This window comes from Erpetoichthys calabaricus, chromosome 11, assembly GCF_900747795.2.
Source record: "Erpetoichthys calabaricus chromosome 11, fErpCal1.3, whole genome shotgun sequence".
Lineage (NCBI taxonomy): Eukaryota > Metazoa > Chordata > Cladistia > Polypteriformes > Polypteridae > Erpetoichthys > Erpetoichthys calabaricus.
This window is the reverse complement of record NC_041404.2, coordinates 65,930,167-66,002,255: the sequence shown is the minus strand read 5'-3', so window position 1 is coordinate 66,002,255 and position 72,089 is coordinate 65,930,167. Positions and strand designations below refer to the sequence as shown.

The window sequence follows — 72,089 nt, the reverse complement described above, 5'->3', positions numbered from 1 at the left end:
AGATGGTCCCTATTCTGGCAGCGTTGGACGTAAGGCAGGAACCAATCCTGGATGGGTTGATCATTGAGGTGGGAAAGAAAAAAAACGGGAAAGAAAAATTCACATTGGCACTGGAGAAGGGGCACAGTTATATGCGTTTGTAGTGTCCCCTCAGGACAAACATATTTAGTGATTATATGAACAAATACTGACTTTACGGCACAGAAAAACTGGTTACCACAGAAGTTAGCACCTTTATAATAAAATCATCGGGACAGTGGTGGGCTTATATTTTTGGGGGCTCCCTTTGCAACCAGCAACACAGTCTGGCTAACCACTGTTATATTCTTCAGTGTTGTGGTTCCACGACAGATCACCACAACATTTATTATTATTATTATTATTAATACATTTTTATTTTAAGTATTAGTTTGCATTGAATTACACTATATTGTTCTATTTATATATTTAATATTATATCATTAGTATTGGCGGCATGGTGGCGCAGTGGGTAGCGCTGCTGCCTCACAGTTAGGAGACCTGGGTTCGCTTCCTGCGTGGAGTTTGCATGTTCTCCCCGTGTCTGCGTGGGTTTCCTCCGAGTGCTCTGTTTCCTCCCACAGTCCAAAGACATGCAGGTTAGGTGCATTGGCGATTCTAAATTGTCCCGTGTGTGTGCTTGGTGTGCGCTGGGGTGGGTTGGCGCCCTGCCTGGGGTTTGTTTCCTGCCTTGCGCCCTGTGTTGGCTGGGATTGGCTCCAGCAGACCCCCGTGACCCTGTAGTTAGGATATAGTGGGTTGGATAATGGATGGATGGATTATTAGTATTATTATTTAAAAAAAATTTTAAATATTATTTTCTAAAACTGCTTCTCATGCAGTAGACACCCAAAATTGTTATGCAATGTGGACTAAAGTTGTTTCTTGGGCCCCTCTGGGATTAGGAGCCCTGAAACTTAAGCTTCATTAGTGGATTCTGCATCTGCTCCTTTTTGTTTAGTTTCCTAAAGACTGGAAGTGAGGCATATTGTAAATCAAATGAAGCTTAATATAATATAGGAAGCTTTTCAAAGCACAAAGAACCAACTTCATATACAAAGTACCTTTCCCAAAACGAAACGGTGCTTTGTCGAGCAATGGTTCAACAAGAAACCACATCCCATAAAGTGCCATTAAAGAACAGTTATTTTTAAGAGTGTAGATTGTCTTAGATTATTCTAAGCAAATCTTGCCAATATTAAGTCATTTGCAGACATCAGCAGTTTATTTATTCTCCACAATTTATCTGGGTTTAACTGCCCCCATTTTTTCCTATTCTGCCTTCACAAGTCTTTAGGCCTCAAAGAGTTGTGTTTTGCTCTCATCAGGTCATTAAGTGTTCTTCCATTTAATCTCAGAGATACGCAGATACCTTCAAGCTAACAGATGAGCAGATTTTTTGTTTTGTTACAGTGATGTTTGTTTTCTCACTGCCCCATGAGGCCAGCACTTTTTAAAAACTTGGGCAATTATGTACAGTAATTCCAGTAAAGTTCCCAAGTGCCTCTTAGTGGCATCTCTGAATAGTACATTTCTTGTTCAGATTCTCAGTTTTAGAGATCACAGATTGTTGTGCCATTCATCTGTATGTGTATACAAGCGTTTATCTTAACAGCAAAAAAAGGAGTTGAAGAAGAGCTGTGCCAATGAGTATTTGCAAAAAGAAAAGGAATACTGAGAGTTAATTCTGCATTCTCTCAGTTGTTACCAAACACATTTGTCCGTCCACCCATCCATTCTTAGTTTTTCTTAAACTGATTTTCTTTTAAAGTGTTGGTGGAATTTATGTAGTAGACATCTATTAGTTTTGGAGGGCTGAAGAAATTCCAGATAACCTATTTCTAAAAACGCTACTGAATCGAGTTAAGATTGTTAGAGAAATGTTATGTTATGTTTTGTTTATAACAATTACAGGAATTACTGCAGCTCATCATAAAGCCTGGCCGAAGAAGCACAGCAGTTCCAAGCATTTTGCAAACAACAAACAATAAAATATTAAATTAAATCCAGACTTTTGAAACTATAATACTTTGAAACTGACAACAAGAGATATCAGTTTCTAGATTAAAAACAGTTGCCTTTTGAAACATAAAGTGTTTATAAACTTTACAATGCCTACAGTATGTACAGCATATTCCAAAATAGTTAATATTAAATTAATTAATAGAGATAGATAGATAATATTCTCCAAACCTCCATTAAGTATGAGTGTCCTATCTGTTATCTAATTGTGATGTGGCTTGGTTTCATCAGTTGTTTTTAGGACTTTGTTTAGCTGGGTGTTTATGGTCTGATGACTGTTTTTGTCTTCATATTTGAATAGATTAATTATTTGAATGAGATTCATTAAATCAAATGACACATATAACTGATGTTATTATAGTAATAAAGTAAACTATAAATATAACTAGTCCTGCGGTGGGTTGGCACCCTGCCCAGGATTGGTTCCCTGCCTTGTGCCCTGTGTTGGCTGGGATTGGCTCCAGCAGACCCCCGTGACCCTGTGTTCGGATTCAGCGGGTTGGAAAATGGATGGATGGATGGATAAATATACAGTAAGCTTTCTCTTATAAATCTAACTTAACCTTTAAATGCCTTGGTTTATACGATATTAATTTATATTTGATTTTTATTTAATATACTTTATTAATCCCTAAGGGACAATTATCTTTTCGCCTGACTTTTTGGAGACCCGTATTTAACTCAATTTCTGAAGGACATCAAACGTGATGGTGCCACATCACCTGCATAATTAAAGATGCCACTGAAGGCCCCCTATATTCTCATTTCATTGCTTCATACAGAAAATAATGAAGGTTACAGGACACAGGCCTGGGGGCACCATCATCTAAAACAATTTCCTATGAAAGTTTGCTGTTAATAAAACAAAACTCTGAGCATGGTCTAGAAAATCCATACTTTAGAATATAAGGTATCTATTTGTATTCATTTTTAATTTCCTAATTAAAATAATGTGAATTTCTATTGTACTAAATACTAAACTACATTCAGTAAGTAAAATGGGCAAAGGAATTGAGCAGTCTTCAGATTATGGATAATAACCTTTTGTTTGTCTTTGCATCCAGTCGATTTCTAATGGATTCACATGTTCTGTTATGGTTGCCTCTCATACATTTACAAACTACACCATCCGTAAATTTACAAATGACAGAATTTAAGGAGATAGGCTGAATTCTTACTGATTACACTTCTGTCTTCTTTAGCACAAGTGTAACATATTTGAAACTGTAAGGAAAATTGGTAAAAATTATTCAATTTAGTTAAAACCATTGATCTGATTAGAACATATTTCCAGGCCTTAAAACGTCAGGATATTTTCATTCCCTAATAATGACATTTAAAGTAGTTTTCTCATCCCTAAAGAGATCAGAGGAAAAAAATCTGAGGGCATTCGACTAGCCTGGGTAAACTCGAAAAATGGCTGTAAAACTGAGGAAGATGAGTTTGGCAATCCCTTAGGCCTATGGGCTTCATATGATTGACTCAATGTGTCTCTGTTGGAAATGTAAGCATTCAAGGATTCCTTTGTAGACTTTTGTGTGTTTATGTTTGAAAGGATCAGTCAGCATCCTTCTTAGTGTACTGTAAACTACACCATTGCTTCACTGTTACTCTTCTATTGCTTTTTCCTCCCCATTACTCTGTTAAAGGCTCTCCTTTGTTCCCTTGGACTGTCTGTGTAAAAACTTTCTTTAGCATTATTTTTATAATGATCTGTAAATTTTCCATTTGGATTAACACTTTTGTTTCTTAACAAGAACTACGTTCGCCTTTCATATCATTTAAGCATCTTCAAGTTCAGTTTTTTACAAAGTAGCTAAGCTGTTTTTCTTAAATTACCACTTTCTTGCACAATTATATTTTCTCATAGTTAATGGAGATCACTGAAAAACAACAGTTTTATTTTCCTTCACGTTTTTAACAGATGTCTATATTTCAATGTCTTTTATGACATTCGGGTGGCTGCCTGTGCACCAGTTGTCTTACACATCATCACAAAATTTAAATCCACACTATATGGCCAAGCATTTGTGGATACCTGACCATCAGACTTATTTGAGCGTGTTGGACATCCCATTCGAAAATCATGAACATTAATAATTCATTTTCCTCCCTTTGCAGCTATAACAGCCTCCACTCTTGTGGGAAGGCTTTCCACAAGATTTTGGTGTGTCTGTGGAAATTCATGTCCATTTAACCAAAAGAGCATTTGTGAAGTTGGGTACTGATATTGAATGAGAAGATCTGGCTTGCAATCAGCTTTCCAATTCATCCCAAAGATGTGGCTCTGTGTAGGCCACTTGAGTTCCTCTACATTAGACTCATCAAACCATGTCTCTATGGATCTGGCTTTATGCACAGGGCACAGCCATGATGGAACTAAAAAGGGCCTTTCACAAACTGCTGCAACAAAGTTGGAAGTGCACAGTTGTCTGAAATGTCTTTGTATATTGTAGCATTACCAGTAACCTTCACTGAAACCAAAGGGCTTTGCCCAAACCCTGAAAAACAGCCCCAGATCATTACCCCTTCTACACCAAACTTTACAGTAGGCACTATGAAGTCTGGATGGTAACATTCTTCTTGCATCTGCCAAGCCCAGACTGCCAGGTAATGAAGCATGATTCATCACTCCAGAGAACACATCCCCATTGCTCCCAAATCTAACGGTGGCATGCTTTACACTACTCAAGCCAACACTTGGTATTGTGCAAAGTGATCTTAAGTTTGTGTGCATCTGCTCAGCTGTGAAAACCAATTAACATCACGTTGAAAACACTATCCTACGCCCACTTTGAATGGATATAGTATTAGCAGAGAGGAGAGGACATCAGATATTTATCAGCCTTCACAGAGTGTTTCGACCCTTAGCCACAGCACTCTCCAGTTGGCAGGTCTGGAGTGGTAGACATTCACTGCCTCTGTCTTCCGGGATTCCACCTAAAGCCCTCTCTTCTAAACCAGAGCCAACAAGAAGCTCTTTCTGAAGTTCCGCCAATCTCCAAGTTACTGTTTTCCTCTTGTGACCTCTCACTCCAGTTCTTCTCAACAGATTCCATGCTGGTTTTCCCCATGTTATCCATCCCTTATCCTGACAATCCTGGATTTCTCGGTACTTGCTCTTCTTTCTCTCTGCTGCGTCCTCCCGGCCAATCTCCCATGGTAATGTAAGTTCAACTAAGATGATCTTCTTTCTCTCTGTGGACAAAATTACAGTGTCTGCACTCAGTGTAGTAGACAGTACTGCTTCTGGTTTTCTTTCCAAGTTGATCTTCACCTCCCACCGCTAGGTCAGCTGCAGCAGGTCTGACTTAGCCAGGCTCAGGATAACTGGTCTCTGTCCATCTTTAACAAAGAATATAGTGTTATGCAGTATCTTTGCCTTAGCATGATGTTTCTTCACCTTTCCCACTCGAAGATATCCACTAGCATTGCAAGCACCCTGTCATGTTGCCACCTTTACTTTCTCTGTGATATGGCTATTTTATACCCTGAAAGTTTGCACAACGGATCCTGTCTCATACCTCACCTGTGCAAGGTGGCTAGAGTTTGAAGTGTCATAAATTGCTCTGAGCAAAAGGGAAATAGCCTCCAAAATTTGTACCAGGTAAGGTTCTTTTAAGGAGGTCCAACCTAGTCCGGGCACCTTTAGGCTCCAGCTGGATAGCTCTAGCCCTTCTCCCTTCCTCCTTCAGGTTTTGAAATTCATCCAGGATCATGGTTTTCTTCTCTCTACAACTCTCTTTTGCCCAAAGCTCAACATGTGCTGTTATAAGACTCTGCCTTCCATTACAAAGGTTACCAATGATGTCCCCAATTTTCAGAGAACACTCTGCCTGATTTATTGCAGTGCTAGCTGTAGATTTCAACCCAAATCTTGTCCTTATACCTGCTTCCCTGGAAAGGTGGTCTTGGGAGTCTGTGTAGGTCAAGGCAAGTCTGCACTTGGCAACTCCTCTACTATATATGACAAGGAAACCTGGGGCTGTTCAGATATTCTGTAGAGACCCATGGAGATACTTGTTCATTTTCTTTTAACAGCTGATGTTGGAACTTTATATACAATCAGAAGCCACATAAATGTCAGAAACAAGGCCATGTTGGTAAATCCATCCCATGAATTTTCCAGGCAGGGCCTGCCTACTAATGTGTTCAGCCATTCCTATACTTGCTTTCTGTATTGGAGATACTGTTTCTGTCTTTTTGAGTAACATTAATCCACTTCACAAGGCATTTTATTGGATTCCCTTATAATGATGTGATTGCAGGCAGTGGTGTAGTGGTTAAGGCTTTGGACTTCAAACCCTGACGTTGTGGGTTCAAATCCTGCTACTGACACTGTGTGACTATAAGCAAGTCACTTGACCTGCTGGTGCTCCAATTGCAAAAACCAAAAGAAATGTAATCAATTGTATCATAAATATTAAGGTGTCTGGCAAATATGCTAATGCAAGTTACTTCTTGTAGCAAATGAAGCTTGAAATTGTTTGCTGGTTTGCCCTTCTTAATCACCAAGCACCTGGATTTCTCAGATTTATTGGTCATTCTAGTACAAGTGGCCATGTAATCAAGTTCTGCTAGCACCCATCTTGTCTGCACATGGGTTGGTGCTATCATAGTAATATTGTCCATAAATCCCCTGATTGTCTACTGTTGACTCTCTGAGGCAGTTATTGGTCCTCTGGATATCTTTGTCACTGCTGTGATAATCAAGTTTAATTCCCTGAAGAACATCTGGTTTCATTTCCTTTTTCAATGATCTGCCATTCTGTTATAAAATTGGCTGACTGGTCTGGAATAATAACTTTATTTCTCCAAAATTCTTGGGTATGATAAAGAATGTGATCATTGTTCATTGCAATCTGAATCAAATTATGGGGAATGAACCATTTTATGAAGCTCCTGACTCACCTTTCCTGAGCTGATGCTGCTTCTAAAGGCAGTTTGGAACTCAAATGTGAATACTGTAATGCAACAGATGATAGGTGATGAGCTGAGCTATTGTTGCTCCTACACTGTAATTTTTTTTTTTACTGTAAACGTACAATAAATTAATGGTTACTAATTATGTACTTTCACTGTATCAGACTGTATAATAGTACTGTATATTACAACAAAAATACTATAAAGTGACTTCACAGTAAACTAGGCCACAAAGTTAATGAGATGTACCAGTATGCTTACATTAATTAGACTTTGCAATTTACAGTATTTCCTGAATTTTTACATGTTAATTATAATAGTACTGCAACTCAGTAGTCAGACATTTATTGTAAATTTACTAAAACAGTTTCACTTAAAGACATGGAAAAAAAAACTTGTCTGTAACTTAACCGTTAAATGACTATCCAGTCAGCTAGCGGTATTTTACCGTCTCACATGCACAAACCACCATTTTTATCCATTTTTACAGTTTCGATTATTAGTAGTATTATTTCATGTTGTCTAGTGGAAAAGGAAAGGTTGCTTTTGTGATGTAGGATGTGCTACATTTCCGCCAGTTTATCAAAAAAAATAATAATAATACCATACATCGGCTTCTATAACCACAAAAAAAAAACCTTCAGGAAACACAGAAAAAAGAGCTGGCCAGCCATCTTTAGGTTTCCATCAGTGTAGCCAGGGTCACCTTAACTGTCATCTTAAAACACACATCACTAACAATAGCAGTATTTTATTGTGAAAATTACAATTAACTCCTAAGAAATTCTGGCAATTTTTACAGTGTCCCGCTAAGGACGAACCTGCATAGTCTCTTAAAAATAAAGCTGCCAGAGTGGTCCTTCAGAGCGATGCCATAGGGGAACCATTGTTGGCTTCCAAAGACCCATCCACATAGAGGTTCCAGGAAGAGACTTTATTTATTTAGATCAACAACAGGCTCCATAGAGTAAATAACCATGAATAGATGGTAACAGAATTGTTAAATACCGGCGGCTCATGGTTTTAAAGAGATTCTTTCTGCGTACTTATGTAACACAGATTAAAGTTCAGGCATTCTAAATCTGTTAGTGTCCTGCTAGTTAGGCTACCATTTATTAAATACTTCAGTGTTTTTCTACATATTAGAAAGTTTTTCAAAGCACAAAGAACCAACTTCAAATAGAAATAATAATAATAGGATATTAGTAATAGGTTAATTAATTCATAATAGAAATAACCCTTCCCTGAATAAAATGGTGCTTGGTCAAGCAATAGATCTAAGAGGAAGCACACAATTCAGTAAAGAACCATAAAATGCCATTAAAGAACCATTCTTTTTAAAAAGAGTGTATGCAAGACATTTGGCAATGGATTTGGTTAATATACCCACACCAGGCCGAGCAAATCTCTGGGTAAATATGGAATGTGTTTAGAAATACACTACAAGGCCAAAAGTATGTGGACAAACCTCCAAAGTACTAAGTTCAAGTGTCAGTAAGTACATTAAATCCAGCACATAGCCATTCAATCTCCATTGGCACACAATGGCAGTAGGATGGGTCATTCTGAAGAGCTCAGTGACTTTAAATGTGGCCAAGTCAGTGGATGCCACCTTTGCTACAAGTCAGTATGTGAAATTTCTGCTCTGTTACATCTCTGTCAGCTTTAAGTGCTGTTATTGCGAAGTAGAAGTGTCTGCTCACTCACCTTTTGTTCTAGGGTGCCATAAACGCAAACTGGAACTTTCTCTGATATTTCCCTGTAAATAAATGTTTTTTAAGAACAGTTTGGATAATGTCAGTTTTCCTCGTAAATGTCACTAGGTTGAATGCATGTCTTATGTTCTCTTGTTGTGTACCTGACAAGTGTGTTGATGCTATGACACTAGCCACCAGGATTATGGGAGTGAGGGACTTGTTACTGATGTAAAGTTTTATTTGTGTTTCAGAAATAACATCCCTGAAGCAATCAATGACACACGAATGTTGAACGCCAGGCTCTCTTTACTTTGGTGTATTAGGTTACAGCAACATGCCAGTGTTGTCTGGGCAGTGCGACAGTTGCAGATCAATCCCGAATGGAGACAGAAGAGAGAAGCCATTGCTGCACAATCAATATCCCAACAAGCATGTACACAGTGGCCACATGTGGGCAGACTGTCAGCAGAAAGGGCTTGGAAAAACATACTGGCCCATTGTGGGGGCTGCTACAAGTAGATCCTTCACACAGCTCCCCTAATGGCCCAAACTGGGTTAATCGCTGGCAGGTGAAGTCCAGTAAACTCTTCTTTGGCCCAGTGATGGTGTGGTAATGTTGGGCAAATTTCAAAAGGACCCCTGTAGTTCCCTGCTTTTTAAAGTTGTCGTAGAGCAAGTAACGTTGCAGATTAGTATCATTGGTGAGTTTTAGATTTTGAATGTAGAAGTATAAATAAGCATTTGAATGACTTCCAAAATTATTGTTTTTATATTGGCTAACATTGCACTAATCATCCATCCATTATTTAACCCGCTATATCCTAACTACAGGGTCACGGGGGTCTGCTGGAGCCAATCCCAGCCAACACAGGGCGCAAGGCAGGAAACAAACACCAGGCAGGGCTCCAGCCCACTGCAGGCATGTAAAAATTAAAATTAAATTAAGAATAGCCATTTCATTTGGAATAAGAGCGTCAGTCAGTCAGTCAATCACACACACCAAGCACACACTAGGGACAATTTAGAATCACCAATGCACCTAACCTGCATGTCTTTGGGAGGAAACCGGAGCACACGGGGAGAACATGCGAACCCGGGTCTCCTAACTGCGAGGCAGCAGTGCTACCCACTGCGCCACCGTGCCGTCCAGATTGCACTATGTTTTATATAATATTGGAAATGTTTTCTTGTTCAGGAAAAAAAAAAGCTGGACTGGTACTAATAAATGGAAAGTCATTCTATAAGAAAAAATAGTTTAAATCCACATTAACATTGTGTTTTTAATTACTTCTCTAAATGAATTAATACATTATAAGTCTTAATAATTACACCTAGTGTAACACTAAAAAACAGTTTCAAGGAAGGAACTGGAAAGCAGGGTGCATGACACAGTGGAAGTGGAAGTGCTGCTGCCTTGTAACAGGGAGACCGGAGGTCCCATGTCCTTCCTTCAATGAGTTTACATGTTCTCCCCGTGCTTGTGTGGCTTTCCTTCCACAATCTTAAAACATACAGGTTAGGTGGACTGGTGACACCACAATTAGCTCCTGATGTGTGTGTGTGTTCACCCTGTGATTGGCTGGTGACCTGTCCAGGGGTTGTTCCTGCCTGTGCCCACTGCTTACTGGGATAGGCTCCAGCTGCCCCTCAACCTCACCCAGGATAAGTGTGGTTTCGAATACGGATGGATGCATCAATAAGGTTTGTTTGTTTTTTTCAGGTTCCTGACCAAGACTGGTTCCCTGACTGCTGGGCCAATGTTGCCTCAATGTGCAAATCCCATTTCGGCGATTATTGGCTGCCTGCATGCACTGGCCCAGTATCACTTGGCTGGGATAGTACTGTAAAGTTTCAAATGTTCTGTCTTTGTTACTGTATCGACTTTTATGATGAGACTTCTGAGACAAAAATAAGATCTTGTTCTGTGCAGTTAAGCAAAGAGGAGCAGTTCACACCAGTCGAGGTTCTGCCATATGTGTGATCCAAAAGAGGAACGGTTGGGTACGAACTCTAAAAATGTAGAATAACTTCAGTCCAGATGTTCCTGTTTCAAGAAAAAAAAAAGTGTGTGTGTTTATACGCCACTAGGACGTTTAAAATAAATATATATGCAATACTTCATACTTTCGCAACCAGCAAATCCATAAATTACAAAAATGGGTTTGCTAAAATGTTATTTGTAAGTAACAAACATTTATTCGTTTACATAAAGATAATTTAGTGTGTGTTTTTTTTAAGATTTTCGTTTTTATTTTTTTCATTCCACTTTCCATGCGTTCTTATTATTGAATCCGTTATTTACAAATAAGCACTCTAGTCGGTCTGACCTTGCAGTTCTACCATTTCGTTTGCCAGGGTGTGTCTACTCTGCTCGTCGTTTTATAACACAATTAATGAAACAATCTCCATTGAATAAAGGAAAAGTTAACATCAACACAAAAAAATAGTTAACTGCTTTGCAGTAAGGAGACTGTGGAAGATTGTGAGTTCGCTTCCCGGTTGATCCCTGTGTGGATAGCGCTTTGAGTACTGAGAAAAGCGCTATATAAATGTAATGAATTATTATTATTATTATTATTATGGGTAAATTACAAATACTTCTAAAATTATTTTAAGTCTGCGAGCATACTGCCATTTTCCAAACGGAAGGAAAAATACCAGCTAATTAATGATATCAATTACATATAAACTGGCTCACTGTTTGAAACAAACAAAAAAAATATTGCAGCCAAAGGTGTCCCGCTGGACTGGATTTGAGAGAGATGGGTCTGCAGCAATATCTACTTGGCAGTCTGCACCATCTATGACGTACGTCTGGTGATGCCCGCAACGTCAGCCGCGGCACGCCCTATGAGTCAGATAACCCTCACACAACCCTCATCTTAACCACAGGGTGACCAGGCGCGCAGTGAGCGTTTCGTGATGTTACCACTGACCTCGTAGGTACCGAAGGCTGCAACTCTGTTGGGATCGGATAACCACTGAAATGTAACACAACACAGGGCGGCACGGTGCTCCCTGCGATGGAGTTTACATAATCTCTCCAAGTTTGCATTGGTTTCCTCTCACAATCCGAAGAAATGCAGGCTGTTTGAATTGGCGTTGCTAAACTATCCCGAATGAGTGTTAGTGTGTGTTCGCCTTGCGATGGACTGGCGCCCTGTCCGGGGATTATTCCTGGCTTGTGCTTGATGTGTGCTGGGATTGGCTCCAGGTTTCCCGTTCCCCTTCCCTGGATAAGCGGGATATGGAGATGGATGAATTGATAGATAATATAAAACATACAAATATCATTACACAAACAGGATGTAAAAGAAAGTGTAGTTATGGTGTACATTGGCCAATTTGGCAGTTCTTATAGAGCTCCTCTAGTCCCGAAGCCAAAACTCAAAAATTACACTTAATTGCCTGACTCGTGTTCCGTTCCCATATGATGACATTGGCGTCTCCATAACAAAACTTGTTCAGTTTCCAGGCAGGCACGTCACTTTGTTTTCTCACACTTCTTTCTTTTCGGAGAGGATTGCTCACATCTAAATCACAAAATGCATAAGCCAGTATTTTTAACAAGAGAAAAAACTCTTAACGATCGAGTTAAAATTAAAGTGTTTTTGTTTAAACGAGTATGAATTGGCGGCGCTAGCTTTTCCATATCCATCCATCCATTTTCCAACCCGCTGAATCCGAACACAGGGTCACGGGGGTCTGCTGGAGCCAATCCCAGCCAACACAGGGCACAAGGCAGGAAACAATCCTGGGCAGGGTGCCAACACACCGCAGGACACACACAAACACACCCACACACCAGGGCCAATTTAGAATCGCCAATCCACCTAACCTGCATGTCTTTGGACTGTGGGCGGAAACCCACGCAGAAACGGGGAGAACATGCAAACTCCACGCAGGGAGGACCCGGGAAGCGAACCCAGGTCTCCTAACTACGAGGCAGCAGTGCTACCACTGTGCCGTGCCGCCGCTTTTCTATATCGGCAGAATATTTTTCAAGATAAAATAACAGGAGTCTGTATGTTTGCAGTTAATCGCATAGTAACAATTCTGAGTACTGTCACTAAATGACATAGCAGTTCTCAATTAAATATCACCAGATGAAGGTCTATACTGTGTTATTATTATTCTTATTTGGCTGACACCTTTATTATATTTGAGATACAATTGGAGCACAGACAGGCAAGTAACCTGCTTATGGTCACATTTGAAATCACAACCACCGAGCTTGAAGTCCATAGCCGTAACCACCACATCACACCGACTGCCTGTTATGTTATGTTATGTTATGTTATGTTATGTTATGTTATGTTATGTTATGTTATGCACTAGCCATGAATTACGAATCTTGTAAATGTGCTTTTTTGAATGCAACGTTTACGGGAAAGTTGCGCTAATTGCTACTCATTATCATTTTATGTTGAACAGTTTCAAGTTTATGTAAACATGAATTTTTGTAGTTCTTTAAAAATACATTATTATACATTGTGTTAAATAATGTAGCTTTTGGTAAGTTTAAGGCATTCAAAAAAGTGCATAATGTGTAGGCAAAACATAAATCTTTAATGTATTGCAGGCTATGCCAATATTGGGCACTGACAGAGAAAGAAACCTGCTCTGAGTCTGTTATTATATGCAGGTAGAGTCCTTTAAAACACAGGAACTCACTGACATTTTATAAATCTGCTGTTGTCTACACATGGTTATCGAAGGAGTTACTGATCTAAATAAACAAAGGATATTTCTGGAACCTTCATGTGGATAATTCTTTACAGAACCAAAATGAAAAACCACTGTGGCACCTTTATTTTTAAAGTCCTTTTATGTTATGCACAATGGGAGCCGTTCCTCTACTTTGTGTTTTACAAATAACTGCGTCTATAGCGAACACCCCGAGATATTTCATAATTACCAGCAGCCTTGCGGTTTACAATTAAGTTCCTCAGCAACTACGCCACAAGGAGAACTGAAGAGAAAGGGCTACCAGAAGTCACAGATGCAATGCGCATGTCGTCGGGCACATTTTACTTTAAAAGTCAGGATTTGATCGAGTGAACCACTGAGGTCGTTCTGTGAATTTAATGAGTTTCAGGAAATGATATGATGCTCTTGGATTACAATCTGATCTTTCAAATATGTTTGTTTGTGCTCTCAATTTGATAGCGATAGTTTATGAAAGACAACTTGAGTCATAAGCATTTTATGTGATGTAAAATGAAGTATTGAAAGGGTAGTGTCAATTAAGTGATCAATTAGGCTGGGACACGACGGCACGGGGAGATGGTGTTTTCAATACGAGACGGGCTTTGAACTCAGGGCCGTGCTGATCGGTGCAGTGCCGTCTCCTCGTTCTTTTAGAAACAACGTCGTGGATATTCAATAAACGATTGACTAATAATTAAAAATTGATTCACGATAATAATTTTTCTATTATGTAACAACTAGACAAAGAGCCCGTTTCGACAACGTAAGATGAAACGGGCACGAGTTTGTGTCAGCAGTGTATGAAGAACAAATGATAAGTGACGAAGAAGTTGTTTTGTAATGATTGTTGTCCGCTTTACTCATTACTGTACAGGCTTGTTCTGTTAGTTGATGAATTTTCCAGGTCTATAGTATAATATTTAATGATGAATGTTCCAGTACAATATGGAATAGTAATAAGTATAAGCATCACAAACCTGATATAGGTGTATTGAATGAATGCGTAATTGAATCAGAATGCATAATTAGGCCTCGAGCTGTAGTCAAAATCGCCTTTCAGGCCTCTAGAGCTTTAATCGAAGTCGCCTTTCTCTTTGAATTTTTGCGGCCGTAAATCCGCCGCCTGCCGAGATGTTGGGGTTGGATGTCGGTCTCGTAAGGTTCTTAGGGCAGCTGCGCAGAAGGCGACTGCCCATTCGGCTTCGGACGTGCGCAGAAGGCGACTGCGCATTCGGCTTCGGACGGACGTGAGTGAGTGAGGAGGCTAGCGAATTATGTATTAAGATTACCATGTTGATTCTGAAATACATTAGCTGACAAAAGCCGATGAGTATGAACAAAAGCGCCACTGTTTTCTAAATTATGGGGGCAGAGGAGGCCAGCGTTGCACGAACACGGGTTCAGATCTCGCTACTAGTTATTGTCAGTTTGTCTTTGTGGAGACTACACTTTCTCGTCATGTCAAGGTGAATGCTGTTTTCCTTCCACATCCACAAAGAAATACAGGCAAGATAAGCTTGCGACTCCAAACTAACCCAGTGTGGGGAGATGCGTGCATGGACTCTGCGATGAACCCAGGCTACGGTCGGTTCCTGTGTACACAATGCTGCATGAGCGCTGGGGATTTAATCTTTTCATCCATCAAATTGTTGACTCCGCACACTCCTTCAAAACGTTGCCAATAGAACCGGCCCTTGTCCCAGCAACATTTGACGCAAAGCTGGGACCAACCTTGAAGGGTCCATCTCAGATAAATGTGTGTAAACGTCCAGCAGAAAACTCCAAACCGCCTCCGGTTTTCTTCCTTCTCCGGGATGATACATTTTGGGTTAGTGTCCGTTGGGGTTATTTTTGTAAAAAAAAAAAAAAACAAACAAAAAAGCTCTGCTTCTATCGTGATCATGACATGTCACCGATTTTAAACGTCACTCATCTCTATCGGGGTAGGGGGTGAGGCAAATTGCATACAACACCTGCTTCATGAACACCTGTTACCGCTGAGAAGGATCTTATTTGCACTTGCGGGACTCTCAATGGCTTCTCGAAATTATGGCAATCGCTAAAGCGCGTGAGAATCCGCATGTTCAGTCACCGACTCAGGAGGTGGCGAGAACTTTTCGAATGGTTAAACATGTATGGTTCCATCGGCAGACAGAAAATTACAGTGTTCATACATGCCATCTTCTTAAAACACCAAAATATTCCCCAACAGGGTCAAAGACACACCGCAGAAATGATAGAAAGGCAAGGGAGTATTTAAAATACAATTACAACGTTAGACAGGAGATAATAGTAAGATGTTTAAAAAGCATTCTAGTCTTCTACAAAAAGGGCAAACAAGACTGTAATGCACCTTGGCTCATGCTTTTTACAATACTGTGGGAGACACATAAGGAGTCCTTCCTCAGTACGTAGCTCAGTTACCAGTGTAGGGTCAATGAGACGACTCTGTTATGTCCAGCCCTGGGTCGATTCTTGCCCCTATAGCCCATGTGATCCTATACAAAATGATCTAGAAAATAAATGGGTAATTAAAACGTGTTTAAGAAAAAGTAGATTTTTTCATAAAGTAATACCATGACATGGACACGGAGTAAGTGTCAAATAATGTAGATGTTTTTCTAACATATTACTGGCACATTATTATTTCTTATTGATTTTATATGAAGAAAACAATATTCCATTCAATCAAGTCAAATATAACAAGCCATAATTCAACCCCCACCAGTGAGAAAGAGAGGTGAGCCTACAACAAGAGCAATTCTGTAAAATCAACAGAGAAAGAAGAATGTCCTTTTCCCCAATATAAATGCTTTATTCTAAGATTCTATTAATTAGATCTTGCCATATTTTGAAAAAGTTTTAAACAGATCTTCTAAGCCAGAATTTAATTTTTTTTTCAATTTCAAATAGTATAGAACATCAGTTACCCACTGACTTATGACAAGGGGTTGCAATTCTTCCAGTTGAGCGAGATCAGTCTATGTGCTTATAGTGTGGTGAAGATAATTACAATCGCTTTAAGCCTATCCGAGATGACACCAAACACAGCTATTAATGGGTTAGGAGTGATTGAGACACCAAGGCTGTCTGATAGGCATTTAAAGATTTTTGCCCAGAATGATGTTCATTTGGTGCACGCCCAGAACATGTGGTCCAGTGAGACTGGAGCTTGATTGCAATTTTAACGTGTTGAATCTTGCCCCAGATGTATTATGGACAATTTTAAACGGGTTAAAGGTACTTGAGAAAAGATTTTAAGTTGGATTATTGAATGCTTTGTGGATATGGAGCTGAAGTGTATTCTATGCATGGTTCCCTCCCACTCCTTTTTAGAGATTTTTATTATGCAAAGGATTTCTCCCCCAACAATAAAAGCATTGATAGACCCTAAATTAATTTCTGTACAATCATTATCAATACAGAATATTATATTAACTATAAGCACAAAACCGTTCAGGTTTAGCTACACTATTTATGGTATACTGAATTTTGAAATTGTGTTCTGCTCTCTGAATTTGTTTTTAACTCTTCAAATATTTGGGAAATTAGTACAGTCAGTTCTAAATCAGTGTGCAGGTTTTGACTTTGAGTGATATTTTGCTTTAGGAACGAGAAGAATATGGACTAGTTTCTTACAGAGGCGTAGCTAGGGTTTTCAGTGCCCGGGGACAACTGAAGATTTCGCGCCCCCTCTTGTTTGCCAAAATGCAATGTGGAACATTAATTCGGCACCCCCTGAATGCTGCGCCCTGGGACAGATGTCCCCCCTTGCCCCCCCCCAGCTACGCCACTGGTTTCTTAATAACGAAAACTGAGAATTTCTCTCCTTCTGTTACTAGACTCTCACCAAATTCTTCTGTCTGTTTCCCAAAGGCTTGCTAGAAGAACCTCTCACAAACGAAACAAAACCACGTCTCCCTTCAAAGAGATGTGGTTGTCTAAAATTTGATAAAAGGAGCACTTTAAAATAGGAATCTGAAGAAAAATAAATGAAAATGTAATTATAAAATAACATAACATTCAAAATATGAATGAAGTACACATGACATGCACGAAAAACTTATCTTAACCACAGACACACAGACACACACATATACTAATGGATCGACTATAGCAGTGCTGTCGCATATTTTCAGCGAATACTTTAGTACTAGGGTGTTGTACCGTGTTAGCCATTATAAATGTAGAGACAAGCCAAACAAAATGACACCTTTTATTGGCTAACTAAAAAGATTACAATATGCAAGCTTTCGAGGCAACTCAGGCCCCTTCTTCAGGCAAGATTAATAAGATTACATCTTGCCTGAAGAAGGGGCCTGAGTTGCCGCGAAAGCTTGCATATTGTAATCTTTTTAGTCAGAGAATACTGTAGAGCACTGCCTGCCTGCTTCACTTCATACAAAGTTCTGATGCATCTTGTGTAGCTTCTGGCCACTTCCCGACAACATTTCTGTTTCAAATGTTTTGCACATTCAGGGAAAAAAAATCATCCATCTATCCATTTTCAAAACTCACTTATTTTGATCAGGGATGCAGAGCCTGGTATTTCTGCAGCTGGGAGCCTCCACTTTGGAGCTCCAAGTAGGTGGAGTTAACTTACTGAAAAAGTACTTGGCATTATCTGAGTCACCTAAACCTCTCATACTCCTAATCTTAACCAAAGTATAAAGGGGCAGAACTCTATACTTGCGGTCGCGGGAAAGCTGCGGCCTATCCCAGCAAACATCAGGCACAAGGTAGGAATGATCCCTGGACAGGGTGTTAGTCCATCGCAGGAAAGGAGATCCTTATCTACAAACACAGAATCAAAGTTTGTCAATGAATGTGGATTGTCAATCACACTAACCATACTGTATTTGAAAAACAAAAAATTGCACACAGTAAAATTACCAGAGTTAAATTAATTCTTGTAGTGTTAAAGTAACAGTTTAAGCGCTGACCCATATTTACACTTAAAGTGCTCATTTAATACAATTTCACTGGGCATGGAAGTCTTCTTTGATGATGGGAAGATGGGAATTTAGAGCCAAATTACTAGAAGTGTAGAATCATATTTTACAGATAAATTGTTAACTAAAATAATATATACAGTGATTATATATTTGCAAGTTTAATATTTGAATGTTCTTTGTGTTGTAAGGTTGCAGTTTGATTTACCTTAACAGTGCCAGTGTCTATATTGTGATCAGCTGTGTGAGAGATCTGGGAGAGCAGAGGAGATGAAAAATAAAAAAGAGAGCTTTTTTGGGCTGTAAGGTAAATGTGTGGCTGCCATAATAAACTGCTGAGAGGACTTTCTTTTTGCGTCTATTTTCTGGACTTCTTACATTAAACAAATTCCACTTTTGACAGTGTACACATTCACACTGGCTCAGTTTTGAGTAAATTGCTCGGCCTAACAACCTTTGCTTGGAAGGGAGAACTGAAATGCCAGGGAAGGCAAACACAATGGCGCAGAGAACATGTAAACCCTTTGGAAATACTTAAAAACAAAGGTTCTTTATGGCATTTTATGGTTCTTTACTTGGTTGTGTGGTTCCCCATAAACCCATGGCTTTGTAAAGTACCATTTCATTCTGGGAAGGGTTCTTTGCATATGAAGCTGGTTCTTTGAAAAATGGCCTCATATGCAGAAAACAAAACTGAAATCTTTAATGTATGGTAGGCTACCTAGCAGGACACTAACAGATTAAGAAAACCTGGACTTTTCCTGTGTTATTGTATGCAGCAAGAGTCCTTTTAAAATCAGGAACACATTGGCATTTCACAAATCTGTTACTATCAACTCATGGTTATTCACTTTATGCAGATCTAAACAAATAAATGGTTCTTTAAATGGGGCCTTATTTATTACTGTTTATCAAATGTTATGAAAGAATGCTTAGGAAAGCAGTTTATTTACATAGCCAAGTAAAGCGGTTGTTATCACTCTCCATGATGACTTAAGATATAACAAACTTGAAGTTTAGTAATTGTGGCTCAGTGGTCGGCACAATCTGAGTCAGATCCATTGGAGCTCCATAACTGGCTGTTGTCTCTGAGGATTTTGCATGTACATCTAGGGTAGGCCGTTCCCAAAGTACTTCGGTTATTCACCCACACTCCCAATGACATGTGAGTTGGATTAAATAGAAATTTTAAATTGGCTCTGCAGTAGTGCTGGGTACCTGTGCAATGAACAGAAGCCCTGTCTAGGCCTGTGTCATGCCATGCACTCGATGCTGCCGTCACAGCCCGCAACACTTGAAATGGATTAAGAGGGTTTCAGAATGTTACTTTGTGCTGCTGCTATTTAAAACCCATCCGTCCATTGTCTACACCCGCTTAATCCAAATAAGGTGTCATGTTGGCCACCGTCAGTTCAACAGCAGCATTCAGTTGTGGACAGGTCATGTGCGGGCTTGCGTGTGACTGGAATCTTGTAAACTGTTACCTGTATATTTTCAGGCACCACTGCCTGCACATGACAGTGGTGTAATATTATTGTTTATGCCTATAATATTATATATTATATCACTACAAAAATGCCATGAATGCTTTCCACACTTAAAATTTTATTTTTTGCATAATGTTTGCAGTTAAAAATGAAAACATCAAACTAAATATCGCATATGTGTTTCACATTCTCCACGAAATATGAATAAATTATTAATGCTTTAATTGGCTTGGATTCTGACTCTGGTATATTTCTATTGGAACTGGTGGGCTGAAGATTAGAATGCCTTACAAATTATGTTTGCCTAAGTGAGGGTCACAATTCCTTTCCATGTCAAAAATGAACTCCCATGAGACTCGGAAGAGGATCTGAATGGCTCATTGTGCTTGAAAGTCCACATTCCTGTGCGAGTTGTTCATGCTGGTTGTCTTACAGTCCAAGGACATCATGAAACATTTTATTTACGCAGTTAGTCTTACATGATCATGTAGCCTTAAAACTCTCTTCAACAGGCATAGTTTGTTCATTTCCTACAAATCAGTAAAAGTGTATTTGATGTGTAATTTAGAAGACACTTGTCTTTGATTAATGGGTGTTTTTTTATTGAGTTGGCACTATGCTGCTATTGTTTTCTAGCTTGTACTGTTTTTATTTGTAATTGCTTCGAAATCCGCTTCTATGCAACTGTATTTTCCAGGCAGAACATAATGTTGTACATTGTTTTAACGAAATACAAACGGTTTGTGCAAATAACACACAATAATTATTACTATGTATGTAAAAGATGACACAGAGATCAATGCTTAGCGTTGCTGGCTCGTAACCCTTTACTCCAATGCTGTTTTTCACAGCTCACTGGAGTACACGTACTTTCCCGATTTTTCAATATTTTCACATATTTTGCTTGTGTTCTCCTGTTTTCTGCTCCGATGTTCGCCTCAGGTTATTTAGAGACTCCAAACTGGCAGGGTGTATATGTATATACATCACGATGGACTGACGCTCCGTTCCGAGCACTGTGCATAATGCAGCTGTGGTAGACTGGTTCCCCACCACTGCATTTTGCTAAGTGAGGCCATAAGTGAAGGAATAAAAAAAAATGATGTATTATTTAGTGTCACAACTATAGCGTACTAACATATCATAAATAAGGATATGTCATGCGTGTACATTTTTGCAGCTCTTCTCTTATCTATTCCGAGCCCCCCTGAGATTCATTAAGACAATGGAGGTGACTACATTTGTTCCTGCGACCACTTGTTTTAAACAGAAACTGCATTTGTGTATATGGCTAAGGGCATCACTATTCACTGAGTACACACACAAGGACACCTAGGGGTTTCTAAACTCCTGGCTAAAGAGCTTTTATTTTGCATTTCACAATGTGGGAATTATTTTATTAAGTTTACTTTGCATTTTTAAATATACTGGATGGGTATTAAAGTGAAAAGATGACATGTTTTAATTGTGTTATCTCCCTTATGTATAAACGTTCTGCTTTTGGACGCCCCGTGGGTCGTCATTATACAAAATCCATACAAACTGAATGAAAAATCATATTAATAAAATTATCTCGGATGTGTACATTTGCTAACACAAATACAACGAACTGAAAAAAACCTAAACCAGGGATGTTTCTTAAAGGCGTCATACACTTTGTAATCTTGAAATCTGTGAAAAATACCGATCACATTGAGTTCCCCTCCCAATCTCTACATCACCCGTATTTTTATAAGTACCGTAAAAACACTTTTTGTTCTTGTTCTTTTCTGCAAGCGGGAACGCCACGCTACAGAGACAGTCACGTAACACATGGTGAGGAGGCGGATTCTTCTTTTGTTCCAACCAATGAAATGAAAGGAACATATCTGATATTTACATATAGATAATTCCATTGGGGATCGATGACTGTAAACACGTTTTTTTTAAAAGCACCGCCCTTTAAAAGAGTGTATTGAACATTTATTGGCTGTTGAATTTATCCTTGCTCTCTCTGAATATCTACGAAAAACATCAATCTGAATCTGCTGCGTGATGGTTGGCTGTTGTGTTCGATGCCCCGCCTGTGTCTATGTGGCCTCGACTGAAGTGTTGTTGTTTTTGCATTGCGGCTCAGAAATGTGCAGAATTTGGGGAGAGAACAGGCAGTGAGCAGTAAGAGAGCTAAAAAAGTTTAGCTCGCCTGCAGCTGCTAGCTCTGCAGCACAGTCACTGGCCCATTAAACATCAGATAACATGGCGAGCAAAGCGTTGCAAAGCCTGGGCCGTGCATTGTGGCAGGGAAGCGGGCGGTCTGCGCGTGTCTGGGGCTCCGCGCACGTACCAGCACTAGCGTGCGGTACCGCTGCTTCCTGCGGCCCGGACAAGAAGTGTTGCGAGGTTCGAGACAGCACTAGCAGCGGCCCCGTCCCACCACAGACACAGCGGCCTCAACTCAGACCGAAAAAGCGCAGCGAGGACCCTGTTCCAGTGTCAGGACGGTCATACTCGTCCAGCGCCCCGAAACTGGACACCAAGACGTACCTCTGGGCGCGCTACAATGAAATGAAACGACTGGTGCACGGTACGTGGAGTTTGCTGTTCCAAGTTCAGACTAGTGTGGCTGGGTCGAGTGTGCAAGAAACTCTCAAAAATATTGCAGAAATCTAATGCATTGAAGATGATTAAGATCGTTATTTCAGTTTTAATTTGTGAAGTTAATTTTTCTATAAAGGACGAATACTTTTATGGAGGCGTTGGCATGGATAAGGTCGCTACCCTCGGGGACCGTAACCTTCTAGGTCTTTGTCTGCACCACTTTCCAGACAATAAGTAAACACGTTGTCAGGCTGCAGAAGAAAAGGGAAGTCTCCTGGGTTTCACGAGGCTCCATCAAGCTAAACAGGCATGCGTCTCACCAGGCAGACAGGGCCAGGGTGGGTGAACGGGATTTGTGCTGCAGTGTGGTTACACCAACATACGACGTGCAATTAAACGAAAGTCTTCAACGGAGTTTATTACATCAGTTGATGACAGCCAGAAGTTATTTTGACTACTGTATCTTAAATGTGTTTATTTGTCGTCACGCAGTACGTCAAGTTATCTGAGATGGGCGGTGGGCTGTGTTAAAGGAACAACTTATCTGCTGAGTCCACACGGCTTTTGCCTGATAAATTGCTGCAGCTACACGTTTTAGTTGTTTGATGTTTATTAGTCATTTTGATCAGTGTTGTTGTCGTGTTTAGGTCAGACCCCAAGCCGTTTTTTAACAGGTTTAGAGATTTTTTTAACGTTAAAGTTTTAATTGTTTTTATATAACGGAAGCGTACTTGTTTTTTTTTTAACACAGTAGTAATGTCAGTGTGATTAATTTACGCAAACGCCTCATAACTGGTTTTGTTAAATGCTTAACACCTTTTGAATATAGTTGGTTTGGTCATATTTTGTGGCAGTAGGTAAAAACGTCATGCCAATTTGAATGATTTATATAAGATCTGTATAGTGTACTAATATGTAGAGGTGAACAGTTCTTTGTCAATTCCCTAAAATGAAGATCAGCTGAGTAACTGAATTTAGGAAAGCTCTGCCTATTTGAGCTTTTTTGGCTTATCATTTTAGCGTAGGTTGTGCTTCATATGCAGTCACATTGCTAAGTTTTTTGTGTTACATACGCCCATTAATAGTTTGTTCTGCAACTTGTAATTGCCCCATTTTCCCCATAAAAGTAAAAAAAAAAAAAAAAAAAAAACCATAATTGAAAGTGTATTCTTGTAAGATCGACAAGGAATGAAGGTCTTGCATTTATGTGTTTAGAAGTGAAATATTTGCCAATACTGTACAGTTATTAACACAGATTTGTCCTTTATTCAGTTATTCCATGCAGAAAATGTGACAGACAGATAGATATATACTTTATTAATCCCAAGGGGAAATTCACAATTTTTGTCATTTTTCAGTATGGACAGTCACTTGTCATATAAAGCCCTCCGCATTTAGTGCATTGACTAGTAGTATCCAAGAGCTTCTGTATTTGCTAATGGAGAAAGATGTTTGTTATTTTATTAGACTTTGATCTGTAACTATTGCCTTTTTCAAAATTTGGCCTTCATATATGATTATGCCAGTTCAGAGACAGGCCCATGACTGGAGAAAACAGACTCAGAAAATTAATGAATGGGTGGACTGGGGGTTTCAAAAAGGGTGTTTTTTTTTTTTTTTTTGTAGCCTTTGAAGCCAGCAGGAAAACTATACAGTCTAAGGATTTAGTTCATGGGATGCTTTGTATTTGTAAAATAACAGGATATCTGCTTTTGTGTGTAAAGAGTAAAAATATCCAAGTTAGATTACAATTGAATTAAAAAATACAGATTACAATGGATTGTTTTTTGTAGAATGGTGTTGGTGTTTTGCAGGTCAATTATCCCATCAGAAGTTAGAAATAAAAAAAGGTACCTTTTTTTTTTTTGGTTAATGAATTAAGCAATAAGTGCTTTGATTACAGACATCAAAATACAGTCTATTATTTACCATTACTGCAGTTCCATTATTCAGTGTTTTATAAGGAATTTGTGGCACTGCATATTCAGAAATTATAGTATGTATGTAATAATAGGTATTTGAGTTCTTGTGACCAGAAAGGTGAATCTCTAGATATGTGCCAGTTCCCTTCTTTTAAAACACACTGGTACAAAGTACATGTTGAAAAAGCTTTTTGTGGGTTAGGTTATTTAAGGTCTGACCTGTAATTGCATTTTCTTGTTATTTGTCAGTTGCACCATTTAGTTAAGTTTTCCTTTTTAATTGGAGAACATTATACCAAGGGACTCATATTTAAAGGATGTGTTTTTTTTGTTATTTGAGTAATAATATCAAATATCAAGCTGTCTGTAGGTCAAATCATTTTTAAGTGCCTTTATCCAGTTATTGTCTTGATTGTCTGTAAGGAATAATATGAAGTGATTATTTCTATTCCCATTTTAACTGGATTTTTCCTCGATTTTTTTTTTTTTTTTGCTGAGGAACACATTTGAAAAAAATTCTTTGCATCCTTTGTGCCACTCTTTACTAAAACCTTCTGGGTTCATCAGGCAAACAGACAAGTGATGATCTCTTAGTGAACATTATAGGCTACATTGTAGCCTATAATTGTGTATGATTTCAATATTCTTTCTCCATTCTTGTTGAATTTTTGTGGGTAAACAAAGCTTTCGTATTCAACAGAAGCCAGCTCAGTTGGTTTTGTCTGTTTACTAGTTCTTTTTTTTCCAATTGTAATGATGAGTCTAGACTTTTGTGTTTACCTTTTTTGCAAGCAGATAATTATTTCATTATAGTGTTGTTTTCGTGTTAATTTTCACTAACTTTTTATGCTATTGTGGAGTTTAATCTTGGTTATTTCTCAGGCATTCATTGTGTTGCTGCTTTATATTTTGCCACACTCTTTTAGCAAGCCACTGTTTTCCGGGGGTATCAGCTAGTTCTTAGATCCTGCTTTGGACCAGGCTGTGAGAATTCCATTTTTTCTTCCCCTCGGCTTCAAGGTGTACCTTTTTATTACCAAAATGTTTCAGAAGTAAAACTGATTTACTTTGTTTTGTAGATTCATAAGATTTTGTTTAAAGCAGTGTAGCAGAGCTCAGACTAAGAATACTGTGTTGGTAGAGATTTGTTGGTTTTCTTTTTAGATATAGTTGATAGAATCCGTAAAGCAGATTGTACCAGAAGAGATGTGCGACAAAATATGTTTTAAGGTATTCTTTTTTTTTTTTTGTCCGAGTTAGGATACATTTACAGTAGATGATTGGAATCTGGGGAAAAATTTACATTTATCTGCCAACAGCAAGGCCAGCTATTCAAAAACCTATCTTGTCTTTTATAGCACATTATATTTTTAAAATCTCATATAATGACATACTCTTTGGAAGATGCTATGTGAAATAAGGATTGATTGACTAGTATGGCATTGATAGTTTCACAACTGTTGCATTCATTGTGCTTGGTCACCTAATTAAATGTTGTGTTTATTATACATTTTTTAATTTTTAGAATTTGTGGCAACCATATTCTTTTATATACTGTAATTCTCTGTAAATCTCCAAGAAGATTTTTTAAAAGAGCACCTTTTAAGCCAGATTATTTGACCGTATGGTACTTTCACGGAAATTATTGAAGCAAGGTTGGCATTTTACAAAATGCTCACCATGTGACTTATACTATGAACATATATGTCACGTTGGTCACTTATCTGGTAAGCTTTATTACAGAGAGTTCCCCAGAATACAGTACATTCTAGTCATACTTGTGTAAAAGCTTGCCAGTAACATTCAATTCATCTTATTTACTTTAGGAAGACCAAAAAAAAAAAAAGAAAAGAAAATGCATTAAAATAGATATGGAAGATGTCCTACATTTTAATAATTTAGTTAGGTTAAAAGTTAATGTTAAAAAGGAAAGAAAAAGACATTCTTAATTGGTAGTTATATTTGATGTTGTCACATACTATACCTCAGTCATGCCCACTGCTCCTCACATAGTTATATGTGATAAAAATTGCAAAACACACCTTTTACAATTTCTTCAATAATAATTTTATATTGTATTTTACAGTTTGATGGACTTTCCTGCTTTGTCTTTAGTTATTGTATTATGATCTGATGGCATGCAGACCTCCTGGGGCATACTGATTAGACGGTGACTAACAAAGGTGCACACGTGTAAAATAACACATCCTCAGCACTTCAGCCTGACAGTCAGGAGTAGTTCACATTAGATGAAAGTGTTTTGCGTTCAACTGTACCTACCTTGGTAAACTTCTTCTTCTTTCGGCTGCTCCCGTTAGGGGTTGCCACACTGAATCATTCAAAATTGTTGTCCGCATTTTGATTTGCTTGCTTTTTACCTGAAAGAACCTTGTTGGAACCAAGATCTTTAGTCTCTCCCACCACCATTAACAATTGGAATTTTATTAAAATTTGATTTTTTAGGTTTTAAATTCGATTGTTCTAATTAGTCTTCTTTGTCACTGACTTTCTTGTAAAAGAAATAGGAAGAATGAATGGGGAGCTTCTGAATGAAAAATATTGTTGTTCTCTGTTTATCAAGATAAAGTAACATCAGAATAATTAGAAAATACTTGGTAAAGACATATCAAAAAGTTACTGCAATTGGTTGACATCATATGTAATAATTGATGGAAGAGTTTTTTTTAAACATAATGTGTTAATATAAGGAAGTTTTTTCGTTTCAATTTATAAGTAACTTTATCTATAGAGGTTTAATTTATCTAAGCCTATTGTTATCTGAAGCTCAACAAATAAGCAGGTCATTATATCCCTTGTGTTTTAATTACCAAGATTTGAGCAATTAGTGTGGCATACACAAAATTTTGCTGTTATTAATTTTTTGCAATACGTAGTAAGGCTTCTGTGTCTCCTCATAAGTCCGTGCACTTGAACCACTTAATTCAAAAAATTGCCTGTAAGAAAAATAATGACCTGACAAAACTTAAGAAATGTATATAAATGAAAGGACTCCACTGGAGCCTTCAGTTTCTGAAGTGCCTAAAATGTTGTTTTATGTATTTTACAAAACAGATATTTGTTTTGAAGAGAACTGGAAACAAATTGAGGGGTGTCTGTCTTTTTAGAAAAAGAGTTTGTTCAAAATAATCATTTATTTAAAACTAAATATAATTCTTTGCAAAGGAAACAGTAGTACAAAAATAAATCTGTATCATAGGAAGCACAAAAATGTCATAACAGTGAATATGATAAAAATCGCCAAACAATAAGAATTATAAAGTTCTGTAATATAATACAGAGGAACAGAGTGGTTGTTTTTTCTTGAGCACTTTTCCCTGGTTGATTAGAGGGTGAATAAAAGCAGCTGAGTTTGCCCTACCCCCATCACTCCTGAAATACCAGCCTTCAGAAGCAAGCTGCTTTAGGGGCCCCCTGGCAGACACATGACAGATCAACTTTGTACAGCTTCAATTTTAAAAGTATTGAGAGTCTTCACATATGACAGTCAAGAAAGAAGGCCATCGCTTGGGAATGCTGTTTAACTTTTTATTAGAGAGAAGGACTTGGCTACGTAGAATACATCTAAGTGCACCCTTGAAATGTATAGAGATGTGTTTTTAAAACTGATTGTTTTTAAAAGTGCCACTGACTATGAAGGCTCAATTGGCTTTCTTCTTGAGTACCTGTTGCGTTTTTTGATGCTTTCTTGAATGCAGAAGTTTCATTTTTTTGAGTCTGTCTTGCATTTATCTACACATGTGTAACAGATGCCAATTTATGTCCTAACAGTGTATTTTTTTCTTTAGTATTGGGTAATGGCAAGGAGTCTCTTCCTTGGCAGGGCTGCTGTTTAAATGACTCATGGTAATGAATCATGTATTCTAGTGCTAGCTAGCTCCTTTGCCTGGAAGCTTGCTTGGCACTGCTTTCTTCTTTTGTACTTTTAAAGTGCATGGGAGTTGGCGAAATTAGGATAAACGTTCTTCCTTTGCCCACTCTTTTGTCCTTTAGCTTTGTTTAAGTTTTCTGAAATGTGATTTCAACACTACCAGCTCTTCCTGGAATTCAGGATGTAAGGTTTATTCATAGGTAGTGGCTGTATAGATTAAAGTTGCATGTTGTAGACATCGTCAATTTCAGTAAACAAATACATTTTAAGTTCTTTAATTCTAACTGTAGTAAAGATCATTATGCGTGCAGGTTAATGTTTTTGATGGCTCTTCCTTTCACAGCAATCCTTAGGAGCATTGGTTAATTCCCCTTTTTAAGTATTTACCAAAAAATGCCATATTTCAAGTTCAGCATTTTTCAGGGATTGTTCTACAGTCAAGTTTTTTTCCTGCATCTCAATTATGCAATTATTCTAAATGTCAATGATTTTTCATTTAGTTATGGATAATGGTGAGGTCTGTTTGTATGGCTCCCTGATAACATGGTGTGGATTTATTTAGTTCAGAAAATGGATGAATGTGTTTACTGAATAATTGTCCGTATGTTTATAAAGAAATGTTGAGATGTTGCCTGGTATGGAGAGTGTAATTTTGGAATCTCTACAGAGTAATGCCTAACATGGTTTGCCTCGTCTTATAGTAAATATTCATCTCTGCCAAATACATGGCGTGTTAGCGTTTTGCCAGAATGTAAAGGCTACATTTCAGCTAAACAAAGTCCAGGGCAGCATTAAAGATAGCCTATCCCTGTAGCAACTGGTGCGAGACATGAACTGACTGTAGATAGGCACACTTACCCTCCCTCACTCCATGTTAATTAAAGCCATTTTTTTTAAATGTACCAAAAGAAATGAGTACGTACAAAAATGGACTGTTAGTTGATGTCACATCCCTGGAACAGTAGCGTCAGACATCTTTCTTTTGTCAGAACTACAGATGTTTTTTTATTTTTCCCTTTATGTTTTAACTGGATAGTTTATGATTATTCTGGAAAAGGCATGTAAAAAATTCCAAAACTTATAAAGGACCTTAAGTATCAGTTAATTTTAATTGAACATTTTTTCATTTCATTTTCCAAATGATATTGTAGGTGTATAGGGTTGTTATTGTCAAATGTGAAGGCTACAATGAAGTTCTTATTGCATGTACAAACATGAATTGCATTACCTTACCATGAAACCTCTGTCTTTCTTACATGAAAATCACAGAGCATGTGTAATCTTGGGCGCTTTATGCATTTTATGAAGGTTCTTGATCTACATGAAAATCTTGGAGTTAAGCTGCTGTAGTGCACTGTTACTTGCAGTTGAGTTTTTAATTGCCTTTATGGTAATTGCCATAGCTTGTTAGTAAATGTTTTTTTTATAGCCAGAAAAATCAGATTTCAATTTATTATTAAACATGCAGTCACTAACAAGCCCTATATAAAGATTACAAATGTATTATGGAAAAAAAGTTCATTTTTAAAACAAAGCATAATTTTGAATCGTAAGTATACAAGCCTCAAAATTAAACTTGTATATGTTGAAATGTTTGAATGTTTTTTATGTCCAGTTCCCTGCTGTCCTAGGTCAGCTGTATTCAGAAAAAAACAATCATGCAATAGTATACAACATCAAACTAATTTGGATTGAAGTGCTATGAACCACCTTATGTTGCATGACATCTGTACCAGTGCAGTGCTACAATGGACACAGAGATGAGAAGGAACATGAAAGTACTTGGTAAAGACATATCAAAAAGTTACTGCAGTTGGTTGACAATACACTAATGCAGCCGATCTAACAAGATTATTCTATGCTTTAATAGTTGGTTTTCAGCCTTAATTTAAATGTTGAGGCCAGTGGGGCTTCTGTAATGAAAGAATTTTTAGTGTTGAATTAAATAATAAGATACATTGGGAGAAGTTGGCTAAAGAGATGTGAATAATTGAAATGTCAGACAACATTGAGTACTTGTGAAATAACGAGGACAAATCGAGTAACTCGATTTACTCATTTACTTTTGACTCATCGAGACATGCTGTGGGTATTGAAGCTTTTTAGAGTGATACAGACTTTGTTTTGTCTTGTGTGCAAATTCTTTTCTGTTTCTGCAATTGAATTCTTTTTATGTATGGGTTGCGGTTTTTGCTTTGAGCTCTCGCCCACCTTTACCTATCGTCTGTAGGGGACGAGCAGTAGTTTTAGATTTGTCAAAAAAAATTTAATCTCTGTCTTTTGATTGATTTTGACGTTTTAGAGTCCCCTAAAACTGAAAACATTGATATCTTGGTGATGGGTTTGTGTCTGTGTGTCTTGAGCTAAAACTCGAGAGCTAAAACCTCTGGACAGAAAAATACCAAACTCGAAACTTAAGCCTGTTATGAGATGACGATGTGCTGGTTAGTGTTTGAGCCAGATCCTGCAAGTGAGAAAGGCAGTCTAGGGGAACCCGCAATTACCGTAGTTCTGCAATTAATTACCAGTTCTTCTCATCAAATGCTGCTGTAATGGCCTATTTTATGATTGGATAGATCAGAATCAGAGCGGTATATAATTACTGAAATGTTACAGAATAGTTTGGGTAACTTGGTTCCTAGGGTGCAAAGTCTACTGACTCTCACATGCTTTTATGAATAGTTTTGAATCTATTTTTAAATTTTTGCATACAGAGTTAAATACATTTCATCTCTTTGTTATTCAGTACAATATTTGTTAATTTAGATGAAATGGAGTATTGATTGATGAAGTTATGACTATTTTGAAGAGTTTGGATTAGTAATGTTAAGACGTACTCCTTTGATGTTTTGTATTACTATTACCTCTTGTTTTGTCTTGTTTAAATTTATTTTTAAATGAAATCTTTGATACTTGCTGAGAAATTACTAAACATAGATGCTATTAATGTTACTTTGTATTGGTTGTAAATGGTTCTTATATAACCTCTGTATCAGTGTGAGTGTATTTTAACTCACCTTAACTTTATTTTCTAATTGAATTTGTAGGTTTATCTCTCAAGGTGCTATAGTATATCTAAACATGTTTGTGCCTTCTCTGTGCACTTGTGTTAACGATTGATCAAAGTTTTGTTTACTGTAGTCTGCTGTTTAGTCTAGAATGGACAAACCCAGATGTGTCCTTTTTTACACTAGCATTTTAATGCCTGTTTAAAGATTTTTTGCTTTCTGTACAATCTATCCAAATTTAAATCCCAAAGTGTTTACAGTTTTGGATATTTTGGTTAAAATCAGAAAGAGGAAGACAATGCATAAACATTTAGTTTTAGCATTTTTTAAAAAAAAATAACCAAATATAAATTTCTACATTTCTGTGTAAATGAGCCTTTTTTTACGTAGGTCTTGTATATAAAGAATGACATACAGTGGTGTGAAAAACTATTTGCCCCCTTCCTGATTTCTTATTCTTTTGCATGTTTGTCACACAAAATGTTTCTGATCATCAAACACATTTAACCATTAGTCAAATATAACACAAGTAAACACAAAATGCAGTTTTTAAATGATGGTGTTTATTATTTAGGGAGAAAAAAAATCCAAACCTACATGGCCCTGTGTGAAAAAGTAATTGCCCCCTTGTTAAAAAATAACCTAACTGTGGTGTATCACACCCGAGTTCAATTTCCGTAGCCACCCCCAGGCCTGATTACTGCCACACCTGTTTCAATCAAGAAATCACTTAAATAGGAGCTGCCTGACACAGAGAAGTAGACCAAAAGCACCTCAAAAGCTAGACATCATGCCAAGATCCAAAGAAATTCAGGAACAAATGAGAACAGAAGTAATTGAGATCTATCAGTCCGGTAAAGGTTATAAAGCCATTTCTAAAGCTTTGGGACTCCAGCGAACCACAGTGAGAGCCATTATCCACAAATGGCAAAAACATGGAACAGTGGTGAACCTTCCCAGGAGTGGCCGGCCAACCAAAATTACCCCAAGAGCGCAGAGACGACTCATCCGAGAGGTCACAAAAGACCCCAGGACAACGTCTAAAGAACTGCAGGCCTCACTTGCCTCAATTAAGGTCAGTGTTCACGACTCCACCATAAGAAAGAGACTGGGCAAAAATGGCCTGCATGGCAGATTTCCAAGACACAAACCACTGTTAAGCAAAAAGAACATTAGGGCTCGTCTCAATTTTGCTAAGAAACATCTCAATGATTGCCAAGACTTTTGGGAAAATACCTTGTGGACTGATGAGACAAAAGTTGAACTTTTTGGAAGGCAAATGTCCCGTTACATCTGGCGTAAAAGGAACACAGCATTTCAGAAAAAGAACATCATACCAACAGTAAAATATGGTGGTGGTAGTGTGATGGTCTGGGGTTGTTTTGCTGCTTCAGGACCTGGAAGGCTTGCTGTGATAGATGGAACCATGAATTCTACTGTCTACCAAAAAATCCTGAAGGAGAATGTCTGGCCATCTGTTCGTCAACTCAAGCTGAAGCGATCTTGGGTGCTGCAACAGGACAATGACCCAAAACACACCAGCAAATCCACCTCTGAATGGCTGAAGAAAAACAAAATGAAGACTTTGGAGTGGCCTAGTCAAAGTCCTGACCTGAATCCAATTGAGATGCTATGGCATGACCTTAAAAAGGCGGTTCATGCTAGAAAACCCTCAAATAAAGCTGAATTACAACAATTTTGTAAAGATGAGTGGGCCAAAATTCCTCCAGAGCGCTGTAAAAGACTCATTGCAAGTTATCGCAAACGCTTGATTGCAGTTATTGCTGCTAAGGGTGGCCCAACCAGTTATTAGGTTCAGGGGGCAATTACTTTTTCACACAGGGCCATGTAGGTTTGGATTTTTTTTTCTCCCTAAATAATAAAAACCACCATTTAAAAACTGCATTTTGTGTTTACTTGTGTTATATTTGACTAATGGTTAAATGTGTTTGATGATCAGAAACATTTTGTGTGACAAACATGCAAAAGAATAAGAAATCAGGAAGGGGGCAAATAGTTTTTCACACCACTGTATAAACAAGTTACCAGGATGTAGAGACTTTGTTTTTCTAATCTTAGTCTGCTTAGTTTACTGTTTTGTTAATATGCTTGGATGTTCAGAAGACTGAGCAGAACATTTTTCAGTTTACTGCCACTTTGTTCTGTGTCATATTCTGTAATGATTTTCATTTTAGAAGTCGGTATGGTTAGTATTTAGCTGTTGCATTCTTTTTCTCACTAGCCTGAATATACTGTATTTAATGTAATTACATGGATTGTTATGTGTTAGTGTGCTTTTTGTTAATATATTAGTGCAGATCTTTATATACAAATTATTTTGTTCTTTTTTTACCACGTAAATATTAAACTCTGATTCACTTTGTTGTAGTGTTTTACATATGACCTCAAGAAAATCATTATGCAAGTATGCCTTAACTCTTAAGTACACACTAGTGTCAGTGATTTAAAAGTAAAGCGTTGTCTCCCCAAATTGCACATTGGCTTTTTGTCCTGTCATGACATTACTTCTTCACAAATTGATGACTTTGATTCCTTGCTGAAAGATATAACAGAAATATATGTAGAGCACATCATATTGTATGTGATCTGAGTAATCCAGTACACAAGGTATTTTTTTGAATCATTGCTTTTTTGGGTTGTTTTTGTTTATTCAATACTTGCTTATTGTGCAGTGTTGACTAAACAACAGCAGAAATGCAAAAAGCTCCTGACAACATTTAATGTGACTTGGAAGCCATTATCCATAAGGAGACACATAATATAGGAAAAAACCAAATAGTTGGAAAAAATAGGCATCAGGCACAGTTTGAAATATAATCTAAAAAACAGTGTGCAAAATTTGCAAAAAAGACACTGTAATAATTTATTTGTTCTCTTCTGTGTCGGTACCTATGAAAACATTTTTTGCTTATGTTTAATTGTGATTAACATACAAGGAAGAAGACCTTCTTTAGCATTCCTGCTTGAAATACGGAAACACCCGGAAGCTGGCCCCTCTCCTTGTTATGGTTCCTCTGGTTAAATTGAAAGACACACAAACCACCCTTCCTGCTAGGTCTCCAATTGTAGAGAGATGGGCATGTTTTTATACTCTTGTGTTTTTTTAAGTAAATGTAAACATATCAGAGGAAAAATGTTTAATTTGGGTAAGATTTTATGCATATAAGAAATTTATATGATGTATATTAAGGCAATCTCTCCCCATTTTGTATTACAGATCTGCTTCCACCTGGTGTATGCAATCTGTTGAATCCAGCAACAATCTATGCTAATAATGAAGTGAATCTGGCAGAGGTTGACATCTATGGATTTGACTATGATTATACATTGGCTCTCTACTCTAATGCATTGCACTCCATGATATTCAACACAGCTCGTGACTTTCTTATTGAGAATTACAAGGTAAAGGAACATGAAGGTCAAAGTATGATTCTTTTCTTAAGTAAATATTATGACATGAGATTTATATTAATACAAAAAAAAACTGAAACATGATATGAAATGAGATTTGTATTAATTAAAGTAAATAGAAAGATATTGTAAACCATACAGATAAGCAGAACAGTGTAGTAGAAGTACTGCAGCAGTGAAGTCAAAGTGTTATTTTTCTGTACTCTCAATATCCGAGCTTGTATGAAGATAATACTTCAAAAATATTTAATGTCTTATTTTTAGTAAGTTAAGCATGTATATGTGCATCTCCCTTCCATTCCAAATTCTGTACATACAAGGAAAATACAAGTCTTCAATGAATTGTTTGACTACTTTTTGACAGCATTATTTTCTCTCCTTTTCTTTTTTATTAATAATTAAAACTCAATTTATGTTAATGCTTAGGCATTTGATAAAGTATGGGTGATTTAAACAAGATATTACGTTTTTATATGCAATATTTAAAAAAGTGGGTCTCTGGCTAAAGAATCTGGGCTGGTAACTCAAAGGTTGCCAATTCGAATCCTGTCAGTGACCAAAGGAATGCCACTCTGTTGGGCCCTTGAGCAAGGCCCTTAACCTGCAATTGCTCCAGGGGGCTGTACAAATAGCTGACCCTGCACTCTGACCCCCAAAAAACTTTCTGGAGAGTAGGTTGGGATATGCAAAAAATGACAAATTGTATATGGTGAAAAAAGGATTAAAACAGAAATTCATAATTTTCTTTCTACAGTCATAAAAAGCATAATATATACTATGTTTATAATATATACTATACATTTTCAAGAATTTATTAATCTGTAGGCACATTATGAACCAAATTTGTATTAAAAACACTGTATATATTACCAATTAATTAGTTCTTATTTTTTTTTTTTTTTTTTTTTTTTTTTTTTTTTTAATTTTGAAATTTTTTTTTACATGTGTGCAGCATTATATGGCTCTTAATAGAATTGTGCTATTTAAGAATATATAGTAATGTCTCCTTTTAACAATATTAATATTGCACTGGTCATCTTTTGCTTTGGTTAATACTGTAAATAGCTGCATATTTTTTAACAAAAAATTGGTTTTATTTTGATTGTTTTATTTTCTGTGCACAATAAACTGATAAATGACACAGCTATAGTGAAACCTATACATAGAGCAATGTAGTTTATAAGTAAAAATTAGATGTAGGCTGGTACAGTTAATTATTCAATTTCTAAAATCCCATAGTTAGGAATTTCAGAAATTATTCATGTTTATGTAGCACAAAATGTTCAAAGAAGTAACCTTACTATATCTTTGAGAATTTCTGTTAGAAATTCAATGCAGTAAACACCGTTACTGTTAGACTTCAACCTTTTCTATTTTGAAAGTTTTTATTTTCATTTGCTTTTCAGATGTTGTTAAATAGAATGACGTTTGTCTTTTTTGCAAAAAAACAAAAGCTACCTCAAATTCTGTTCTTTTTAACAGATACAAATTCTTGCAAAGGTTTTGTTGATAACATGCCACTATGCTCCTGATGCCCCTCTTAATCCATGATTCACTTAACTGTCCAAAATAAATAAGGTTGTATTTGTGTAATAAATTAATTTTTTTAGAGGTCCCTAATCTTTGTTTGTTTGTCTTTCATCATTAGCCTGTTTTTAATTTCAGGCTTCCTGTTAGCTAAATTTGAGTGGTGAACTTTTTATATATATAATTATGTCTGTTCCTTCTCTTTTTTGATTATGGCATGTCAAGTACTTTTATTTATTAAAAAAAAAACATACATCAGGAACCTTTTTATGCAAAATATTTTTACAAAAGAGAGTGACCGTCTTAAATTCTGACATTCTGGCCCATTTCCTTAAAAAAATTAAAAAAAAAAAAAAAATCAAACTCAGATTGGAAAAAGTTTTTGATTTGTGAATGCTTGGTTTAATTGAAAGAAAGTTAGGATTCTACATGCCTATAAATTCCGAATCAGGATAGGAGAAAAGAGCACTTTTTCCCCTGCAGCAAATCTGATAATACTACTGGAAATGCCTTGGCAAACTTGAGCTACCATAACCTAGTAAACAGATTAAGAGATGACTGAAACTGCCAGTGGGGTTGCAAGGCAAGCTAATTTTTAGGTGGTCAGTATTCCTGTTTTATTTTATCAACATTTTGCTCTGTCCTTTACACATTGTATTTAAATAAATAAGTCATCACAGTTCTGTGGAGCTTTACAGTTGTCCATATCAACCCAAACTGTTCACAGCATTCCCCCACTACCACCAAAAGTGAAGGTGCGATGTCAGTTCTAGCTTGTTGTCTAGGGTTTTTTTTTTAAAATTTTTTTTATTTTTTACATATATATATACCCTGAATGTCTATTATGGCAGTTGACTTTATTTATCAAATGCATTAATGAAAGCTTTTTCTTTTGTTTCTGTAGTATCCGGAAGGCATCAGAAAGTATGATTTCATCCCTAATTTTGCAGCCAGAGGACTCCACTATGACATTCAAAAGGTAATACTTCAGTGGGTGTTCTAAACACTCAAATGTTATCTTATGTAATTTTAACTTGGTCTACTAGATTAATTATAGTACATCCCTCAGTGGTAATGAGTGAATTTTAGTTTAAAGATTTTACATTAAACATAAGGTGTAAGCAATTGAGTTTGCATGTGGCACCAAAGGTGAAATGGAATGGACAAACTATCATAACAGGTAGTGTGGTCCCCATGATTAAAGTATCAAAGTATAAAGCAAACATTTTAGATTTAATCAGGGTAGGTTCAAACATTGACTTGTTTTGTGATCATAAGTAAGATGGTTGACCTACTTACAGTTGTTGAAGCATTTAAACAATTACACATTTGTAATTTCTAAGTTATTTTAGATAAATGTAAGGATATAATAAGCCCCTAGTATGGTATCCTGGTACATCATGTGCCCTTGACTGACAGGTACCACAGAAATGTCAGTCTTTGTTGGTTGCTTAACATATTTATTTCCCGTTAGTAACATTTAATAATTATTATAAAGTGCCTTTTCCATGACTAAGGCATTTAAATGGATAATCCCAAGAAAAATTAAGCATAGCAAATACTTAAGCTTAGTAAAATTCCTACTCTTCAGCATTAGTCAGTAGCCTGATGTGGAGAAAGTGCCATCCTTAGCCTTTCCCAGAATCATGTGAATTAGAGAACGGAGCACACTATGTGATAAAAGCAAAGCATATCTCTGCAGGTAATTAACAGGTACAATTTAAATGACTTGATATAGTAGTCAGGATTGTATTATAAAATGTAACTTCCATAGTACTGAAATGTACATATAGATAGGCTTAGTTTTGGTGTATGATTTTTCTTCTTTCATTACAGTAGGTTAAATAGTTAATTGAGTGTGTATTTAAACCAGAAATGCCGTTGGAGTTTTGAACTGTGTGGTGAGAGTAAGGAGCATGCTTTTTTGATGCTGAACTGACTGCACCTAAACACAGCCAGATCAATGCCTCTTTAGGGTAAATTTGCATATATTGTGTTTTGCCAAAAAATGTGTATTTTTATGTTTTTGTCGTCCAGTTATGATAAAAATATTGTAAAGTGAGGTGTCATTTGTGTGCTCAGTTAATTACTTTTTCCCCCCTCTCTCTCTTGTACACTGTAAATCTATTTCAAAATTGTAATACATTCTTAAATACTGTGTTTCCCCGAAAGTAAGACCGGGTCTTGTATTAATTTTTGCTCCAAAAGACGCACTAGGGCTTATTTTCAGTCAATGTCTTATATTTATTCATGTACAACAATATACATTTATCCAAATACAGTCGTGTCATCTTCTTCTGGAATATCATCATAACTTTCCACATTCAAACCCTGAATTCCAGCCTGAATTTCTTTCTGCTCCAGCCGCTTTTAGGATCGTACAGGATCAATGTGCGTGCTTTGATGTTTGATGAATGGTTTGATGTGGTGAAGCAAAATGCTGACATACAAATGCATTAGTGGTGCTTTTATATTCAAACGTCGCATATTTCCCAAAGTAATGACACAATATATTTTAAATGTCTCACATACCATTTTCTGTGCCGTCTTTTTTTGCACCTCGGCGTATTTGAGCCACAGAGAGAAAAAAAATAAGGACATAATGAAAATGTCTATTTTGTGATTTAAAGTAAAACTTTTGGCTTTAACCTCAATGTCCACTTTAACCTCATAGTTTACTTTATCATTAAAGCAGACCGTCGTAAACATCCTCTTAAAACTGACCCAGTTGTTAAATCGCTCTGCACTTCTGGGGCTTCCTCTTGACCTGACAGCAGTGGCAAGCAGCATTGAATTCTCTGCACATTTAGAATTCTTAGATTTATACTTGGTATCACTTTCATGATGAAATGCATTAAAATATGTATGTTACATTTTACAGATTAATCATTAACTTTGTTTAAATAATGAATACTGTTAATACTTACACATATGGGGTGGAAGAGCGGTAGCGCTGCTGTCTCGCAGGGAGTCGTGTCCCTTGTGGTCCCTGCCTGGAGTTTGCGTGTTTTCCTGGTGGGTTTCCACGGTGGGCTCAGTTTTCCATCCAAAGACATGAAGATTTGGGGATTTGGTGAAGCTACAATGACGCCAGTGTATGTGTGTGTGCTTGTGTTTGTTTACCTTGTGAAGAGCTGATGCCCCGTCCAGGGATTTTGTTTCTGTCTTGCGCTGATGCTGCTGGAATGGGCACATCCCCGAATTGATGGATGTAATCATTAAACATCCTTCAGAGATATTGTGGCAAGGTGTCCTCAGAATTTAATGGACGTTTTGGGCCACATGTCACATTGCGTGAAGTATAAACCTGGCCTTAGGCGCTTACTTTTCAGCTGACGATCTTGACTAGGGCTTATTTTTGGGGTAGGGCTTATATTACAGGGCAGCCTGAAAATCATGCTAGGACTTACTTTCGGAGTAGGTCTCATTTTTGGGGAAACACGGTATGAAATAACAATAAACAAATATTTCCCTGATGTACAGTAATTATTTATATATTGTTTTATGGATAAAATGTATTTTTTTATTATTTTTTATTTTTATAATGCACTTTGGTAGTTATTTAAAAAAATAGAGCACATTTTCACAGGGGAAGGTTTACAAATGAAAATCAAAATAGTCTCAACACCAGCAGGTTGACAGTTTTTCTATAAATTTCTGCTTTAGAAATCATGATGTACAAGCATGGCTGTTAGAAACAGTACTCTGTTTTAATTAGTGTTTCAGGTCCCATTTGTATAACTACTGTATGTTGAGAACAGACCTTATTGTTAACAGGGTATCCCTAAGTGAGATTTAGCTAAATAAATCAAACTAGCGAACCCGCGGCGTAGCATATGCCGCATAATTATGTATTGATGGGTGAACACTTCCTGAACGACACAGTTGTCCAAATAGAAGTGAAAATAAAATTGAGCCCGGTGCATTCTTTAACTGCATTTTCTGCCTTGTAGCGCAGTGGTAGTGTTGCTGGTTAACACTAAGGAGACTGTGGAAGATTTTGGGTTTGCTTCCCGGTTCCTCCCTGTGTGGATAGCGCTTTGAATGAAGAAAGTGAACATTTGCAAAATCCGTAACGGTGCATTCAGTAAGTACAATGCACATGCGTTTAATTTGTCGGCCACTTTTTGCCAGCCATCTTTTCTGGTTTGGGCTGATTTTGCAGTGTTACCGCTTGTGCATATTAAATGTTGAAATCCTTCGAGGAACGAATTAACACCAACCCACCCACACACACACACAGCTTGTGTGAAAAAATGCGCCCGTACTTTCATAATTTTGTTGCAGCCTATTAACTGTTTTAGACGCTGCATTCATCAATTCACATCCGCGACAAACATGCCTCTTTTTACATGGTCCTGCTTTGGTGGGCAGGAAACGTTTTCCATGTTCCTGCAGGACCATCTAAGAAGACGCATGTTTGTCGCGGAAACGAATTGCTGCATGTAGCGTGTAAAACAGTTTGGTATGGTGCACGCGGTCGTGCGTCGTAAGCGAAAAGTCAACGTGGCTCAGAGGTGCATGTGTACTGTAGCCCAGACGAAGATAAATGACAGTGTTTTTTCCCCAGTCGACACGTCCTTGTTGGTGGTGCATGGCTCTGCGAGTTGTCGTCGTAATCCAATGGTCTTAGAGTTGGTGGCCGTGGTTCCTTCCTGCGTGCGCCATGGGCGGCTTACTTGTCGGCGGCTTAGTGAATCCACGCCCCTTCCGGCGTGCTTTCCATGGGTGGCTACTTCTCTTCCGGCTTAGTGAATTATATATATAGATACTCTCTTCTTTTGTCTTTTTGTAGGGTTTGTTGATGAAGATAGATGCTTTTCATTATATCCAGCTGGGAACTGTATACAGGTTTGTGCCAAAAATTATTTTTGCACAGTCTACTATTAATGTGTTATAAAAAAAAATCAAAAATTGCTGGAGGTGGCTTTATGTACACCATAATATTTTTATAATTTACTGGAGGTTATTTATAAAGTACAATATTCTAATGTCATTATCAAGTTAAAATTTAGATTCTTTTGAACTGAAATAACTTTTAATCCTTGGTCTTGTTGATCACTGCAGAATGTTTAAATATATTGTGACTGTCTGTGATTGAAAGTTCACTTTGATTATTCGTTCATTGTTCAGTACTTGTTCCGTTTTTGTTTTGATTTCAATTTACTATAGAGGTCTTCAGCCAGTGCCAGATAAGGAAGTCTTGGAACTTTACAATGGTACACACCATGTTCCACTTAATCAAGTCAGTGGATTCTATGGCAAGGTAAAGTAATGCATCTGCCAATGCTCTGTTTTATACTGAAATGACATTGGACTCTTCCCAACACAATATGCCCAATTATCTTTAGAAAGAAAGGTACAGAACCTTACTCTCACTGCTGAAACTGTTTACTTTTCACTGTCTCCTCCTTTGTCACAGGCTGTTATCCTTTGCTCCAGCTTCCACTTTTTTCATTACCCTGACCATAATGCCTGCCCCAAGCCAGTATTGTCATGCACATCCTTCTTCATTTGTTATTTTCACGTTTTTTGCCTTTCTGTGGTAACTTCTTATTGCTAAGAAATTAAGCTCTGTTCATTTGTACAGTAGATGTTAATTTTACCTTTTTTCTTTAAGCAATCTATTGCACAAAGCCATTATCAGTGCACAACATAAACCTAGAATGCTTGAATCATTATTATTGTGAACATTCCTCTCGCCAAAAAAAATAAGTAAAATCCTTCATAAGCCTTGTTATTTTATTATTATTATTTCCTAGATCTCTGACCAACATGAAGAATGCTGCCACTGGTCTTTGCTAGAAAAACAAGATTCCACCTCCTATATATCTGTTGTATTCAGTTGGTACAACTAGACCACTTTGGATATTGCCAAGTACAAACAATATCAAAATTTTATTTCTCTGTTTCTTCTCATATTTCGCTAGATATCATAAGGAAATTTTTGTCAGTCTGTAACTATCAGTCATACAGTACCCCCCCGAAATTTGCGGGGGTTACGTTCCTAGAGCACCCGTGGATTGTGAAAAACGCGAATTATAGATGTGGTTAAAAAAAATGCCTATTTTTATAGTTTAAACCCTAAATATGCCCCCAAAACACTTCAACTTCATTTCAACCTCAGCTCAATACATTACCTAAAAAAAAAAAAAAGAATGTATAGGTAAACCCGTATAATGTACAGTACTGTACTGATAAGTCACCTGCAGTGCTAGAATGTAAAATACAGATGTTAACGTTATATGTACTATAATTCGTGCAAGCATGTTTTCATTTAGAAGCCTTAGAAGGTGCAGGGCGTTTTGACGGCATCTTGGGGCTTTAAGCTTTAAACTGCCACATACTTGGGGGTTAATGCATCCCTGGATGCCAAATACTTTTTTGCTGCACTTTTTAAGAAAACGTCATAATTCACAAAGAAAAAGTAAAATTTTAATGGAACACATTTTTTTCATGCAAAGAGCATCACAATTTTTGCAACACTGATCATTTTACACACTGCCAATGAACTGTAAAAACTATTAAAAAAAACTACTGGAACAATATGTACAAGGTGGAACTGACGCCATTGATGAAATTCAGTAAATCACCGAGCCAATTGCACTTGAACTGGCTGCATGCAAGCACACAGAGGCCAACGCTGATGACTGCAGGCTGGTCTAGTGCTGGTCTAGTGCAGCGGCTCAGTCCCAGAGACAGTGAGGCTGCAGGGGCCGGCAGTGGTCATGAGCAGGCTGCTCAATGAATGTACGGCACTGACTGATCAGCTCTGCTGTGCTGGTAAATTGCACTGGGAACCGACTATAGCTGGTTGTGGCATTTAATGAATGTACATGGCTGAATATACTCTGCTCCTACGTGCTGGCAAATGGCACTGAGAAACGACTATAGCCGGTTGCGTTGGTTTATGGGTTAAGAAGAACAAAACGGAAAACACAAGAACACTCAGCTGGAGATGCATCACAGGGCAGCAGTCAATCAGCAGCAAGGAGAAATGAATAACGCTGTAGTGGTCCGGTGCTGCGAAGATTTACACCGTCGAGAAGACAGCGATTTATTTATTTTTATGGTGGAGATTCCAGGGACGCGCACAGCCTTGGCCCGACCCGCACGCACTCACAGAGACAAAAACAAAGCAAACCGGTAATCAAACAGCAAATAAAGAATGTAATGAAAACAACGATAACACCCCTGTTCCCCTTACGGTGATTTATACATTAAATACAACAAAGCACAAACAAAACACAGTAAAGTCCATGAAAAATGGCAACGGATGAAATGTAATGATGAAGGTAGATAGTCCAGAGATCTGCATGTTGAATGGAAATGTAAAGATAGTCCTACCAGCAGTTCCTGAAATGGTGAAGATGGGTGGACGGGTTCGGGAACGCTTCTTTCTTCGCAGGATGACAATGAATCCACTTATAGTCCTCATGTACACAGGCAGACAATTCAGACTTCAACCACGAAACGATCTAGGACAAAACGAATAAGTACAGCTAACCCAACAGAAAGCAGGCAGAGAGACAGGAACTTGAAACACAAATTACAAAATCTTTTTTTTTTTTTTTTTTTTCTTTTGGTCACCGGCCCCCTTTTTAAAAGCCATGCTGACCTCCTTTGACCCCAACAGCCCCTGCACCCTCAGCAGAAGACCAGTCAGAGCCACTGCAGGGACTGCTGGGAGTTGCAGTTTCAAATTCTAGTAGAGTACAACGCTCTGGGATTGACTACTTTTACCATCCCAAGCCGCGTTTTCCTCTGTGGTTGCTTCCTGTTCTCTCTACAGTGCAGTATTGCCATGAAAAAAGCCATAGAAAATTGCGGAGGATATTTGTGGTTTCCGCTAACAATTATTAGTTGCGTTCTAAGGAAAAATCCGCAAACAACTGAGGCTGCGAACCCTGAACCGCGTCTTCGCAGGGGTCTACTGTACTTGAAATAACAATATCATCCTCACCTTGAATGTATTGGTGTATCCTGCAATTATTGTTCTTCTGTTTTTTTTTTTTACTTTGTCATCCCTCAATAAGTATTGTCATGCCACTTCCTTTACCTTTTGTTCCTTTGTGTATAGATATGTAAAAGTAATTAACCTTTATTTATTTTTTGTTAAGCGCATTGACCTGTTTGTTACAATTTCCAGTCACACTCCCTTTCATTCATTTTAAAACTGAATTTTACCTTTTCATTGTTTTTGCTACACACTGGCCTCTCCACAGTGCATCAGGTTAAGAATAGGTTTTGGACTCCTACGATTGGTTCAGAGGGTCTATATTATAACATTTTACAGAGTCCAAGCAAATTTTTAAAAAACTGCCACAAATAGCTATTGCTTTTTAGTTATTTTTATGTTGTTATTAATCAATTTTATGTGTGTACAGGGCCCCAAGATGAAGCAGTTCATGGATATTTTTTCAATTCCTGAAATGACACTGCTGGCTGTTGCTAATGATTACTTCATTAGCAACAATATTGAATATGATCCAGTTCACCTGTACAAGGATGTGTCGGTAAGTTATTAAACTTGTGAAAAAGCTAGTGGCTCCTTAAAGATATTAATCACTTTCCAGAGTTTCTTTTTTTGATTATATTCAGTATATACTATATTGTTGTTGATCTACTGTAAAACAAATAATACCCGATACAAGTATACTTATTTAAAGAACCAGTCTTGATTAGTTTAAACTAAATAAAGCAAACAAACAAGAGAAAGTCTTTTAAGTGTTGCTCTTTAAACGAGTTTTACTATAATATATATATATATATATATATATATAAAGCAAGCTATAGTAGTCAAATGAGAGATGTGGTTTAAATTATGAGTTATTTACACAGGAATAGAATCAGTGTTGTTGTTCTTTTTTTTTTCCCCTCCCCTCTCCCTTTTGTTTGTTTTTGTTTTATTTAGCCTTTCCAAGTTTTGAGTACAGAGTGTCTCTGTCAGATAGTCATCTTCATTTTTAAACTACTTGCTTTCCTCAAAAAAAAAAATACTGGAATGAAGATGTAAAAGCATTCAGTAATTATGTGCTGATTCTCGGAGCCATGTTTGTGATTTGAAAATCCTTTGACAATTTAAGGAGTTGAAAGGAAAGGTCAGCATTTCTAATCCAGAAGCTCTTTTAAAATTCCTGTCGAATACAGAGGCTAACACAATTAAACCTTGTTTATTTGGATCTGGGTGAAAGGGCATCCTTTTTCTGTTGTGATTACACAATCTGGTTCTTTTTTTTTTTCTTTAATTTCAAGAGGTCTACTTCTGCTTTAACATGTCTGTCCTTGGCTTAAGCTTGAATTTGAAATAGCTTTGTGTTCTGTGATTTTTGCAACAGTAATCAAGTTTTACACATTAATGACTAAATTAATGCAATTTGGTATTTCCTGTCTTGCAGTCATGTTTTTTCAGACTTGCAGTTTCAAGTACTTTTAATTTGGTTTTCTAAAATGACTTTTGTGTGAATACTCATACATTCACTTTTTGTCCTTGGTCCATTACCTCTTTTGTTAGTCAGTTTTTATTGGGCACCTTCCCAGAAAGTACTTTATCATGTTTGTGCAGAATAGTTGAATGACAACTGTTTATTTAGAGTGAAAAGTATATAATTATTTTTGGCAGTGGTAAACCTGGTGGACCTTAGTAACAGTTGTGACTATACTGTATATATAACTGTAAATGTTTCTCAAGCTTGCACATGATTCAGCCTTCTTGCTAGGTGCTTAGATTGCAACGAGAAGCCTGCCTTCCTTCCTTGAAGTGTAAGCTTAATGAAGTACTCGGCAACCCCTTTGTTTCACCACTTGTGACGTACTTTGTCCTCTAGCCCTGTGTTAACTGTAAATTATGTTTTTGCTTTGTGCACACAAACATGTGCACGTTACGTAATTCTTTCAACATTTCTATGATCATACTAATTCTGCATGTTTTAAGGGGACAAATTGTATTTGCCACTTCAGCTAAATGTGCAAACCGCAGATTGTTCCTGTGTTGGTGATGCAGGTGCGTTGCTCTAGCCATTTAGAAAGGAAGTTAAGATTAATGTTTAGCAGAGCTGAAATTGTTTAGAAAACTAAGAGTTTTTTTTTTCCTCCCATATTCTTTACTGTGTGTAATGTTATTTAAAGGAAAATTATATTTTCAATATGTTATTTACTCCTTCCAGCTTGTAGTGATGGCCAATAAAAACATTTTTATCTTATGTTTTTTATGGAGAACGGCAATAAAATTTGTGATGGAACTGGCATTTCTGGAGACCAACACTGAACAACAGCAAACAATATCAAAAGTGTCCTTGAAAAAACCTTGTGTTACTTGTGTCGTGTAATTCATTTGTCATGTCATCCAATCAAACGTGCAAAACACTTTGCATTTTTTTTTTTTTAAACTTTATCTTCCTGATCAGTCAGTTGTTATATGTTGCTGGTTATGCCAGATTAAAATACATATCGGTCTCTCTTTCTCTCTAGGATACTATCCGAGATGTGCACATCAAAGGTTACATGTACAAATGGATCATGCAGGATCTAGGTGAGTACAACGTATTGTAGATTGTATATTTACGTTAATTTGTAATGCAATTCTTGTTTTGTGCCCCACAGGTTTTATTCCCATTATGTTGTTTTTTATTTCTATTTCTTGAAGGAGTAGTAATTGTTTAATATGGGGTTGTTTTTTTATTTTGTTTAAAATATTAAAAACCAGTGATGCCTTCACATTAAAACCTGTTCATGTTAGACACGGGGGAATATGGCAAAACCGTGATTGATCTTCGTATGTATTTACTTTTTTGAGGGAACTATAATTTGTTTCAGATTGGTTACATTTTAGGATTATCACCATGTACCTTAAACAGTCACTTTATTAGATACATTTGCCTTGCCTATATAGTTGATCACTGTTCATACGTGCAGAGAATGCTGTTTAGAGCATGTAGGTACCAGTGGATTTCATGTTGCTGCATTTGAGGGCAACAATGGGCAAGAGTTAAGTTTTTGAAAGTGTAATGATTTCAGTACCGGCTGCGCTGGAAAGCATTTCCCTATAAAGGTGTTCTTACTCAGGATTTCACTTGTGATATGGTCGTTCAGGAATGACAACAGTTATCTATTTGTAAATCTTTTTCAGAGTATAACTGTAAATTAATTTCACGTCAATGCCATTCCAGATCACCATATTTTATTCCTTTTGGGCATTTGTGGGATGAGATGGAACAAATTTCGAGTCGAAACTCCCATCAATATCCTATTTTAAAATTGCTGTTAGCCATTATACTTGGGTTATACTTACACTTAAACTGACAAATTCAGGCTCAATTGTGGGTTATTGAGGGACTTGCAGTATAATAGGTGTACCTGATAAAGTGGCCAGACAATGTGGATGCAGTAGTAATTTAGATTAGTGCAATATTTTGTTAAGTATGATGCTTGTTAAGTCTTCTTAAACTTGCTGCAGAGGAAGCATTTCAGTCAAGACATTTGTCGAGTAGTTTAGATGAGTATTATTGTCTGTTTTAATGCTGAAAACTAGAAATGTAACTAATAATTTTCAATTAAGAAAATCTGTTTAGTCCTTCATGAAATAAAAAACCTTCTACCTCCTTTTCCCATCCCCAAGCTGAGCCCCGAGTGAATTGTCCTCTCGACTCCTTTTGTTGAACAGGGTGAACCCAATATGTACAATTGCAACATTGATGACACCTGCTCTTCAGTACTGTCATCACCAGGATTAAAAACACTAAACTTAATAGAAGACATTCTGGAGACCACAAGAATCGCCTCACAACATAACACCTCACAGTTTACAAAATGGAAATTATGTCAATTATATTTTCCCTGCAGAAAGCTCCTTGCGTGAAAATGCTCAAACACCTGAAATGTGCCTGAACAGTAATTGAAAAATGCTTGCAAAAAGTCATTAATAAGCTTGAAAAAAGCTAAACAAAACACTGGCAATTTAGAGCGCTGAAGTGGGAATGGGCCCAATGGTGCAGCAAACATTTAGACAGTAGCATACAAAAATGGTCAGCAAGGAAAAATATATTTAAAAGTGTTGAATAATGAACAGCCTTTGAAAAATTCTGAAATGCTTCACTTTGCAAACCTTTACAGAATCTTTAATTTGTCATTCAGTTCAGATAGTTTCAGCTGACATTTTCAAAGTGTAAAAAAAAAAATAAAAAATAATCCAAAGTGGAACTGAACTGTTTTAAATGTAGATTGGTATCCTGCAGTGCCTCCTGAGGTGTTTCTAGAAAGAAAGTTTCTACCAAATTGAATTTTTTAACAACTAAAGGTCTCCCTTAATGCTTTCATACCAATACTTAACTTGGAGCATAGGCAAAAGTCAAAACAAATGCTTCATTTTTTTCTCATTGTTAAGTTGAAAGACAAGCCAATTTTACTCCATTGCAGAGATTAATTTTTAATACTAATATGGTGAACCAGACTGCAAGTCAATAGAGTTTCATACATTTAGAGTAAAAACATTAGATTTGTGAAACTGATAATCAGTAGTTTATCTGTTGTTAAGATAATGTACTTCAATCGGGTAGAGAAGTGTGTGCTCATGTTTTCATACTTTTTTTTTTTTTTAAATTCCTTCCCTTTTCTTCTCCCTGTCTCTCAGAGAAATATATTCTTCGAGGGGATGAAACCTATGCTGTGCTTCACCGTCTTGCCAACAATGGAAAGAAACTTTTTCTCATCACAAACAGTCCCTTCAGCTTTGTGTGAGTGCAATAGCTGCAATATTATGGATTTTGCTGCAAAAGCTGAATTGTTTTTAGAAGGGTAGTAGAGAAAGTAGTCCAACACTTTCCAGCCTACTACAAAAACATAATTAAAACAAGACCTGTCAGTATTTTGGAGCGCTGATAGAAAAAGTAGCTTTGCTGTCTTTGGCTAAGTTAATATGAAGGAGACGATCTAGAAGTTTGTTTCTGTAATGTCCTAACCAAGTTAAGCGTAATGTTTACACTTGGAAAACAATAACAATATGTAGTAGCTAATGCTTGTCCTGTCTCTTTTTTCTTAAACAGTGCTTCAATTTGCAGTCTATAGCTTGTTATTTAGAGGATACTAAAAGCATGTTTTTGATGCTGGAGATGGGGTTAGTTTGTAGGGTGAGTGTTTCTATTTGAAGAAGTACTTGGAGCAGAGTTGAGAAAAGGAAATGAGTGGTTAGAGATAATTAAGCTATTTAACTAAAATGTAACTGTTTATTGGCAAAATAAAACTAAAGAAAATGAAGTAAAATGTTTTATACAGAATTAACTTTGTTAATTGTTTTTGTTTTTGCCCTTCAGTGACAAAGGCATGAATTATATGGTTGGAAAGGATTGGAGAGATTTTTTTGATATCATCATAGTCCAGGCTGATAAACCCCATTTCTTTAATGACTGTATTAAGTAAGTTTTTCAATCAAAGTAACAATTCATGTTATGTCTAAGGGGATATTGTGTAGTAATGAAATTTTATAAGTGTTAATTTAGAGCAGGCTCTAAAAAAAAATTAACTAAAAAGATTTTTCTAATGTTCATCCATCTAAAACAGGAGAATTTACTTCATAGAACAATATTATTACTGTAATACTTTTTACTTTTATTTAATCTGTTTGACCTTACGGGATCCAAGTTTGTAGCCTACTGGTGTAGACTCCAGTGCCTTAGCATTTGCACCATATGAGCTGAACAAATAAACTGCCAGCCAAATCATTGTTAATGTTTTTCATTTTCCGTTTTTTTGAGAAGGAAGTGACAAGATTGTAAAACTGTTTATTTTAATAATGCAAAATTAGTTCTAATCAAACCTTAAAATATCTTATAATTTGATTTCAAGTCCAAAACTTATTTCTATAGAAAATAACCTAAAAAAGGGCTTAAAGATGTTCATTACTTCTTACTTTTCTAGACCTTTTCGGCGGCTTGACAGGAATGGTGACTTGCAATGGGACAAAATCAACAACCTTGACAAGGGTCAGATTTACAAACAGGTTAGTTTCCTCATTATTTGTGGTTTGCAAAAATGTTTATAGCCTCTACACATTAATGATATAGGTTAGAGCCCAATTAAGGAAAACAACAGCAACATAGATCTTTTAAAGAAAGAGATTCCCTGCTCTTTTGATAATTACTGTCCTAATAATTATCCTAAGTTGTTATAGTCACACTTTCTATATGCTTATGGTGCATTCACAATTCTCTAGGAAATGCAAGATTGAATTCCCTTGTAAGTGCTTGTTTCAAGTGGCGAGAGTTTAGAGAGAGTTTTGTTACCTGAGCACTTTGACTTTTTTTTTTTTTTTGAAAAAAAAAAAAAAAAAAACTTGACCAGTCCCTACATTTCCTTGTGTCAAAAAGTAAAAACTGTTGTGTCATTGTTTTTCTTGCAAAAAACAGAGCTATTTTTTAAATTGGTTTTTGTGTGGATAGAGCCACAGTAAGTCAATAGTATCTTTGCACTCATCCTGAAATGCACATAGTCTGGACTATGTCAGAAAGTGTGCTAGCATAAATGCTAAATGAAAACTATCATAGCATTGCATAGAATGCTGCAAATTTATTCATTTTATTTAACAAAATTTGCTAATTGCTAATTTGCTTTAAAATACTTTATCTTTTTAAGGAAAAATTTTCTGCTATGGTAATGGTTTATCAACATTAAAGCATAGATTTTTATAAATGGATATGGGTTCATTTCACCCGTCAAAACACTTCATTAATAGTTGTCTGCCAGCCTTATCCATGGGTTTCTCATCCGGAGTTTTGGCATCCACAGTTTTAACTCGCCCTAATTCTAAATTATTTTTAAAAAATTATTATGTGCTGTACTGCCAACTAAATACGCACAAGAAACATATGCAGGCTGATGCTGCTGAGGCATTGTATACCTAAGCCCAGCCAACCCTCAGTTCCACTGTATCAGCCCTTGTGTTCGCTTCATGCACGCAGTTGTCTGTATGCATTTATGTAAGTCCTGAGCTTCTGTGGCAGATCCTGGAACCACGTACCTATGCAGATATTGGTGAGCAGAAGGGTAGTTTTATTTATTGCAAAAAGCTCTTCGGCATCCTGAACCCAATATTTTGTCTAAGCCGCTTTTTATTAAGTATGTTCACACATGTAATAAGAATTTCTGAAATAAAATTTTAGTTCTATCAGATAAACTTGATTCTTAAAGTTCGTAGTTAAAATATATATACATACATACATAGTATATATAGGGAAAATATAGGATGTTTTGTGGTTGTATCAGAGGAGCAATATATATACATGTGTTTTTTAACACCATTCTTAATCCACATGGAGTCTATAAGTAGTTCATTGCCAGAATTTTCACCATGACTACTTTCAGAAAGGGTCTCTTCCAGTAAAACAGCCTGAGTTTGAGGTGATTAGTGTTAGATAACCCTCCCCCCTTATAAATGGCATTCCACCCAGCAGGTTCTGTCAGGTTGGAACCATATTGATGTTGTGTGTGAAATAACCCCCAACCCCCATGAATGAAAGACATTTTTTTTGTGTTAGTAGACTAGTTGACAATGTGTGTTCTTTGAAATCTTTATGATCAAAAACTGCAAAATAAAAAGCTGTAATAAAGTACAATTAAATTCATGGTTGGTTTGTAGCAGTGTTTTTGAACACAGAACATTATCTTTTTAGCAGGGATATTGTAAAGCACATGATTTTGGGTCACAAGGTCAGGAATTGGATATGTGATCCACTATATGTGGCTGGAGGCCAGAGATCAAAGGTTTTTTGCAAGCAATGGGAACCACAGTGAGAATGCTTTGAAAGTGAATTGTCAGTGACAGGCATGAGATGAGCAGCACTTTGGGGGCGGGAACTCTTGCTGATTAGACTGAAAACATTCAGAGCTTCCGCAGAATTACAGAAAGACACTTTATGCTGCTATCCACAGACCATGGGTTATACCTTGGTGGTACCAACTCTGCTCAGGTACACAGTGTCACACTATACATTACAATGTAAAATGCCTCCTTTTTCAATGTATAAACATATACAAGAACTAAAGGACATGGAAGTGTTATCATGTAGTACTTGTGTGTTGCTTTACCTTACAGTTACTTAACATGCAGAAGTATAAAACCACTAACAGGTTAAATAAGGGTTTGGCTGGTTTGGTGTATTTACAATAGCCATGATTATATCAGATAAGACCTTAGGTCAGTTATACTGAAGTTGGAACATGAATGTAAAATTGTAAAGCAATTTTGTTCCTCCATTTCATCCATCCATCCATTCATAAACCATCCCGCTATATCCTAACCACATGGTCACGGGGGTCTGCTGGAGGCAATCCCAGCCAACACAGGGCTCAAGGCAGGAAACAAACCCCGGGCAGGGTGCGCGCGCACACATGCACACACACACACACACACACACTCGGGACAATTTAGAATCGCCAGTGCACCTAACATGCATGTCTTTGGACTGTGGGAGGACACCGGAGCACCCGGAGGAAACCCACACAGACACGGGGAGAACACGCAAACTCCACGCAGGGAGGACCCCCGGGAAGCAAACCCAGGTCTCTTTACTGGTAGGCAGCAGCGCTATCACTGCGCCACCGTGCCACCCTTCCTCCATTTCATACTTCTCATTTCCTGATAATATATGGTGCTCTAACCATGATGGTGTACTGTGTTTGAAATAGTTATATTTTAACATTGTTGTTATTATTATTATTATTATTATTATTATTACTTTCAGTGTGTCTTTCATAAATGCATTATTTGTGTGTGTGTTTTTGATTGACTCATTAACTACTAATCCCTTTGCAGTGGCTTGTTGGGTTTTTTACTGCATTGTGTTCCTTTAAATCATAAAGACACATCAAGGAATAGATCAGAAGCTTTTCCCACAGAATCATTGTTTGTATGGTTCTGAAAATGTTCACTTTAGATTTAAAGTTGGACTATTCAATTGGTTTCTAAACCTACCTAAAAACACTTTTTGCGTTTCTAATGTCATTAGAACATAAAATTGTATGGAACAAGATACTAGCAAATGCTTAGTAATTGATTGTAAAAAGCCCTCTTTTAATGCAGTATATTCAGAATGGTCTACATTTTAAAATGAACTTTTAGAAAATAAAAATGCAGCAAATTCCATTTCATTTGTAATTTGTGGCTGTTGTCTTGTTAGGAGACTTGATGTACTGATGTTTTTGGTGAATTTTCACTGTCAAAATATATTAAGTAAAAGTGATGACAAGACATAAAATAAGATGCAATCTGTGGAGAAGTATATATTCATTGGAAAAATGTATGGTAAGACATATGAAACTACAATTGTATTTAATTATCCTGCCTCTGGCCCAACTACACTGTGAGTCGCTTTGAAACTGAGTTACGAAATAGGATTTTAATGGCTGTTAAACTTAAAAATGCATTTAAGGGATTACATGGACTTGTTCTTTTACATCTGACACTTAAAAAGTTTGTTTTAAATATATGAAAGGTCACCCAAACTAAAACTGGGAGAAGCAGTTTGCAAATGACATGCTGGTCTTCTAGCAGTCTACTTAATGTTTAATGTTTATTTATTTTGTATAAATACTTAAAAATGGTATCAGTCATTTTGGCATTATTGACATTTGAGTAACGTCTTTGACAAACTCACAGTTAACCAGAAAAAGAGTATACTTTGTTTTTTATTTATTTTAATTATTAATAGTGATAATAGTATTGTTAGTTTGTTAAATCTCTTAAAAGAATTAAAATAATGCCATATGAAATATTCTGAACTACAGCATGAGAACAGCAATAAGCTAATAGTTGAAATTCCCAGAAGCACAACAGTGTTTTTAATGTGGCAGAATGGCATTTAAATTCAAGCAATAACAATAAATATTCTTAGGAATACAGTGATCCCTCGCTATATCGCGCTTCGCCTTTCGCGGCTTCACTCTATCGCGGATTTTATATGTAAGCATATTTAAATATATATCGCGAATTTTTTGCTGGTTCGCGGATTTCTGAGGACAATGGGTCTTTTAATTTCTGGTACATGCTTCCTCAGTTGGTTTGCCCAGTTGATTTCATACAAGGGACGCTGTTGGCAGATGGCTGAGAAGAAAGCCAACTTACTTTCTCTCTCTTTCTCTTGCGCTGCCTTTCTCTGATCCTGACGTAGGGGGTGTGAGCAGGGGGGCTGTTCGCACACCTAGACGATACGGACGCTCATCTAAAAATGCTGAAAGATTATCTTCACGTTGCAACCTTCTGTGCAGCTGCTTAGTGAAGCTACATGCTGCACGGTGCTTCGCATACTTAAAAGCTCAAAGGGCACATATTGATTTTTGACTTTGTTTTTCTCTGTCTCTCTCTCTCTCTCTCTCTCTCTCTCTCCCTGCTCCTGACGGAGGGGGTGTGAGCTGCTGCCTTCAACAGCTTTGTCTTTTAAGTATGCGAAGCACCGCAGCACAAACAGCCCTATTGATTTGTTTGCTTTCCTCTGTTTCCTTTGAAGAGGAAGATATGTTTGCATTCTTTTAATTGTGAGACAGAACTGTCATCTCTGTCTTGTCATGGAGCACAGTTTAAACTTTTGAAAAAGAGACAAATGTTTGTTTGCAGTGTTTGAATAACGTTCCTGTCTCTCTACAACCTCCTGTGTTTCTGCGCAAATCTGTGACCCAAGCATGACAATATAAAAATAATCATATAAACATATGGTTTGTACTTCGCGGATTTTCTTATTTCGCGGGTGGCTCTGGAACGCAACCCCCGCGATGGAGGAGGGATTACTGTAATGTCTTTTCTAGGTGATGACTAAAGGAACTAAGACATCATACCAATCCCCACTCCTTCCCATAAGCAGCTCTTTTCATGTCCTGTTTGTGTATGCTGGTCCTGTAGTAGACCGCGTTAACTGGATATTTGATGGGACTCTCCAAAGTTAGCCTAAAGATGTTCAGTTGACTGCAGATGCCTAGCTGTTTTCATTTCAGAAGTCCAGCAAGCATTTGAGTTGCTCTGAAATGATAGCAGGAAATTAAAATTTTCTGTGTGTGCTAACAATAGGTCTGTGTGGTGGAGGTCACTTTATAACCTCTGCCTGGAGAGTAACTGCTGCTCCATTTTAATGCATTGTTCTGTTAGCTGGAAATAATTCATGGACATTCTCTTGTCTAGTTAGGGGGATGATTTTTCTTAAGATTATTTTCAACAGGGTTAGGATGTATTTCCCTAAGTCACTTGTTAATTGCTTCTTTCTCCTTTTATATTTATTGGAGGTATAGGAATTTAGTTGTTTTTATGTTAATTCAGTAAAAATATGACTACCTGCTTCATATCATTTTATTTTAATTTTTAGCACTGGACTAAAAAATCTTGCATGTCATTTCATACTCAAAGGATAAAATTCCATCCTGTCAAAATTGTGCCTACTCACTAAACCATATTTTTTCATCTATTAGAACATTTAAGCATAATGAATTTTGCTTAAATTAATTATGTATTAACCACTTATAAGCTGATAGGTCTTTCCCCCGGTTGTTATGTTAATGATGTATTAAGGTTTTATTTTAGGTTTCTGATGTGCTGATTATTGAAAGCTTAATTTTAGTGCAGTTCACTGAAGTGTTTATAGAGTAGACACTGATATGGGAGCTGAGGAAGAGGACATTTTCATTTAAGTTGAGAAGATGGCCTGGAAATAAAATTAGTAGTTTGGATCTCTCACAGACTAAAGTAAAAATACAGTATCGTAATTATTCGTTTTCAAATACTGATTGATGTCAAATAAGACATTTGACATCATTCAGGGTTTGGACACCACTGAACATTCTTCATTAAGAAATTAGTCAACCATTAAACTGTTCATTTTCTTACCAAGTGTTTTTTTTTATGATTTGCTAATTGGCTTAAATAAATGGTTGCATTTTAGTCAATCCAAGTTTTATATCCTTGTCATAGTGCTGCCAACCTTATATAAAACAACACTTTCCCCACAACGGGAAAGGTGTTGGGCTTTCAAACAAGTTTAAACTAGATTTCTTGTGAAATGTATTTGAGAAAACACCTCTTAAAGGAAGCAGCTGGTCATTTGAAAAGCTTTGTTAAGGTACTAAAAGGTTAAATTAACAGGGTGTTGGGTCATCCATCCATCCATTACCCAACCCGCTATATCCTAACTACAGGGTCATTGAAAGTGAAAAGAAAGTTTTTAAGGGAGTTCAAAATTCATCAATTTAAATACAGTTTTGAAAATTTACTTAAAACTGTGGTCTCAATTATCTCAGACTTCTGTTAATTAAGCGGCTACTGTTGAATTTCAGATTATAGAAAATGAATCTCCTTGGTGTGGTTTGCGTAGAATGGGACATGGAAGACTGCCAATGTATTCAATAGCACAGTTTCTGTAGTGACTGTTAACGGTTACATTTTCTACCTAGAGGCTTGGCTTGTTCAACTTTTTTATTCAGTTGCAGAATCTGTGGGGAAGTGTTTGATTGGCAGTTAAGTTGGGCAAGCCAGCCAATCTAATCCATGTTGCCATGACTGAATGGAAAAGAAAACTTAAGTGGCTTTCCATGAGATTTCATTTTCCCTCTAGTGGTTGAATGGTCTACATTTCTGCAAGATTTTAATTTGGTGCATTTGCTAATTGATTCATAGTTTTAGTAAATTTAAAAACATTCAAAATGTCAAAGTGCAAAGTCATCTCTTAAGTGCAGTACATCTTTTTAATTCTGTACCTTGTGTCAAAGAAGCTTACTTTTAATCAGGCCCTCAGTGTAATAGTTGCACTGTTTCATATTGTGCATTTAATAGCCAGAAATATGAAAAGACAATTAATATAAGAATGTGAAAAGATCATGATACATTTTCTAAAATAAAACTTTTACTAAACATTACTGATATACATTTAACACTATTTAGAATGTACTGTGCCGATGATTAATTTTACTGCACTTAAAAAATTGGCAAACTTAGTGTTACTCAACAACTTGAAATGTAGACTGTGTTCATATTTGCACACATTTTTAGTAAAAAAAAAAAAATATATATATGCTGGTCCAGTAATGGAAAAATTTTACTTAAAATATTACAAGTGGGACTGGCTCTAGGGACATTAACTACCTTCTGATGAAACCATTTATGCTATCTCATCATCTAGTCACATTAAAGAACTCTGTGTAAATATCCTGTCATCAGGTAGTCTCATTTATGTAATTATTTTATTAAAACAAATGTTTGTACCACAATTTTAACAAGTTCATAATATTTAAATTTGTGATTATTTTTGTTTACAAAATACACATAAGGCAAATGTTTCAGATATTGCTGGTATTTTAAACAGTCTCCAGTTGCAGTGAGTGTGTGTCATGTTTCATGGTTACCTACTGTGAATACCGATTAAGGCTTACACAGTTCATGGCACACAGTAGGTGGTGGTTATTATTGTGCCTCTTTGAAGTGTTCAGAATTTTCAATTAAGGAGTTGGTTGATTTTGTATTCTTTTTAAAAAATGGCACAGGATGTAGTCAAATGAGAGCATCCAGGTCAAAGAAGTAATGAAGTCTGTTTAGTCAGCTGATATGTATTTCAACAAAAGGGTTGTATTCCTACAGAAACAAACATGATATTGTTACTGTATAGAAAGCATTGGCATTCATTTTGAATATTTTTTCTTTTTTCTGATGTAGGGTAACCTGTTTGATTTCTTGAGGTTAACTGGCTGGAGAGGATCCAAAGTGCTTTATTTTGGTGATCATCTGTACAGTGATTTAGCTGTAAGTGTCTACCTACTTTGTTTAGACTGCCTTACCTCTATACATTTGCAACGATGCATTGTGAAATGTTTGTGTGGGAATTGTGGGTGTGATTTATTTTTTTAACACTATGAAGTAAAAACACAGTATTGCAAAGTAAAGATAGTTTGACTTCTGAAATGTATTTGGTTTACTGATATGAATTTTCATTTCTTCCAAACTCCTCATCAGGATTTAATGTTGCGTCATGGCTGGAGGACTGCTGCCATTGTGCCTGAGCTTGAAATTGAAACAAAAGTAGTGAATACAGAGCAATATGCACAATCTCTTACCTGGCTTCAAGCTCTCACTGGGCTTCTGGAACGAATGCAGGTACATTGTGGGAGGTATCTGGGGGTGGGGATGGAGTTTTTAAGTTTTGGTGCAAATGTAGTGTTACGAAACTGAGGAAGCTTTGAATTACATGCAGGCTATGTCATGTTTAAATTTGAAAGATCCAAAAGAAGTACCATTTAGACTGGATTGAGTATTTTTACTGCTTCTAATGTATGTGATCACCGTCTATCATGCAGATAATTATTGTTATAAATGTCTTTATAGATTGGCTCCAGCAGAACCCCGTGACCCTGTAGTTAGGATATAGCGGGTTGGATAATGGATAGATGGATGGATGTCTTTATTGAATATGAAAAATAATCACAGCTCTGGCAATTAGCATGACTTCCTCAGATATCGTGAGATTATGTATCGTTCTTAAATATGCAGACTTCTTTACAAGCAATTTACTTTGGCCATTCTTAAATAGAACAGCAGCAAAGTGTGTCATTTTTTACACCCTGTAAATTGCTGCTTTTTAACTTGTTAATGAATTAGCTGAAGAACCTTATGGGTAGACCCTTTGATCTGGAAGTCTGGCTATTTCTAAATTTGTCCCTTGTCATTCATAGATGCATCGTGACCCTGAATCTCAAAAGGTTCTCCAGGACTGGCTTAAAGAGAGAGAAGAGCTGAGGTATGTGGTCCTCTCTGCAGGGTTAATGTACAGCTTGGTCAAAGTTGTACTTCAGTTATGCCTCTTGAATTAACCTTTTTATAAAAATGACATCAAACATTCAGACAGTTTTTCTAGCTCTGAGTAATCTAACATTAACAACAGTTTTAGATTTTCCATTAGAATAATGCAGTAACCTTTAATCCAGTTTACAGGCTATCAAATTAGCCAAAAAAAATAAGGTTTTGGTATTCCAATTGAAAATAAGTAAACCTTCAAATATATTCAAACTTGGGTTAACAATTCTGGACGTTTATACTTGTAAATTTTTATTTTTTATTTTTATATATTATTATAGTAATGGCTGCACAACAAAATAAATGCTAGTAGCAAAAAAAAAAAAATCTTGGTAGTACTTGGGCAACTCGGACACTCAATTGTCATAAACACTTTTTGATTTACTGATCCACAACAAGTGAGAAATTTTTTTTTTATTATTAATAATAATGTAGTGGAATGTGGTGCCAGAACGTGGTGTCTATAAGGCTTTAGGTTCTTTTTCGTGCGTGCTTTTATAAGTCGCTTTTCTGATAAGGATCATAAGCAATCTGTTTCAGGACAGGGTCAGAATAGATGGCAAATTAAGAGTATTCAAGTGGCAGGCAGGTCAAAGATGGGTTTCTTTTATTATTTAAGAGTGTCCAATGGGCAGTGGCATGGTGCAGTAAATATCATGGCATTCAGAATATAAAGCCTGTGGGCTAACCCTGGAGAGTGGCTCCTATGTGGTTTACGGGATCGTCATTGATATCAAGTCAGGGTCTACATAATCTGTCTACTTTGTCAGGGGTCTGGCAGTAAGTTTTATTAATAAAGATAACAAGCTTGCCTTTCAAAATTACTAAATGGATGATCATTGAAGTGAAGCAGAATAAAATACTGCTGTTATGTATAACACATCTGGAGTAACACAATGCCAAAATTAGCGCAGGTAAAACAAACAGTTGTTCTTTGACAATCGAATGTCAGCTTTTGCATTTGGATTAAACCTTTTTAAAATAAATTTTAGTTGTATTCAAATAGTGGTGTTTGATCTGATAGCCCTAATCCAGTTATTTTATATTAAAAAACAAAATGCATAACTGTTCTAAATTTCTCAGATGTGCATTAAGAAGAATATAGTTGGGCTAGCATTAAAAGCGATGACCAAAAATTGAAATGTTTCCCAGATTCTTGCAGAAATTAAACACACACTGCAGTGCCCTTAGACTACAGGGAAATACCATCTATTTATTAAAATATTAAATGTGGTGTAGAAGATTTAGAATGTATAGTGTGTTTAGTGCTGCAAGTCTCAATGTAGTTGGGTCAGTGCCCTTTTCTAAGTCACTATGTGATACTGATCAAATCACACAACCTGCCTGTGTTCCAGTGGTAAATATATGTATTCATTGCATTCGTAGTCTGAGTCTCGATGACCTGAATTGTGTGGGTGGTTACCTACCAGGTAACGCTTGTGGTTGGTCTGCATACATACATACATATATATATATATATGATATCGATAGAGAGATATATAGATATACAGTGAGGAACATAAGTATTTGAACACCCTGCGATTTTGCAAGTTCTCCCACTTAGAAATCATGGAGGGTCTGAAATTCACATTGTAGGTGCATTCCTACTGTGAGAGAGAATGTAAAAGAAAATTCAGGAAATCACATTGTATGATTTGTACAGAAGTTATTTGTATTTCACTGCTGCACATAAGTATTTGAACACCTGAGAAAATCAGTGTTAATATTTGGTACAGAAGCCTTTGTTTGCAGTTACAGAGGTCAAATGTTTCCTGTAGTTCTTGACCAAGTTTGCACACAACTGCAACAGGGATTTTGGCCCACTCCTCCACACAGATCTCTAGATCTGTCAGGTTCTGGGGCTGGCGCTGAGCAGCACGGAGTTTCAGCTCCCTCCAAAGATTTTCGATTGGATTTAGGTCTGGAGACTGGCTAGGCCACTCCAGAACCTTGATATGCTTCTTACGGAGCCACTCCTTGGATATCCTGGCTGTGTGCTTCGGGTCATTGTCATGTTGGAAGACCCAGCCACGACCCATCTTCAGTGCTCTGACTGAGGGAAGGAGGTTGTTGCCCAAAATCTCACAATACATGGCCCCAGTCATCCTCTCCTTAATACAGTGCAGTCGTCCTGTCCCCTACGCAGAAAAGCACCCCCAAAGCATGATGTTTCCACCCCCATGCTTCACAATAGGGATGGTGTTCTTGGGATGCAACTCCTCCTTCTTTTTCCTCCAAACACGGCGAGTGAAGTTTAGACCAAAAAGTTCTATTTTGGTCTCATCTGACCACATGACTTTCTCCCATGCCTCTTCTGGATCATCCAGATGGTCATTGGCAAATTTCAGACGGGCCTGGACATGTGATGACTTGAGCAGGGGAACCTTCTGTGCAATGCGTGATTTGAAACCATGACGGCATAGTGTTTTACCGACAGTGACCTTTGAAACTGTGGTCCCAGCTCTCTTCATGTCATTGACCAGCTCCTCCCGTGTAGTTCTGGGCTGATTCCTCACCTTTCTTATCATCTGTGATACCCCACGAGGTGAGATCTTGCATGGAGCCCCAGTCCGAGGGAGACTGACAGTCGTCTTTAGCCTCTTCCATTTTCTGACAATTGCTCCAACAGTTGATCTATTTTCATCAAGCTGCTTGGCAATTTCCAGCCTTGTGGAGGTCCACAATTTTGTCTCTGGTGTCTTTTGACAGCTCTGTGGTCTTGCCCATGGTAGTAGTTGGAGTCTGACTGACTGTGGGGTGGACAGGTGTCTTTAAAGAGCTCAGACAGGTGCTACTAATTAAGATTACTAAGTAGAGTAGAGGTGGACTTCTTAAAGGCAGAGTAACAGGTCTTTGAGAGCCAGAATTCTTGCTGATTGCCAGGTGTTCAAATACTTATGTGCAGCAGTGCAATACAAATAAATTCTGTACAAATCATACAATGTGATTTCCTGAATTTTTTTTTACATTCTGTCTCTCATAGTGGGAATGCACCTACAATGTGAATTTCAGACCCCTCCATGATTTCTAAGTGGGAGAACTTGCAAAATCGCAGGGTGTTCAAATACTTATGTTCCTCACTGTATGTATGTGTGTGTGTATATGTATATATATATATATATATATTGATATGGAGATATATTTGAGATAGATATATATATATATATATATATATATATATATATATATATATATATATATATATATATATATATATATAGATATTAGTATGTGCTTATTAATAAAAGTTGACCCATAGTGACCATAATCAATTTAAACCCTCTTTTTTTAATGCAGTGTTAAAAATGTGAGTATTTTCAAGTATTTAAGATTTCGTATTTATTTACTGATCCTGTACATTTTTCCAAATGCAGGGCAATTACCAAGAACCTCTTCAATCCTCAATTTGGTAGCATCTTCCGTACGTGCCACAACCCCACATACTTCTCCCGCAGGCTCTGCCGTTTCTCTGATCTCTACATGGCATCCTTGAGCTGTCTGCTGAATTATGACCTTAGCTACACCTTCTACCCCCGGAGAACCCCTTTGCAGCACGAGGCTCCCTTATGGATGGACCAGCTGTGCACTGGCTGTATGAAGACTCCCTTCCTTGAGGAGATGGCTCACATTCGCTAAAGAAGCTGGGGAGATTGGAAAGGGTGATCTCATGCATTTATGGGTGTTGTTGAATACACTTCCTTCATTTTGTGGACCATATCTTGTCTGAAACGACAATACTTAAAAGAGTGAGCTCTAAGAAAGAGCAGCAAAATTGGGATGGCACTCCTGGATGTCTTGAAAATTGCACTTGTAAATTAAGGTGGAACACGATCTTGGAAGCAAAAGGTTTAAAATAAAACTATGCATTGGAATGTTGGAATCCACTATTGTGTTCATGGGAGTGCTGGAGGTTGAACATGGAATTGGGAACAGATGTTGTAAATGGATAACTGCGTTGAAGTTGAAATGGACAAAACGCCTAGAATCATGCTGCATTTTTTAATCTTTCAACCTGTTTCTGTATAATGGGTTTGTGTGGTCATGTTGGGTTTTTTTTTTGTTTGTTTTTATATAAATGCACTCCTGTAAATTTAAAATTGTTGCAGGCATAGTACAGTATTTAGAAAAGGTAACAGAAGTGAATATTAAGAATTGACCATCTCTTGGCACTAATGTCAGCTAACCAAGTATTTCTGTTTCTAATGTCTTTCTTAATTTGTAGACAACTGTTGAGGAATTTTCTTTTCATTTTTTTTTACAGCCAAAGTACTCAACAGTTATAATATGGTTAGTTCTGAATATTACACATTTTCTGATTTATTTTACCCATCTTTCACTTTGGCCTAAATTTCTTGTTTAGATAACACATTTCAAAGAAAAGTTTTCTCTTTCCTTCACAGAGCTAGCCCCAGGTTTTTCCTTTCATATAGAACCATATGTTGAGTAATCTTAAACTGCTGACCATTGGTGGCAGGATGGTTATTTTTTAATATGATGATGATGAATGTTAGGAAACAAAAAGTTTGGTTTCTGAGTATTAATAGATAAGGCAGCTCTATAAACTGCCTCTGTTAATCAACATGTTTTCTGAATTAAATGGAACTAGATGTTAAATATAATATTTGCAGAACCATTTAATGGAAAATTTGATCAAACATTCACAGAGAAGCATATAGAATGTTAACTGCTAAACTGGAGTCATTTGTGAATGTCAATGTGGGGAAATATTTTGGAGAAGTAATGTGCTTGATGAATTTTGCTTTGTTCGTCTCATTCTTCTTGAAGCCCTGCTTGAGAGGAGTTACCTGCCTTGTCGCTGCTGTATCCCTAGCAGTTGAGTAGCACAGCATGCTGCGGGCTGGTAAAGCTTTGCTCTCCTGGCATCGGGTGTTTTACCAGACCTGCTCCCCTGATCCGTGTGTTTCTGTTACCTCTAGTCATTTTTTTTATTTAATGCAGGAGAAAGTTGGTACCAAAATAAGAGCGGAATGAGAGGAAAGCTGGTTTTAAATGTTGTACAGTCTTGTCACTAACTAGTAAGTAAGATGTAAACTTTGTATTTTATGTTTAACAGTTTTTTAAGGCTTATGTGATGCTTATTATTTGTATAGGGGGACAATCTAATTTGGTTAACAAGTTTGAAAATGCTTTAAAAATTTCCACTAGTTTTAGCAGTTTCCTTTAAAAAAAAACAAACTGGCTGGAATCACTAAAGTGTAGATGTTTGCCCCAATCTCCACATTTACTAACTTGGGGACATTTACACCAGTCAGCTGTTGTCGTCTCTTCATCTGAAGTGACTCGTTGTGATGCTCGTTATGAATGATATTTAGTTTCCACACACGTTATCAAATCTCATTGCTTACCCTTAAAGCAAATGGCAGCGCAGCATTAGGCAGCAGTAGTTTCAGAAGCATAAAGCCAACCCATTCCAAATTTGTAGCTGCAAACAGGCCCAGCTTTCTTTTGTTACTTGATATTTGTTGTTGTTATTGAACAGTATTGTGTATGAAGCAAAGCACACCAGTAAAGTCAACACAATGTCGGAACAAGCTCAAACAGGCACAGGGAAAAAATGTAAAACGTGGAGAGAGCTGGTGTTCTCCAGGCTGGTGCAGTGTAAATATTGCTTTGGTGCTTCCTCTCGTTTTATTTAGCCTTATTCATTGTAACAGAAGTTTGTACCGTAACCGCTAGACGCACAACATTGTCCCAGTTTTACAACTTTATGTATAGTAGAGTTTTTTTTTAAGTAAGATTATTATTGTTGTTGATTATTTCAAGGGTTGTTTTTGTTGTTTTGGGTTTTTTTTTTTTTTTTTTTTTTTGGCCTTTGTATTGCTCGAGATATCGGATTGGTATTCCAGGATTATATGATTGCACCTGTTCCATTCTGACAAACGTCCCATGGCGTTTAGCCTAATTTGATGTTTGAGGATAGGTAACCTGGCAGAAGCATTTGGTGAAGGCAGTTCTAATTTGATTATGAACGATGTTGTTTGGGTTTTGCACACAACGGCAGATGTGCTGTGTTTAAAGCAGAAGAGGCAGAAGACTTGAGCAGCGTCTGTTGAGTTAAACCCCACTGGTTTACTCGTAGCATGCAAGCCTGTGTTTTGTGTACCCCTGGTACTCTGGCTGCACGCTCTTCTATCCTCTGGAATGGCCCTACTTCTGGGTTTTTTTTTTTATTTACAGTCAGGGTGTGAATTACTGCACTTTTTTAAATGTGTTGTTGGAATGTGTTACAGTTTAGTTTTATTATTTTAGTTAAAACTCAAACAGGTCAATTGAACTTAAAATATTCACAGCCCTGTTGGTGTTTGTCCTATTTGTGCACCACGTAACTACTGGCTGGACATTTTATCTAGCTGATACACAGAACTGTATACAGAATTAAGACCTTCATGAGCAGGCAGAAGCATCAACCGCACACCATGCTGGTACACTAGGTAAATTCCTGTTTACTTGGTTTTCAACTGTTGCTGTGAAGTTAATTATATTCTGCTGTTTAGAGAAATAGGCCTTTATGGAATCAACTCTTATAATTTACTGAAAAGAAGTCATTTAGAATGCTAGAGGTTTGAAATTACTTTCCATTCTGCATTGCTTGCACTGAAAACTAATCTCAAAAATCTCTAAATAAACTACCTAATTTTGTAATTAATTGCGTCCTTATATATGCATAGAATGGATAAAGTCAAATCAGAATAGGATTAGCCAAAGTGTGATCTGTATAGAACAAAGTAAATATCCAGAAATGCCATTTTAACCAGTTTTGTTTAGCAGTGATTGGTTACAATACATGAAATAAGAACTAGGTTTTTTTAAACTACCACAATAAAAAAAATGTACCGGGGAAATGTTCTTGTTTTGGTTTTTGACAGCAATGTAATCTATTTTTTTCTACTTGGTATTGCTGGGTAACAGTTAAATCCTTACTGCCACCTTAAGTGTGTCGTTTTGAAATGACTTTCGCTTAACTGCCTTGCAGCTTATTAGGCGAAGAAATCCAAAGTCATAGTTGCCAGCTGTGGAGTGGTGCCTCCTGATAGAGAAGGCCGTGAGAGTTGGGATCTGGGATCAAATAAGCCTTGGTGAGCAATGCTATGGTAAAGTTCTGGCACTTGAGCAACCTCACTTAAGCAGAATCCTTCACGATTAAGACCTGAAGGACAGTTGTGAATGCCGGAGCTCTACATACGCAGAGCTTCTATTTCCTATGCTTGTGGGCTTGAGAGGCCTGCATCCGTAGCCTTACTGTAGATACGGATCTTCAAAATTCTCATTCTGGTGCTGGAGAAAATCTTACAGTATGTTCAAAGTAAAAACAAATGTATTTCCACTTTCTCTTGAAATAAACCATTTAATACAACTGATTTATAATTTCAAAATAAGCATGCTTATTTTTTACATTGCTTATGTTCATTGGATTCAAAGAATAAAGCTTAATGAAGTATTTCTATTAGTAACTTTTCTGTGAGATTTGTACAGTATTAAATAATGTGTGAAGAAAATGGATGATGTGCATCTACCTAAATAAGTAGGGGGGCAGTCAGTGTGATGTAGTGGCTAAAGGCGCGGAGGTTTACACCACAAGGCTGCCAGTTCAAACCCGACACCCACCTCACTGTGCGACCCTGAGCACGTCACTCAGCCTGCCTCTGATTTAAACATACAACATGTCTAAATGTTTGGAATACATCCTGAATTTGTGAGGGCCATGGCACATTAGATGACTCAGTCACAGACCTTATTTACTGTTCATAACCTTGATGGGTTGAACACCTTCTTTGAGATCACCTGTGAGTGCCAGATATACTGTCTTGACATATCCTGCAACTCCATCCAAGGCATATAACTCGACTACAAGGTATAGAGGCTGATTTCCACCTGTGCGGTTGTCTAATTTGACATACCCTGTGATACCTAGTTGCGCAATCTGACGTACACCGGCAACGGGATCAGTAACGGCAGTCGTCATGTTTGATATCCCCTCCATTTACAAGTTGTTTAACCTCAGCAAAGCTTCCTTGGAAAGAAGTGTCTACCAAATGTAGAATAATAATATTACAGGAAGAAGATCATGCTTTATTGAAATTTGGAAGCCCCTGTGGCCTTTGATGGTGTGACTCATGGTTCAGTTTTCACGGAGAGAAATCTTTTCTTTAAAATAACAGAAATGTTATGTTCAGAAACAATTTATTTCACTAACCTTCAAACAAATGCTGGTTTAGCTTTGGATTATGAAATCAATACCTTTTGTGTGTGTGTGTGTATAGTATATATTATGCAGTATATAATTTTAGTGAGGGACAGCCTTAATTGAGAAGGACAGCGAGAGATGGCATGCACAGGGCATTGTCTCCCCCGGAACACTAGATGACAGCAGTGCCACGGATACCCACAGGGCATCATGGGACTTGGAGTTTGTCGGCTCTGCCCTGTTGGGTTCCGTGGTTGCCACCAGGGGGTGTGCGGGAATTGGGGAATCCTACTTTGTGGGGCACTATCCTCACCAGGAAGTGCTCTCAGGCCAAGCCTTGGGGACACAGGAAGTACTTCTGGGCATAATATAAAAGGAGCTGCCTGCCTCAATGTGGGGAGCCAGAGTCAGGAGGAAGGAGGATGAAGCTGAAGTGGAGGAGATGGTGAGATAGAGAGAGACAGACAGATAACACAAGACAAAGTTTTGCTTTGTACTGTGGCTTTGGTGGGAAATTCTTACCAGCTAAGAGTTTCCCACAATAAATCCTTGTTTACTTTGTACTTGTGACTGAGCCTTTCTGTTTTGGTTGGTTGGGGAGCTGGATTGCCCCCTGGTGGCCACATCACTGAACTCAAACAGAACAATCAAATCAGTCAATCAACCAGTCATCACATCACCAAAGCCAAAGAGAACAATCAGACTGCTTAGAGGGACTGGACAAACAGACTTGCACAAACTTTAGTGTTTTGTTATCTAGTGCTGAACATAGTTCTTTAGACATCCTTCCATTTTGTGCAGAATTTCTTTGGCTTGTGTGACTTAATAAAAATCTTTTTAAGACATCTAGAGAACATGTAAAGTGCACAGAAACAGCCACTGGACTGGAAATCGAATGCTCATTCCTGGAGCCCAAGCTGAGCACAGCACAGCAAGAATCTAGTCGCCTCTCTGTACGTTGTATTCATTTTAAATGAACATTTTACAGATAGGAAGTTGGACATTGATGGACATATTGGGAGCCACAAAGCCCTCAGCCTAGAACGTATTGGACTCTCGGACATCTTGTAGTTCATGGCAGGGTCCCCCATTGAGAGAATAAGAAACTCTGTTATTAACAAAGTGAAAAATGATTTTATTAAGTCCTGATCTTTCTGCAAGTAATAAATTTGTGCACTTTACAATTCATTCAAAGCAGTCCACTCCAGGGATTGATGAAAAAAGTTTACATAACAAAAATCAATGCTTTTAAAAAGAGCCCCAAACAACTGCCATCCTGCAGTGGTAAAAGATTAAATAAAAGCCGTCCTTATAAGTAACTGGATCAAGATCTGAAACTCTGTTCTGTTTCCACACCTTCCTCTCTTGGTTATCAGAGGCCCAATCTGGACATGAGGGGTCTTCCTTCAATCCTTACACATCTACTCTCTCTTGCATGTTCCCTCATTTCATGCACTCGTTGCCCATTCCTCGTGTTGCTCAGGGGCCAAATTGTGCCGCCATCTCTTCCCAGATCTTTCTCTCATAGTCAGCAGTTCAGAACACCAGACTACACTTCACCTTCAAACACCATGTGTTTGGGAGGTAACAATTTCAATAGCACTCATCTGTGAGACGAGTCTTCCCACTTCGCGCTACACCAGCTTTTCATAAATTACTCCCGGCTTTGCATGGAGAAGAAGACCAGTTACCCTCAGCTGTCTGTACTTGTCTCATACACGGCAAACTCACAACCAGTACGTAATGCCTTAATCAGCTTTTCACCATCTCACACTTGCAGACCCACAGTCTGCATATATCTCTGCAGCCTGGAGCCTCCACCCTAGAGTTCCAAGTAGGAGTCGAGTTCAGCAGCAAACCTTCAGAGCTCTGCCCCATTACACTGTGGTTAAGGATAGAGCTCTGAGAGGGTTATTGGACTCCCATCATGACGACTCTTCATTACGTCAACTCCAGGTACTTGGAGTACCAGGCTGCATTGATTCCAGACTCTCCATTTATCAATCTGAATTTGGGTCACTCTCCTTTCCATTTGCTGACATTCCTCTCCCAATAGCTGCCTGCCTGCAGTGCCCACTCAAACACCAAGTTGATTAAATGAAAGGATCTGCCACGGAATCCTGATCTTTGCAAAAACAAAAAAATCAGTAGTGAGTAGGGTGGGAGATGGTACAAGGTGCAGATTACAGTCTTAACACATTTTTTATTTAAATATCCATTTTTTTTACTATCAAGTAAAATTCAATAAGAGGAAGGGCAAACATCACAGTTGGTGAGCAGGCCAGAATTCAGACCCTGAAAATGGATATTTTTATTTTATTTGCCTCAAGAAAAAATGGAATGCTCTGCGGTTAGTTGAGTTGGCTCAGTGACAAGTTCAGCCCTGTTTGTTGGAAGAAAAGGACGCAACAATTACAGCCTGCGCAAAAGTGCAGAGTCGGCATCTTCTCAAGCCCAAGCCGCCTACGTTGTTTAAACTTTACACGTTTTTTTTTTCTTTCTGACAGTGTCAATATTTTGTGAGACTTCTGCCATTTTTATGTTGCTTTCTACATACAACTGAAAGAGAACTCTAAATTATTTGGAAGGTCGGACCCTTACAACGTTTTTAATATTTATTTCAAATAAGAAAGGTTTGTGGCAATAAGTGATGGAATCAATAAATGCTGTTGGCCTTTCATATTTGAGCAACTGTAGCTGTGCTGACTGGCAGAGCCGCAAATAGGAAGTTCATCACAGTTCGGACAAGTCCTTTTTTTTATGGGAGAATATGGCAGAACAGTGGGCAAGCTGACGGACGCAACCAGGCATAAAACAAAAAGGTTTAAAACCAGGTCGCCAACAGAAACAAAAAAGAGGGAGTGCTCTCCCGTAGACTTTCTCAGATATGGGGATGGATATTTGAGGAGTAAACCGCAAGACAATGGTTATGTTTTTATATTATGTACATTAAAGTACCATCAACAACAAATCAAATTGATGATATATTGAACAATTATTATAAAAGTAAAGTTGAATAAATCGGACTCTGCAGCTGCTTAAATAAAAGGTAAAGTACCACTTCCGGTTAGCGGAAATAGCTCAAAAGTTGGTTGAAATCTACGCTTTGTACCTAATACTTGGAAGCAAAATTTGGTTAACCTAAGTGAAAGTGTACTCAAGTTATCATGTTTACACACACACACACATACACAATTCCAAAAATGCTATTTTTGGACTCGGGCAGGTCTAAAACATTGAGATTCATCAAAATCTCAAAATGGAATTTTTGGAGGATTCTAATACATTCCCTATACTTTGTATATGAGGAAGTCAGGGAGGTCTAAAACGATGGGATTCATCAAAATCTCGACATTGAATCTTTGAACGATTTCAATACTTTTCCTATACTTTGTATACAAGAAAGTAAAAATATACAGGCCAAAGCTGTTATTAGGAGTTACAGAGTAAACACATAAGCAAGTACAGTCGACCCTTGATATACGACCGGCCTGACATGCGAAAAACTTGGTTTGCGACCAAAATTTTTGTTTTGAATTACAACCAACATCTTGCGTTACGACCCGAATGCGGTCACGTGTATCTGCTTGTGCGATTGTAAACAAACAGCCAAGAGCGTTTGTAAGCGTCAGTCGGAGCCCAGATACATGTGTTTGTGGACGTAATTTCGGTCAGTGCAGTGATTTATATAATTTATTTCGATAATTGCTAATGAAGGAAGAGAAGGTAACAAAGGTAAAGAAAGTGATCACAATCGAAACGAAAAAGGAAATTGTGTGGAAATATGAGTTGATGAAAATAAAATGAAAATTGATGAAAATATGAGTTCATGTGACCGATCTCACTAATATGTACAGCATGTTGAAATCCACCATCCCGACAATTTTACAAAGAAAAGATTTGTATAAGGAAACTCCTTCCAAACAATAACCACCTTCCATTTCATTCTCCTCCTCCTTCCTTCCTGCAAGCCAAAGATATCAACTTAAATGGTGAGTACAGTATGAAATTGTTGTTTCTGGTAGGCTAGGCACTTTTTATAACTTTTTGGTTAGTACATTAGAAAAAGTATTGGTGTTTTTAGTAAATTATGCACATTATACAACCCTTTTTTATTAAAAAAAGTTAAGTAAGTGTTGCTGTGGGAGGTTCGGAACACATTAAGGGCATTTCCATTATTTCTTATGGGAAAAACAGTCTTGACTTACAACCAACTTGAGTTACAATCAGCCCTCGCGAACGAATTGAGTTCGTAAGTCAGGGGTCCACTGTATTCAGGGTGCCACAAAGAAGTATGGGTGAGGAGCCCTTCCATTTAATCCTTTTAAAACGTTTTTTCATCTGACAACCAAAATAAGGAAATCGATACCATACCGGGACTCAAGAAGAGGATTATCACCACTACGACATTGGAGACATGAATAGACAAAGGACATATAATGAAAAATGCTTCAGTGTTCCTTCAAGCATACTTCTCACGTGAAAATGACTAAAACAGAAACACAAATGTTGTTAATAAAAGAATAATTATCATTCAAGATCTTGTGTGTCACTGCCAGTGTACATGTGCAGTGTTCAGCTTCACTTAACCTAACAAAACATTTTTATAAATGAGCTCCACCATTCATAACACATTTTGTAAGTGAGTTTGCAAATAATTCAACATTTCTTGCTTTTCAATCAACACTTCTTTAAACCGAATGAATAAGTAGCTCTGTTATTCCTATAAAATGTACGCACTGTTTGGATTTCAAATGGTTGGTTCTGCAATGGCATTTTACCAGCTTATGTGGTTCCTCGCAGTTCGATCACATGACAAGGCGCCATTTCATTCTGCGAAGGCTTCTTTGCATATGAAATTGTCCTTTGGGAGTTAAAAGTTTTTCCTAACACGTGGACTAGGCTGAAA

General features: G+C 37.3%; 1 protein-coding gene across 1 annotated transcript; it reads left to right on the top strand.

Annotated features, from left to right (window-relative positions):
• The first annotated feature begins 21,849 nt into the window (after positions 1 to 21,849).
• nt5dc2 (5'-nucleotidase domain containing 2) lies at positions 21,850 to 66,431 on the top strand. Its single transcript, XM_028813253.2, has 14 exons — positions 21,850 to 22,372; positions 34,444 to 34,628; positions 37,069 to 37,143; positions 40,960 to 41,015; positions 41,337 to 41,430; positions 44,552 to 44,680; positions 46,635 to 46,695; positions 48,793 to 48,895; positions 49,472 to 49,573; positions 50,076 to 50,157; positions 57,841 to 57,927; positions 58,138 to 58,278; positions 58,854 to 58,918; positions 62,349 to 66,431. The coding sequence occupies exons 1-14, from the start codon at positions 22,045 to 22,047 to the stop codon at positions 62,608 to 62,610; spliced, it is 1,770 nt and encodes a 589-aa protein (XP_028669086.1). The 5' UTR covers positions 21,850 to 22,044; the 3' UTR covers positions 62,611 to 66,431.
• The last annotated feature ends 5,658 nt before the right edge of the window (positions 66,432 to 72,089 follow it).

Bases quoted from the DNA above. Each gene is read 5' to 3' on its own strand.
- nt5dc2 (XM_028813253.2), top strand. From the start codon at position 22,045: ATGGCGAGCAAAGCGTTGCAAAGCCTGGGCCGTGCATTGTGGCAGGGA. The intron at 46,696-48,792 runs GTGAGTACAACG...CCTGTCTCTCAG, and splicing joins ATGGATCATGCAGGATCTAG to AGAAATATATTCTTCGAGGG. The intron at 58,279-58,853 runs GTACATTGTGGG...TGTCATTCATAG, and splicing joins GGCTTCTGGAACGAATGCAG to ATGCATCGTGACCCTGAATC.